Source organism: Schistocerca cancellata, chromosome 4 (assembly GCF_023864275.1).
Source record: "Schistocerca cancellata isolate TAMUIC-IGC-003103 chromosome 4, iqSchCanc2.1, whole genome shotgun sequence".
NCBI classification, from domain to species: Eukaryota; Metazoa; Arthropoda; class Insecta; order Orthoptera; family Acrididae; genus Schistocerca; species Schistocerca cancellata.
The window spans coordinates 314,966,644-315,038,732 of NC_064629.1; positions in this window are offsets into that span (position 1 = coordinate 314,966,644).

Below are 72,089 nucleotides of genomic sequence, written 5' to 3' on the forward strand. Positions count from 1 at the left end.
TATGAGCACTGAGCGAGCTCGACGAGATATTTACGCTGTAGTTAGTGAATGGAGCACCTCTTGCCGTCAACCTAACGAATTATCTCGCGAATGCAGTGAATAGATTTCGTCACCCTTGGCGAACCAACCATTTAGAAATTCCGACTCATAGTCGCATATCACAAGGACTGATTCGAGAATAAGAGTACTGAAAGTATGTTTCTATGCAACTTTTTGGAGGAACGAAGTTATTTTTCTTGCTTTTCTTTTTAAGCTAGGCTGTTGCCATTCTGGTTTCTTTCCTTTTTTTTTTTTTTTTGCTTTGCTTTTCAGAGGAAAGCAGGATTGTATTGGAACAGAAGTAATTTAAAAATAATTAAACTACCGACGTTCCGCCACAGTTCCACTTTCATGTAAAATTAAAGTATTAGGATCGACTCCCTGGTTTATAATGGAGGGAAAGGAGAGATGTTTTGCTCTCTTGATTCTCAGTGTGTTTTAGGCACAGCCGTATTACCTGCCCCTTCGGATCAGGATTCAGCGGCACCTGATTAAGGCAAACAGCCTCGAAAGCAGCGGAGAGACCAGACGGGCACGGCCATTTACCTGCGGCTAATCTCCCAAGGAAAGGCAGGTTACGTGTCCCACGTCTCGTCACGCCCCGAACAGCTGTGAACGCTTTGTTGACAACAGCCTATCGGCAATGTGTGTGTCCTCTCCGGCGTTCTCGCCTGGGGAGATCGATTCAGCCACACAGAACTGGCTCATTTTTGTATGTTATATTCCCACACAAACAGCTCAGCATAAACTTGTTTTTCGTCTCTTATTAACGACTGGACATGCACAACATAAACACTGAGACACTAGAATAAATGAGTCAAAGCAGAAGTCGTTGTTTTCTTGGAGTTGATAGCTTTCAAGTTCTATTTAATAACAACTTCATTCTTTCGATTTTATAAAAGTCTGACCGAATGTGACACCTACTACTAATTTATTGTGCATAATTATTAATTCAAGCAATATTATTTCATGGTGAAGTAGGCTGAAACATTGTCTTGGCGGATGTTGTTATACGAACAATGTTATTACCTTTTTTAACATGTAATTCGAGGCCTGCCACGTAAAATCCAGGCTTAATCTAATATTGTATCAATTTTTAATTGATTCTCATATGAACTTTCCCATATTGTTCATATTATTTCATTTTTCCTTAACATCGAATGGAATATTGCTGAGAGTTTGGGGTTGGTTGGTTCGTTGGTTTAAGAGCTAGGTCATCGGTTCCTTGTTCCAAATAAAACAACGCCACAAGGGTGGGAATAAAACAAACAAGACAGGCAACACGAAACGGAGAGAAAGGAAAAGCCACAAAAACGACGGAAGGGCAACAAACACTTAAATAGAAAAAAGGAGAGAAGAAAACCACAGAAACGCAAGAAACAGGTAGCACAGATTAAAACGACAAAACAGATTACCATGGCTGGCTGACTATGAGAGTAAAAAGAAGCTAGCCACTCTGCAACACATTAAAACCCACACCCTAAAAGCACTAGGGTGGAGGACACAGAGGGACAAAGGACATGCGCTAAAATTTAGATCCAATGATTAAACGTAGAACTAAATCAGACGATGAGGCGTTGTCAGATAAAATTAGCGGCTACTAGTCCGGTAACAGAAGATTTATTCGCAGGCCAGTGAAAGTGGGACAGTGCATGAGAATATGGGCCACTGTCAACCGGCGCCGCATTGACACTGAGGCGGATCTGCACAGCGCAGGAGGTAGCCGTGGGTCGTCCAAGCGTGGCCGATGCGGAGCTGGCAGAAAACCACAGCGTCCCCCGCATGGAGGACTGCCACAAATTTGAAGTCTCCTTAATGGCACGCACTTTGTTGTACGTACTGAGCCTATGCCATTCCGTCTCCCAAAGCCGAGAAACCTGGCGACGTAAACACGAACTCAGGTCAGTTATTGGAATGCCGCTCTCCATAAGCGGTTGCCGTGTAGCCTGTTTGGCCAGCCTGTCATCTAGTTCGTTGCCTGGGATTCCGACCTGTCCTGGGGTCCACACGAACACCACTGGACGACTGGACCGTTCCAGGGCATAGATGAACTCCCGGATGGTCGCCACCAAAGGATCACGAGGGTGGCACTGGCCGATAGCATGTAGGCTGCTCAAGGAAACAGTACACAGAAGAAACGACTCCCCAGGGCGTGAACGGATGTGCTCAACAGCATGAGATATAGCCACCAGCTCGGCCGTGGAAACAATGCAGCCATCGGGCAAGGAATGCTGTTCAATATGTCCTCCATGGACCTACGTGAAGCCGACGTGACCATCAGCCATCGAGCCGTCGGTGTAAATCATTTCATGGCCTCGGTACATGTTAAGAATCGAGATGAAGTGACAGCGGAGAGCCGCAGGGTAAACAGAGTTCTTTGGGCCATGTGAAAGGTCCAGGTGAAGCCGCGGCCTAGTGTACGCCATTGGACCTCGAGTAAAGGTGGTAAAGGCAAGGACTCCAGTTCAGATAGACCTGGACATGGACTGCAATTGGAAGCCCTGATCTGGGCTGCCGATGCGAGAGATGAACCGCTGTGGGTGAGAAAAGGAGACGGTGATTCGGATGTGCAGGAGAACTACGAACGTGTGCAACGTAACAAGCCAGTAGTTGCGCACACCTGACGTGCAATAGAGGAACTCCAGCCTCCGAAAGGACTCTGGTCACCGGACTTGTCCTAAAAGCTCCCGTCTCTAGTCGACCGCCACGTTGGTGCACTTGGTCGAGTAAACGAAACGCTGAGGGCGCTGCCGAACCATAAACCAGACTCCCATAGTCAAATCGGACTGAACAACGGCTCTGTATAGCTGCAGCAGCGTAGAGCGATGTGCACCCCAATTGATGTTGCTCAGGCAGCGGAGGGCATTGAGGTGCTGCCAGCACTTCCGCTTAAGCTGACGCAGGTGAGGAAGCCAAGTCAGTCAGCCGTCGAAAACCGGTCCTAAGAATCGATATGTCTCCACTACAGTGAGGGAATCGTCAGTAAGGTAGAGTTCTGGTTCCGGATGAATGGTACGACGCCGACAGAAGTGCATAACACACAACCTTGCGGCCGAAAACTGAAAGCCGTGGGCTAGAGCCCATGACTGCGCCTTGTGGATGGCTCCCTGTAGGCGCCCCTCAGCAACACCAGTACTGGTGGAGCAGTACAAAATGCAGAAATCGTTTGCATACAGAGAGGATGAGACGGATGGTCCTACAGCTGCTGCTAGACCATTAACAACCACTAAAAATAGAGAGACGCTCAATAGAGAGTCGTGCGGGACTCTACTCTCCTGGATATGGGGGAACTATGGGAGGCACCAACTTGGACACAGAAAGTACGTATCGACAGGAAATTCTGGATCAAAATCGTGAGTGGGCCTCGGAGATCCCACTCGTATAATGTGCCAAGGACATGATGTCCCCCGGTGGTGTCATATTCTTCTCGTAAATCAAAAAATACAGCAACCAAGTGTTGGTGTCTGGAAAAGGATGTTCGGATGGCAGACTGGAGGGACACAAGGTTATCAGTTGTAGAGCGACCCATGCAGAAGCCGCCCTGGCACGGAGCCAGTAGGTCATGTGACTCCAGGACCCAACCCAACTGCAGACACATCATACGTTCCAGCAGCTTACAAAGAACGTTGGTGAGGCCGATGGGCCGATAGCTATCCACATCAAGCGGATATTGGCCGGGTTTGAGCATTGGTATGATGGTGCTCTCCCGTCCTGTTTTGCGCTCATGGCAGCACACCGCGCCTGGTACATGCGGTGCTCGGGGACCACAGCACAGCTACGGCACCTGAGAATGGGTCGTGTGAAAATAAAGTAATTCACAATTGAAGCGGTATTTTAAACCTCTGCGATCATGGGGAAGTTTTAGTAGTCTTTCTCTGCGCTTTGGTGTTTTCAGGGAAATTCTTGCACGTCACTATGGCCGAAGTCATGAATCCTCCACTCGCAGGCGTTGGTTTTTGGGAGCGGAGAGGAATATAGATAAGACGAGGAACATTGTGGAGACACATGGCCATGGAGAGAGGCACCAGGTCATATTCTGGAGTACTTTGTTGAGTACTGAGTAAGTGTCCCTTTTTAGCGTTAGTGCTGCCTTTTGTCTCAGCAGCTCACCATTTGCGAAGTTTATTCCACAACTCTTGTTGCTTCTTCGACGTTTTCAGTTATCTGGCTTTTCGATCCGCAGTTTCTAACTGGCATATGCGAGCTGCAGAAATTTTGAAAGGCAACCGCAATTCCGTAACAATCGTCCATTTAGTATGAGGTACCTTCAAGTTGTTAACAGTACATTCTGTACCAGTTAAGCTTCACTTGAACAGCCATTTATTGTAGTTTTGAGCACACCAACGTGTATTCCGTTGTGAAACTGACTTGCGTGAACTCATTTTAGATACATAACTTTTTTGAGCTTCTAGTAAGCAATCATCTTAGTCGCAATCAAGTGAATTGATATTCACCTTTTGGTTCAAATAAATAATTGTAAATCATTTAATTGCGATATGTACTTGAGAAAATAAACTCATATGTTAAAGCTTAGGTTTTTATTCTCTTTCGTCATCAGCAACTCTGTTCAGGTGACCCTAATTAAACTATAAGTATGACCGGCGTCTTTTGAATACCAAAATTGTGTTCTCACTGTGGCAGAATTACGTTGTAAAACAGGCTCCCCTACATGGAACATTTAGTGTGTAATATATGTAATTTACTTCATTTATATCACAAATCAATTAGTTGGTCGAATGTTACACAAGGCATGTACTAGCTTGTATAAAGTTTCTGTCTTGAGCATGTAAGTGTGATAGGCAGTTTGCACACTCCACTGACGAGCCCCAACGTGTCACAACGACACGGGAACAAGATCCATAAACATTTTACTCTGTTCTTGCTTTTTCATGCAACGTCTCTCCTTCCGTCGCTCTCTGTCTCTCTCTTTCTTCCTTTATCTCTCATTCTCCCTGCCATATTAATAAACCCGAGTACTTAGCATGTTTGTGTAGGTAGAGAGTTATTCTGTCTGTGATTTTGTACTCATCTCTGGACAAGCAGCACAGTCGTTTTCAGTTGTCGATTATATGTTTTTCCAACCAACAAAATGAATGTACATTACTGGCCATTAAAATTGCTACACAACGAAGATGACGTGCTACAGACGCGAAATTTAACTGGCAGGAAGAAGATGCTGTGATATGCAAATGATTAGCTTTTCAGAGCATTCACACAAGGTTGGCGCCGGTGGCGACACCTACAACGTGCTGACATGAGGAAAGTTTCCAACCGGTTTCTCATACACAAACAGCAGTTGACCGGCGTTGCCTGGTGAAACGTTGTTGTGCTGCCACGTGTAAGGAGGAGAAATGCGTACCATCACGTTTCCGACTTTGATAAAGGTCGGATTGTAGCCCATCGCGATTGCGGTTTATCGTATCGCGACATTGTTGCACCGCTTGGTCGTGATCCAATGACTGTTAGCAGAATATGGAATCGGTGGGTGCAGGAGGGTAATACGGAACGCCGTGCTGGATCCCAACAGCCTCGTATCACTAGCAGTCGAGATGACAAGCATCTTATTCGCATAGTTGTAAAGGATCTTGCAGCCACGTCTCGATACCTGAGTCAACAAATGGGGACGTTTGAAAGACAACAACCATCTGCACGAACACTTCCACGACGTCTGCAACAGCATGGACTATCAGCTCGGAGACCATGGCTGCGGTTACCCTTGACGCAGTATCACAGACAGGAGCGCCTGCGATGGTGTACCCAACGACGAACCTGGGTGCACGAATGGCAAAACGTCATTTTTTCGGATGAATCCAGGTTCTGTTTACAGCATCATGATGGTCGCATCCGTGTTTGGCGACATAGCGGTGAACGCACATTGGAAGCGTGTATTCGTCATCGCCATACTGGCGTATCACCCGGCGTGATGGTATGGGGTGCCAATGGTTACACGTCTCAGTCACCTCTTGTTCGCATTGACGGCACTTTGAACAGTGGACGTTACATTTCAGATGTGTTACGACTCGTGGCCCTACCCTTCATTGGATCCCTGCCGAACCCTACATATCAGCAGGATAATGCACGACCGCTTGTTGCACGTCCTGTACAGGCCTTTCTGGATACAGAAAATGGTCGATTGCTGCCCTGGCGCGCACATTCTCCTGATCTCTCACCAATTGAAAGCGTCTGGTCATTGGTGGCAGAGCAACTGGCTCGTCACAATACGCCAGTCACTACTCTTGATGAACTGTGGTATCGTGTTGAAGCTGAATGGGCAGCTGTACCTGTACACGCCGTCTAGGCTCTGTTTGACTCAATACCCAGACGTATCAAGGCCGTTATTACGGCCAGAGGTGGTTGTTCTGGGTACTGATTTCTCAGGATCTATGCACCCAAATTGCATGAAAATGTAATCATATGTCAGTTCTAGTATAATATATTTGTCCAATGAATACCCGTTCACCATCTACATTTCTTCTTGGTGTAACAATTTTAATGGCCAGTAGTGTATAGCACGCCGAACGTAACGAGCTTGCATGTAGCTACCTGTAACTACTGATGTAAATGGAGGTGTATTGGTTAAAATGATTTCCATCGTACGGTATTTTGATTTCCATTAAACAGTAAATGTGTCTGACTATAAACCTCCGTAACCCTAATGGTACCAAACTAGAAATATTTCATAATTTGATTCTCATATTCAGCAAGTGGTTCAAAATCTGCACATTTTCAAGCAACAGGAAATTCTTGTACACGAAATAATAAAAAACAGCAAAACACCGTCATCGATACTTTGAGGTCCGAAGTTAGTCTATTTGTTCGTTAACCGTACACTTTAGTACACACGTAACATTATCCGTCACCATATGTAGAAATATTGTAAACTTTCCACGTGCAAAGCTCTGAAGAAAGAAACGAATGTCTTTTCACTGGAGTATCAATCTACGTGGCTATTTTTTTCCTCGCAGGTTATATTCCTGAAAATTCGTGGTGATCTGAATTTTCAAGCTCTGCTATTTACTACGCTCTGGCACAGACCAATACATTGCACCGCACCTCTCTTTCTTAAATGAAAGCTCGCTCCTCAAAGACCTGAAAACCGTTAGAGTTTTCTTTTATTCAATAAAGGATTTTCAGTGGCACGGTCTCTACTTTAGCATGCGCAACCCATTCGCTGATGTGCACACGTGCTGAAAAATATTGTGCAGTCTCGTTATGCCTTATACCTCTGACGTCAGGCACCGCAGGTTAATCAACGTATTTATCAGAAAGCAACAGCAGCAGCTCCGAAAACCAAATCAGCTTCTTTTGTAAGATCTGAGTGCCACAAATAAGCTCTCAAACGTGAATAACGCATTATGCAACCCAAGCCATAAATTAAGAATACTTCGAGATGAATACACGTGTCACAGTATAATCTCAAGTTGTGTAGTGTGTTTGCTTCAGGCAATGTCCTTGGTAATAAAAATTCCTGAATTATGTCATAGCCTATTTCTTCTCAGTGTATAGCTTCTTCTCTAAGCAAGAGCGTAAACTAATCTGCACATTTTATCATTGAGCATGTTCTGCTGCAGTAGAAATCTGAATCCCGTATCACGAGCGTTCAAATCGCAGTCTGATAGTCCTGATGCTACCTCATTCCAGACAACCACTTCTTTAGCACGACTAAGGTGAATTACCCGTTCCATCATTTATTTAAATAAGCTAGTTTTCACAGATTAATCCTCTGTGGCAAGCGTGAAAAATCAGACGAGAAGCGAAGGCACTTCTGATAAAATTGATTTTTTAGAGATTTTTCTAGCTCCCATTTTTTCTTCTACCTTAAAAGCTAATTCTCAACTTCATAACAAAAGTACAATATCCCTTCTATTGGGTTGCAGATGAAACAATAGCTAAAAATAATTCGATGTGTCACCTAGTAGAACACTAATGTAGCAGCATCTATACCAGTGTAAATTTTCGATAGTATAGCGTTAATTAGCGTGTCTAAACTGAAAATCTACTAATTTTCTGTGATCTTTTCATTACTTAATAAGGAGTTAAACTGTTAGCTAACTAGCTGTAGTGTATTATTTTCTAAAACTACCACGAAACAGACATTTTCGTTGAGGCTAAAATAATGTGAGACTGGTCGTTAACACAGTATTGACTAAGACTGGCCTAGGAATCAATCCTGATTTTGCAGAAAGAACAACCCATATTTTCCACAGAAAAACACATACAGCTTAAACCGAATTGTATTTTACGTCTTCACGGAAGGTTACAGAACTAACAAACTCATGTTATTAAGGTTTCTACTACTAGGGTATACTGTCCCTCAGTGCTTTGTTAGTAACAGACTACTGTCCAACAACGAAAGAAAATACATGTATGCCGTGCTACATGTTGCTCAACCTCAAATATTTTTATGAATCTTATGTTAACATAAGCCTTAACTAAAAATGTCACGAATTTTTCTGACCGTTTGGTACCAATGCATGCATTTCCGCAGAAAGGAAGAAACAGGTTTTCAGTTCTTGTCAGAGGAGTGGTCATTAGAAATGGAGAAACAAAGGGCGGGTAATCTGCAGTGATCTTTCCAGAGGAACTGTTTCAAAGTATGGCTAAAATAAATTAGAGAAACCACAACAGTCCTAACGGGTGGTCACATATAGACTTAGAGTTCATTCATCTTGAATGCAATTTCAGTATACCGACTACTGTGCGAAGATGCTCTACTTTACAAGATCAATAACCTCATTGTGAACACATTGCTGCTAAAACTCAATCTTCCTTCATTGTCTACTCCGATGCTTAAGCATTGTCAGTACAATTTATATTCGTCTGCTTTCACCTCTACTGGTTTTATTGATTCCTAATATTATAACATCCTTTCTTTTCCAAAGAGGCACACATGTTGGCTGCTGGTATGAATGGCGTACAAGCTAGCGTTCTTCTTTGGCCTGGTCAGACGTGTGACACCTCTTGCAAGAAGTTCGTTGGTTTGCGGTGGCCAATCGGACGACTTGCTGCGATGATTTGTACTGTTTTCGGTGTGGCGTCGGGCCCAGTTGGCAGTTATCGCAGGAGTTGCTAGTGCGTTTTAAGTAATTCTTCTCTGGTTGTGGTTCTGCTCAGTTACTTGGTCGTAGGCTGCTATTTAGCGTCACGCTGGTGCAAATACACTCACGGCAAAAAAAATGGCATACCAAAAATTTGGGAGCACATTTGTCTAGGTAACCTGTTTAAGTGATTAACATTGCAAGTTCACAGGTTAATGTAAGCGCGAGATAATCCTTTGAAAATGTGAAATGCTGGTACATTAACAATCGGTGTAACCACCAGAATGTTAAATGCAATCAGGTAAACGTGCATGGTTTGTGTTGTACTGGCGCCATGCCTGTTGCACTTGGTCAGTCCTTACAGGGACAGTTAATGCTGAGCTGGAGTCTTCGTACGATGATATCTCATATGTGCTCGACTGGAGACAGATCTGATGATCGAGCAAGCCAATGCAACATATCAACGCTGTGTAGAGCATGTTCTGTTACAACAGCGGTCATATCCTGTTGGAAAACGCACCCTGGATGCTGTTCATGAATGTCAGCAGAACAGACCGAATCACCAGATTGACGTACACGTGTGCAGTCAGGGTGTGTAGGACAAACACGAAAGAGATTCTGCTGTCAGACGAAATCGCTTCCCCGACAATAGCTCTAGGTGTAGGCCCTGTTTGTCTAGCATATAGGGTGATTGCATGCCCTCAACTGGCCTCCTTCTCACCAAGAAACGGCTACCACCGGCACGAATGCGGAACCCGATTTCATCAGAAAATGAAACATCTCCACCCTGCCCTCCAATGAGCTCTCCCTTGACACCACTGAAGATGAAAATGGCAGTTATTTGGGGTCAGTGGAATGCACGCTACAAGCGTTTGGCTCGCAGCTGTCCTTGAAGTAACCTATTTGTTACAGTTCGTTGAGTCACTGTGGTGCCAACTGCTGCTCAGCTCGCTGCTGCTGTTGCAGCACGATGCACTGGAGCCATACGCCGAACACGATGGTCTTCCTTCGGGTTAGTGCCATGTGGCCGTCTGGAGCTCGGCCTACTAGTGACTGTACAGTCTCGTGAGCACCGCTGCCAGCGGTTATATACAGTGGCTACATTTCTACCACGTCTTTCTGCAGTATCGCAGAAGGAAAATCCAGTTTCTCGCAGCTCTTTTACACCACTTCGTTCAAATGAAGTCACGTGTTGATAATGCCGTCTTTCTCGCATTAAAGACATTTCTGTCTAACATCAACTCACCACGTCGAAACTCGAAGGTAACTAAACCTCACTACCGTTATAGCGTGTATTTAAAACAGACGTGACTTTCATCCTCGTAGTGGCGCCACTAGCGCAACTCTTATGCGATTGTCGAGAAATTTGAATAGACATCATCTTTCAGATGTAGAAACACGACTACCAACTTTCGTTTATCTCGCACAGCTCCTTCTCGGTTTTGCGATTTTTTCCCTTTCAGTGTATCTGGGTGAGATGGATACATGCTATTGGCTTAAGCAACGCACTGCCTTTGTTGTCAGTTGAACTCATTAGGACAGGCTAGTTTTCCAACATCAAGGTTATGCACAGCAGATCTCTTGCCATTACTTGGCTTTCCAACTTACAATGGAAGTCTGTGTACGGGTTGACTTATGTGTACATATATATCCCTTAAAATCCACACAAGCTATGCCATTCATAATAATGTTTGATTCCAAACCGTGTTCCCATGCAGTAGCAAGTCAGTTCGATTCTTTGGAATAAGGTTTTTTGTATACTTTAAAGTACGAGGGGAATTCAGTAAGTAATGAGACACAGATTTCTCTCGGCCAGTTTCGGTTGGCAAAGAGCAGAATTTGTTGTGGGACATCGTGGAATATTCCTGGTTCAGCGCCAAAGGTATGATGAAGTTCCGATAGCTGGCGACGCTATACGTAGCCCTGAAAATGCTGTTTGTAACGGAGGTGCGTTCCAACCACAGAGTTGTCACTGAGTTTCTTTTGGCGGGAAACCAGAGCATCGCAGATATTCATAGGCTCTTTCAGAATGTCTAGGGAGATATGGAAATGAACAAAATCACGGTCAGTCGTTGGACGAGGTGGCCGTAATCATCACAACAACAAGGTCACGCAAACCTGTCCGACTTCCTGCTTGCTGACCGCCAGCACACAGCTGTAACTCTTAATATGTTGCAATGTTGGAATGTGCGGACATTCTCATTCGAGGTGATCGACAGAACACAATCAAGCACCTCATTGCACAACTGGACGCCTCTGTTGGTAGTGCTGAAATACTCGTTCACCATCTGGGGTACTCAAAGGCGTGAGCCCGCTGGGTTCCTTGCCGGCCAATAGGAGACCAAATAGAACAACGACGGACCATCTGCGCGGAATTTCTTGGTGTTACAAGGATGATCGTAACAATTTTTTGTCGCTCATCATCACAGGCGATGAATCATGGGTTCATCATTTCGAACCGGATACAAAACGGTAAGTCATGCAGTGGCGCCACACCACCTCTCCTCTCTGAAGTAAAAGCACCCTCAGCCGCTAAGGCCATAGCGAAAGTCTTCTGTAGCTCTGAAGGGGTGATACTGTTTGATGTCCTTCATCATGTTGCAACGATCAACTCTGAAATTTATTGAGCCACCCTCAGAAAACTGAATAAACTACTTCAGCATGTTGGTCGCCACGAAAATGTAAACAAACTTCTCGTTTTCCATGAAAATGCAAGGACTCAAACAAATCTGCGCACCCAAGAGGAGCTCATAAAACTGTACAGGTCTGTTCTTCCTCCTTTCTTTATTTATTTACACGTCAAGTTCCGTAGGACCAAACTGAGGAGCAAATCTCCAAGGTCATGGAACATGTCAGTACATGAAATTACAACATAAAAGTAATAACAGATAAATATAAAATGTTTATGAACCCAAGAAAAGTCAGTCCACATGTTTAAGTAAACTCAATCAACAATACACCAGGAAACAGTTTAATTTTTCAAGGAACTCTTCCACAGAATAGAAGAAGTGACCCATGAGGAAACTCTTCAGTTTCTATGCGAAAGCGCGTGGATTACTGCTAAGATTTTTTAAATCGAGCAGTAGCTTACTGAAAATGGATGCAGCAGTATACTGCATACCTTTTTGCACAAGAGTTAAGGAAGTCCGATCAAAATTCAGGTTTGATTTCTGACGAGTATTAACTGAATGAAAGTTGCTTGTTCTTGGGAATAAGCTAATATTGTTAACAAGAAATGACAGTGAGGAACATATAAATTGAGAGGTCAACATCAAAATACCCAGACTCGTGAACCGGGGTCGACAAGAGGTCCGTGAACTTACACCACTTATTGCCTGAACCGCCTGTTTCTGAACAAAAAATATCCTTTTAGAGTGGGAAGAGTTACCACAAAATATAATAACATACGACATAAGCGAATAAAAATAAGCAAATTAGATTAATTTTCGTGTTGAACGATCACTCACTTCAGATAACGTTCGAATGGCAGCATTAAGTCTTTGAACAAGAGCCTGAACATGGGATTTCCACGTCAGTTTACTATCCATCTGAACACCTAGAAATTTGAACTGTTCAGTTTCACTAATCATATGCCCATTCTGTGAATTTAAAATGTCAGGTTTTGTTGAATTGTGTTATGAACTGTAAAAACTGAGTCTTCATGTGATTTAACGGTAGTTACTTTTCTACAAACAATGAACTTAGATCATGAACTGCACTATTTGAAACAGGGCCAATGTTGCACACAACATCCTTTACTACCAAGTTAGTGTCAAAGCAAACAGAAATATTTTAGGGTTACCCGTAATACTAGAGGGCATATCATTTCTATAAATTAGGAACAGAAGAGGCCCCCAACAATGATCCCTGGGGCAACCCCCACTTCACTGTACCCCACTCGGACCCCACATCACAGCCATTCTCAACATTGTGAATAATGACCTTTTGCTGTCTGTTGCTAAAGTAAGAGGTGAACCAACTGTCAACTACTCCCGTATTCTGTAATGGTTCAACTTCTGGAGCAATATTTTGTGATCAACACAATGAGACGCGTTAGTTACATAAAAAAATATTCCTAGCGTTCGAAACCTTTTGCTTAACCCATCCAGTGGCTCACAGAGAAAAGAGAATGTAGCATTTTCAATTGTTAAACGACTTCTAAAGCCGAACTCAACATTTGACAGCAAATCGTGTGATATAAACTGATCAGTTATCCTTACATACAAAGCCTTCTCAATACCTTTAGCAAACAGTGATGGCATAGAAATAGGTCTAAAATTGTCTACATTATCCTTTTCTCCCATTTTCTAGAGCGGCTTTACTACTGGGTACGTTAGTCGTTTAGGAAATTGACCATTCCTAAAGGAAAAATTACAAATATTGCTAAACGGAGGGTTAACATGTGCAGCACAGTATTTTAGTATTCTGCTAGGCACTCCATCATATCCATGAGAGTCCTTAGTCTTCAGTGATTTATTATTGACTCAAATTCCCCTTGTCTGTATTACAGAGGAGTATTTGAGACATCAATCTTGGAAGGGCATTTGGCAAGAATGTTGTATGATTTCCTGTAGAAACTAAATTTTTATTTAATTCACCAGCAATGCTCAGAAAATGATTGTTAAATACTGTACACATATCTGATTTATCAGTATTAGAAATATTTTTACTACGAACTAACATTATATCGTCGATCTTGTGCTGCTGACCAGACACTTCCTTCAGAACTGACCATAGGGTTTTAATTTTATCCTGTGAATTAGCTGTTCTATTTGCGTACCACATGCTCTTTGCCTTTCTAAGGACATTTTTAAGCACCTTTCAATACTGTTTGTAATGGGCTACTGTAGCTTGAGTGTGACTACTTCTAACATTTTGATATAATTCCTGCTTTGTTCTACATGATATCATTATCCGACTAGTCAGCCACGTGGGCAGCCTGTTACTGTTAGTACCCCGTTTAGAACGTTCTAATTGAAAGTAACTCACAAAGAGCATGAGAAATGTGTTAAGGAAATCATTATATTTGTGATCTACGTTATCGGCACTAACGACATCCTGCCACTCTAGTTCCTTGACGAGGTTTAAAAAACTCTCTATTGCTGTTGCATTAGCTTTCGTACATAGTTCGTAATTGTATGTGAGATTTGTTTGGGTACAAAAGCCTTTTAATGTTATAATTTGTGCATCATGGTCTGTAAGGCCATTCACTCTTCTAGTAACAGAATACACATCTAGTAATGAAGAATGAATAAAAATATTGTCTATGACTGTGCTACTGTTCCCCTGCACCATAGTTGGAAAAAACACAATCTGCATCAGATCATATGAATTAAGGAGATCTACCAACATCCTTTTTCTTGCACTATCATGTACAAAATTTATATTGAAGCTACCACATATAACTAATTTCTGGTAATTCCTACAAAGTGAATCAGGAGTCCTCTCTAGCTTGAGCAGCAATGCTCTGAAGTCAGAGTTGGGGAACCTATAAACAACACAATTAGAATTTTAGTTTTACTAAATTCAACTACCCCTGCATAACATTCTAATATCTGTCCAGTAAAGTGCTGTGAAACGTCTATGGACTCAAATGAAATATTTTTTTATGTACATAGCCACTCCCCCATCCCTCAAGGAACTCCTTCAAAAACAGCCAGCTAATCTGCATCCAGGTAAAGGAAGCCTCTGAATTGTCAAATTATTTAAGTGGTACTCCGGTGTACCAACAATTTCAGAGTCAACATCTATAAGCAGTTCACTAACTTTATCTCTAATACCTCTTATATTTTGCTGAAGTATGCTAATTCTTTCTCTACTTTTAAACGTGACGTCCTCTGATAGTGAGCCCTTAGTTAGAAGGACTTCCTTTACGCAGACTTCAATTTAAAAAAGGCGCAGGTCTAACTCCAACCACTACAGGAATTTTTCCATGCGTGATCCCACCACTACCCACTACACTGTCACCTATAAGCTTTGCCAGCCTCCCCTTCCCATACCTATTGAGGTGCAGTTCCATGCCTAGTGAAACCTGGTAATACTGAAATGTGACCCACGCACCCTGCCATAAGCGCCCTCTCCAGCTCCATGTTAACGCGCCTAACATCTGCATTAAGATGAGGCCGAACATGATGCTGAAACAGTTGAACGAAATGCACATCTGTGTCACCAGTTTGAGTAGCTATCCTTACCAGGTCACCACCTATATCATATTTCCCGTCCCTACCAAGACTGTTCCCTGCTCCATCCACTATCACTACCTGACCCTACTTCGTAAAATTCCTACATAACTCCCCTATGCTGTCAGTCACCTGACCTAACCCTGAACAGCTATCACAATGCTGGTGACCTGGTACTCACTCCCCAACACTTCCTTCAACTGCTGGCCCACACTTCTGCCGTGTGAACTACCTAGCAGCAGAACTGTGTGAATACTTCCTTCTTCTAGCTGCCTTCTTGCCAACTGTCGGTTCAAATTCTCCAGCACCCTCCATCCTCTTCAACCTATCTTGTGTCTCGTTTTCGTATTTTAACTGCATCTGAAGGACACAGGTATTATGCTCCTGCTCCTCTATCATCTTATTACTATCACAGATTCTGCATTGGCAGGAGAGGATCTCGCTATACTGCCCACTGGCTTCCCCACTGCATTCACCCCAATGAAAATACTTTCAACAAATCCCACACTACTCACGAACCTACGACAGAGCTCACACTTCTCACTCATGGCAAAATTTTACAGTTACTGAAAAAAGCTATACACCTACGTTACCTAAGTTCAGTCACACCTGTAGAACTATTTATAGAATAGCGGTGTCGAAATTCTCTGTCTACTAATAAAGCAACTACTTGTACTAATACTACTACACAACAGCTAGCACCAATACCAACAAAACTTCACAAAATTATTAGCTAAAACCAAAAATTCAAGCGGACATTGGAAGACTCAACAAAGCTAACACTGAATGAAAATCTGAAAATTTTACTGAAATATTTCTCTAGAAACAGTAAGAAATGTCAGCTGAAAACCGAAGCACGAAATTTAGTAAACGAATTAAGCGCACAGAAAACTCTAAACATCACAGTGAGAGAACGTTTCCAAAATTTTGTTAAATCGTTATTTCGCCACAAACAGCACGAAACGTCGCTGAAAACTATTAAATTTAGTAACTGTACAACAGTGCACAAATAACTTTGTCAGTACTTAGCTTCGTAATAGCTACATTTGCTACTGCACGCCGCACAATGTAAACACACTATTGATGCGTGAGGCTTGAACGAATGACGAAGCACACTCAGGAATAACAGACCACTAGAGTCAATAACACAGGAAGAAAGACTGAGATTAATGAAAATCCACTAAGAAGTGTTTTTACAGCAAGTATTAACACAAATAAGGCTTAAAATAAGTAACTGAAGATTAAAACTTTATAAAATATTGACGAGCAATTTCAACAGCAGTCCATCACATGTGACGTCACATCCTACAGCCAGGATTTCCCATCTTCCGACTTCCATCTCTTTGGTATAATGAAGGATGCCCTCCACGTGAAGCAGTACGTGGATGATGGCGTGCTTTCGGTGCAGCAAGACGTTGACTCCGTTGTCGACCAGTACAAGATATCACGCGGACATTCAGGCCCTCCCAGTAAGGTGGCGTAAGGCCGTCGAACTGAAAGGATGTTATGTTGAATAATAGGGTTTTGTAGCCAAAAGTTTGGCGAATAATGTGGTATATTGGAATCCTGAATAAAACCAGTTTTCTTTCAGAACAAAAATGTGTTGCACTACTTATTGAATACCCCTTGTAATTTATCTCTTTGGGTTCAGATTACATTTTAGTGTTGGCTGAGGAGATATAACATACGTCTGCATGTTCTGTAAAATGAGTGGTTATATAAAAGAGCAGGCGATTAACAAATATGGTGTTGACGTGCACATTTATCTTCTGTTCATCATTGTTCGTTTTGCAACTACGTCGTTACATAAGCTCATACTCTGCAACAGGCCATATACCTTGTTTAATTGTCCCGGCATTCATAAATATCTGGTATATTTCATTGCACCACCAGTATTATTTTATCCCATGTGATTTTACAGCTTTTCTGGGAACGTGTTTGAACAATAGACTGATGACAGGATAATAGTACCGCTAGCATATCTACATCTACATCTACATCCATACTCTGCAAGCCACCCGACGGTGTGTGGCGGAGGGTACTCTGAGTACCTCTATCGGTTCTCCCTTCTATTCCAGTCTCGTATTGTTCGTGGAAAGAAAGATTGTCGGTATGCCTCTGTATGGGCTCTAATCTCTCTGATCTTAACTTCATGGTCTCTTCGCGAGATATACGTAGGAGGGAGCAATATACAGCTTGACTCCTCGGTGAAGGTATGTTCTCGAAACTTCAACAAAAGCCCGTTCCGAGCTACTGTGCGTCTGTCTTGCAGAGTCTTCCACTGCAGTTTATCTATAATCTCTGTAACGCTTTCGCGAATACTGAATGATCCTGTAACGAAGCGCGCTGCTCTCCTTTGGATCTTCTCTATCTCTTCTATCATCCCTATATGGTATGGATCCCACAACGGTGAGCAATATTTAAGCAGTAGGCGAACAAGTGTACTGTAACCTACTTCCTTTGTTTCCGGACTGCATTTCCTTAGGATTCTTCCAATGAATCTTAGTCTGGTATCTGCTCTACCGACGATTAATTTTATATGGTCATTCCATTTTAAATCACTCCTAATGACTACTCCCAGATAATTTATGGAATTAACTCTTCCAGTTGCTAACCTGCTTTATTGTAGCTAAATGATAAAGGATCTTTCTTTCTGTGTTTTCGCAGCACATTACACTTGTCTACATGGAGATTCAATTGCCATTCCCTGCACCTTGCGTCAATTCGTTGCAAATCCTCCTGCATTTCAGTACAATTTTCCATTGTTACAACCTCTCGATATACTAAAGCATCATCCGCAAAAAGCCTCAGTGAACTTCCGATGTTATCCACAAGGTCATTTATATATATTGTGAATAGCAACGGTCCTACGACACTCCACTGCGGCACACTTGAAATCACTCTTACTTCGGAAGACTTCTCTCTATTGAGAAAGACATGCTGCGTTCTGTTATCTAGGAACTCTTCAATCCAATCACACAATTTGTCTGATAGTCCATATACTCTTACTTTGTTCATTAAACGACTTTGGGGAACTGTATCAAACGCCTTGCGGAAGTCAAAAAACACGGCATCTACCTGTGAACCCGTGTCTATGGCCCTCTTGAGTCTCTTGGACGAATAGCGCGAGCTGGGTTTCACACGATCGTCTTTTTCGAAACCCATGCTGATTCCTACAGTGCAGATTTCTAGTCTCCAGAAAAGTCATTATACTCGAACATAATAGGTGTTCCAAAATTCTACAACTGATCGACTTTAGAGATATAGTTCTGCACATCTGTTCGACGTCCGTTCTTGAAAACGCTGATGACCTGTACTCTTTTCCTAACTTTTAGAACACTACGGTGTTCTAGAGACCTACGGTACACCGCTGCAAGTAGGGGGGGGGGGGGGGGCAAGTTCCTTCGCGTACTCTGTGTAAAATCGAACTGGTATCCCATCAGGTCCAGCGGCCTTTCCTCTTTCGAGCTGAAGATCAACTTTCACTAAATGATCAGAGAATATCTCTGTGCTGAGAGTTCGTAGATTACGGTTTTTGCATTTCAGTAAAGTGCATAGGCAGATGCATTACATAAAAGATCGTCTACAAGGCGAATTCCATTACACTCAGTTTCATAATCTTTGTACTCTCTTTTTTACACTTATTCCACTTGCACTGTGAATAATTATTTCGATCTGAGATAAATGAGTCTGTTTCACGTTTCGCTAAGAAAGGTTAACTGCTATCGACTTATAATTTAAAGTCTCATGCGTTTTTCAGTATGACCTTAGGACTCACTGGACAGACGGATGTATAACTTACAAGCGTTTGAGATTTTTTCTGTGGTTCGGTACTTAATTTACAAATAATTTACCTCTGTTAGCTCTTACACTGTAAATATTTTTGAATCTTCATTTAGTGATTCTTGTCGTTTGTAGACTCCTGGAAATGGAAAAAAGAACACATTGACACCGGTGTGTCAGACCCACCATACTTGCTCCGGACACTGCGAGAGGGCTGTACAAGCAATGATCACACGCACGGCACAGCGGACACACCAGGAACCACGGTGTTGGCCGTCGAATGGCGCTAGCTGCGCAGCATTTGTGCACCGCCGCCGTCAGTGTCAGCCAGTTTGCCGTGGCATACGGAGCTCCATCGCAGTCTTTAACACTGGTAGCATGCCGCGACAGCGTGGACGTGAACCGTATGTGCAGTTGACGGACTTTGAGCGAGGGCGTATAGTGGGCATGCGGGAGGCCGGGTGGACGTACCGCCGAATTGCTCAACACGTGGGGCGTGAGGTCTCCACAGTACATCGATGTTGTCGCCAGTGGTCGGTGGAAGGTGCACGTGCCCGTCGGCCTGGGACCGGACCGCAGCGACGCACGGATGCACGCCAAGACCGTAGGATCCTACGCAGTGCCGTAGGGGACCGCACCGCCACTTCCCAGCAAATTAGGGACACTGTTGCTCCTGGGGTATCGGCGAGGACCATTCGCAACCGTCTCCATGAAGCTGGGCTACGGTCCCGCACACCGTTAGGCCGTCTTCCGCTCACGCCCCAACATCGTGCAGCCCGCCTCCAGTGGTGTCGCGACAGGCGTGAATGGAGGGACGAATGGAGACGTGTCGTCTTCAGCGATGAGGGTCGCTTCTGCCTTGGTGCCAATGATGGTCGTATGCGTGTTTGGCGCCGTGCAGGTAAGCGCCACAATCAGGACTGCATACGACCGAGGCACACAGGGCCAACACCCGGCATCATGGTGTGGGGAGCGATCTCCTACACTGGCCGTACACCACTGGTGATCGTCGAGGAGACACTGAATAGCGCACGGTACATCCAAACCGTCATCGAACCCATCGTTCTACCATTCCTAGACCGGCAAGGGAACTTGCTGTTCCAACAGGACAATGCACGTCCGCATGTATCCCGTGCCACCCAACGTGCTCTAGAAGGTGTAAGTCAACTACCCTGGCCAGCAAGATCTCCGGATCTGTCCCCCATTGAGCATGTTTGGGACTGGATGAAGCGTCGTCTCACGCGGTCTGCACGTCCAGCACGAACGCTGGTCCAACTGAGGCGCCAGGTGGAAATGGCATGGCAAGCCGTTCCACAGGACTACATCCAGCATCTCTACGATCGTCTCCATGGGAGAATAGCAGCCTGCATTGCTGCGAAATGTGGATATACACTGTACTAGCGCCGACATTGTGCATGCTCTGTTGCCTGTGTCTATGTGCCTGTGGTTCTGTCAGTGTGATCATGTGATGTATCTGACCCCAGGAATGTGTCAATAAAGTTTCCCCTTCCTGGGACAATGAATTCACGGTGTTCTTATTTCAATTTCCAGGAGTGTATTTTGTATTGACTTTTACTCAATAATACTTTTGCATCCCATTACAAAACCAAAAGTCTTTTAGAAAACGATGACATTGACATAGAGTGCCTTTAGTACAGACGATTACATGAGTATAGAATACATCTATGAAATTAGAAAAAATGATAAACAACTGAGCTGTCACAGGTCATCACAAGACCTCGAAATAAGGCTAGAACAATCTGTGATGTTCATTGATTTTTCCCGCAAGTCTCATAGTTGATGAAGTACCATCACTCGCTGTATTTCACTCCATTACGATGTGTAGACTGTAATGACACATACTGTGTGACCAGGTTGAAAGAATTTATGAAACTGTTTCGTATCGATGAATGCAGAACGTACATCAATTTTTAGAGTTTAGTGCCTTCTGTTGCATTTGACTGCCCGTGTTTCTTCCACATGCAACAGATATTTTCGTTCACCTTTGGAGCAGTTGGGCTCACCCTTCTTTACAGCTTCAGTACTGGAGGTCTTCTAACCTCCAGAAATTGTTTTATCGATGACTATAAGCCTTAACTTTGATTGCAGTGCATTCGACCACGCTGAGATAGTTCTAACAATGTTTAGAGGTATGAAGTGGAATGGTCTCGTAGGCTCAGCCGTTGGCAAACCAAATGGAAGGGTTGGTGTGTGGCTGAGGAACAGCAGTTCGTCAACAAAAGAAATTACCGAGTGAGATGGCATAGTTCTTAGCACACTGGCGACGTATTCGGGATGGCGGCGGTTCAAATCCCCGCTCAACCACGAAGATTTACATTTTCCATGTTTCTCTTAAATCGCTTTAAGCGAATGCCGCAGCGGTTGCACTGAGAAGAACACCGTTGCTTTCCTTCACCATTCTCCATCCTTGTCTAATGCTTCATCTGTAATGAGCAGCTCGTCCATGGAACGTTAAAACCTACTCATCCTTCCTTACTTTCTTACGGTCTATATTCGAATACTGCTCCAGAGTATGGGATCTCACAAGATACGTCGAACGCATGCAATGAATAGACACTGACTGGTTTCACTGGCGAGTGAATGTAACATAAACGTTGAAAATATAGTGTCCACCAGTAATCTCATGAGAACTTACTTATAAATCTGCATCGTCTTTCAGGGAAGAGACTGTACATATTCTGCAGCCTCCACGTAGAGGTCGTGTAGATAAAGTTAGACAAATAACAGCTCTCACAAAGACGTATAAGCAGTCGTTCTTCTCACTTTCCATAAGGAAGACACCTTAATATATGATACAAGAAAAATACCGTCTGACAGACGTTTCACAGTAATACGCAGTGCATGGATGTTGAGGTAGATATAGATTGCGACTTAGATTGGTAACTAGCGTTAAACGTAGAAAATTCGGACTTCTCGTTTCTCAGTCTTGTTGCAGCAACGTTTCGCGTTAATCATATTAAAAGTGCGTTATATTGTCACTGGTACCAGTCATGTCATTGAAATTGCTATTCGTGGGGAAATGCAAGTTACAGATTATGAAAGTTTCGTTGCGTGAAAAGGAATTGGATCCTTCTGGTTCAGTAGCAGTAATGTAATTATTAACAGTAGCCAGTAGCTTAAAAATACTTGCGGGAAAGTTACTTAGATATATGGGACAGTCAAGAGACTGAAAGGTCCATCATATTTTTCATTAGCACTTCCCCACCGTGAGAGATTACGCTTATAATGGGCAATTATCTGTACATGATTTCGCAATTACTGATTTTATTTTTATTCTGCAGGTGGCTGTACATTGCGCGACCGCAGAACGCAGGATGGTCGTCTGTTCCATGTGTCTGTGAACTATGCAAACTGATTTCTACATCTACTTCTCTATCAACATTAATTCAAATGCGAGAACTGTAAGTAGACATTACCTTTAATTGTACGAAATACGGAAGTGATAATCTCAACAGCCAAGGTCACTATTTATAATTTTATGTAAGATGACTTCTTTTGGTAAATCTAAGTTGCTGTCATTGGATTTGTAAAGGATGCAGATCAAAACTACAAACATATTCAGGTCCGATATAATTGAGGGGGTACATATTGATACAAAATTTATATACACAACATACCTTATGATACTATACATCCATAAATCTCCAATGTGTGTGCGCCGGCCGTGGTTGCCGAGCGGTTCTAGGCGCTTCAGTCTGGAACCGCGTGACCGCTACGGTCGCAGGTTCGAATCCTGCCTCGGGGATGGATGTGTGTGATGTCCTTAGGTTAGTTAGGTTTAAGTAGCTCTAAGTTCTAGGGGACTGATGACCTCAGACGTTAAGTCCCATAGTGCTCAGAGCCATTTGAACCATTTTGAATCCAATGTGTGTGCAGTATACAGGGTGGTCGGAAATTCCCGTTACAGACTTCTAGGACTTGTAGAGGGGAGAGAGTACATCGTATTTTGAATATGAACCCATGTCCAGAAACGTCATCCAGTGAGACTTCAGAGCGTTAAAGTTATAGGTGCGGGCATCTGTAAATGTACGTATACACTGGATGATTCCGTGATGATGTTACAGACTTTCTAGGATGATGGAGAACGATAAATGTATTAAATTTGAAGTAAGGATCCCTGTACCGGAAACGAACGAGTCGAAAATTATAAACGAAAACCGTTCTGATACCTCTGACAGTTGAATACATGTACCGGTTCTTGTGTTGCGAATAGTGTAGGTTTGGTAACTTTCAGTGGTGGCAGTGTGGAGAAAACGGGAAAAATGTCCAGTAAATGTGGGCTATAAAGTGCGTACCTTAGCAGCTATGAACACTTGCTCACTAGAGGAGATGTGTTTCTCATTAGCGACGATGAAAGAATGGTCATAGCTCCTCAGGAATGCAATTCCTCTCCCTCCTCTCCACCAATTTCTATATATTCCATACAATATCTTGAATCCCCTAAATTGTTTAAATAAACAATATTCCACACAGTGTTTAAATTGTTTAAACAATATTCCATACACTACAATCGAATACCCTCCAAATGATCGATGAACTGAGTCTTTTTCCCGCCAATTCCTTGGAAGAGTTGGTGGTCGGATGACTTATGTTAGTGGAGGTGCCCTTTTTCCCCGCCATTTTCTTAGGTTAGTGGAGGTTACGTTGTCCTGATGGAATCTGAACTTCCCTCCAGGGGGGTGTGGCAGGGGGGCATGGCACTTTGCCACCAGAGAGGTTAATTAACTGATCAATTTAATTAAGTAGTCAATGTGACCTATCTTCCAACCGTTTTCTTAGGTTAGTACAGGTAACATTGTCCTGATGGAATTTGAACTTCCTGCCAGGGGGGGTGTGGCACTTTCCCACCACAGAGGTTAATTAATTGATCAACTTAATTATGTAGTGAATCAAATTGATAAGAGTGAGAGGGGACCTATTCCAATAACTCAGAGCTGAAAGTGTACCTGTAGCAGCAAGGGAGGAGGGGGGATTGGGGCAGGGGGTATGGGAAACAATAGGTTAAGTGCCTGTCAATCAAAAGGAAATGGGGGTGACATGGAAAATCACTTAACAGAGCAATAGGTTAAGTACCTGTCAGTCAAAGGAGAACAATAGGTTCACCCCTGAGTGCATATCTGCCTCTGAGGTAGGCAACCTGCACTAACAAAATGCACCAGCACAGTCTTCCTGAGGGGGGAGGGAAGTGGGAGGGAGTGGGGGGAGACAAAAGGTTAAGTGCAGCGACATGGAAAACCACTAAACAGAACAATAGGCTAAGGACCTGTCAATCAAAGGAGAACAATAGGTTAACTAAATGTCAATCAAAGGAGGACACTAGGTTTGCCCCTGAGTGCATATCAGCCTCTGATGTAGGAAACCCGCACTGACAAAATGGCCCATAAACGGCTTAGTCCCCTCACTAATGGACAACCATGCCATCGATGTCAGGGCACCTATCAAAGGGGTTAGTGTTTGCCGGGTAGGCCCACGTCCACAATCTCAGTGTACGCAGTCAAAGACGGTGCAATATGGCACAGAGAAGACCCCTAACAGACTCTCTGGGGTGGAGCACCATAGGAAGAATAGGAGCAGTGCAGACGCGAACTGATGTGGCCCAATGATTTAATGTGAATCTTTCTGTTGTATCTCAGATGTGGCGACAGTTTATAGAGACCGAAACGGTATCCCGAAGTCGAGGGCTGGGTCGACCGAGTGTGACATCAGACAGAGAGTAGTGATGGCTGTAAGCGCACGACGGTGTCGCCTTAGTGCTGCACGGCAACTGGAATCTGACCTCCCAGCATCCACTGGAAGTGTAGTATCGAAGCAAACGGTGTACAGCGGGCTTCGGCAGATTGAACTTTGTTGTCGGAGACCTGCTGTATTTGTACCTCCGACGCATGTTCACAGAAGGGAACATCAACAGTGGAGTCGCCAACATGCCACCTGGACAGCCGAACAGTTGGTCAATGTTCTTTTCATAGATGAGTTACGATCTGATCTGGAGAGTGATTCTCGACGGATTCGCATCTTGAGGGAATGTGGAACACGCAGACATTGTGGAAAGAGACTGATGTCGAGGAGGATCCCTAATGCTGTGAACAGGAATTATGTTAACAACTCGAACAGCTCTTCATGAAATTGTATGGGTGAATCAGCAAGGCTTAACTGTTGTCAAGTATCGTGAAGAGTTACTGGGTCCTAATGTGACTTCGTACTAACTGACGATAACGATCGACCTTATAGAGCATTGGCGGTTGATGTTTTCTTGGCAACGGAGGCGTGCGGTTCTAAGCTCTTCAGTTTGGAACCGCGTGACCGCTACGGTCGCAGGTTCGAATCCTGCCTCGGGCATGGATGTGTGTGATGTTCTTTGGTTAGTTAGGTTTAAGTAGTTCTAAGTTCTAGGGGACTGATGACCTCAGTAGTTAAGTCCCATAGTGCTCAGAGCCATTTTTTGGCAACGGAGGATATTGCACGCATGGCGTGGCCAGCTCGTACTCCATTTTTCAATCCCATTGAGCATGTCTGAGATGCAGTAGGAAGACAGGTTGCGTCATGTCAGCTTCTACCAACCATTCTTCAAGACTTGCGAGTAGTTCTGCAGGAAGAATGGGCGTTATTACCTCAACATGAGATTGATGACATCATTCACAGCATGTCCCGTCGTTGTCAGGCCTGTATTGCTGCCAGAAATGGTCACACCTCGTATTGACCACATTAACCTGTTGTCGGAATGTGTGCGCCAATTCGTTAAGTTGGAAAAAACGTGGAACATTTTCGTCAACCGTTATGCATGTTACAGTTGTTTACGTCATGTATCTTTTACGTTTCCACTTTATTATCACCATTTTATAGTGATTTTAGTGTTTCGTGGCAAAATAAACGCAACCTTGCTAAATTTTCGTTTGTTGCCTTCATTTTGGACACCAGTGTAGGTTGTAACGTTGTTGCTTTATTTTTTGGTGTAAGCGGTGCTGATAGACAATAAAAGCGGGTTAAAAGCTGTGAGCTATCTGAGGAAGTTAACCTTGCATTACTGCGCAACTGTTTCACCAGGTATCCAGTCTAGCTTACCAAATTCCCAACCAGACTAACATTAATTATAATCTTTTAATAGTCATACGACAACCGGTGATATATATATATATATATATATATATATATATATATATATATATATATATATATATATATAAGATAATTTAAATAAAAAGAAATTAATCAGTTTATATTTGGAAATTTATTTTAACATTGATCATTGAAATTTCAGCATATTAAACTTGAGTCGTAACTAAGCTGGTGCCTTATTTAGGATTGTGAAAATATGAGATTGTAATCTTACGGAACACATCAAATATGGAGCCAAGACTGGGAGACAGCATACAACACTGCATTCATAAAATAGCACACGAAGAACGTTGAAACATATGCATGAGGAAATTAACCGCAACCGACCGATTCAATTTTCACCCAAAGAAATTACGTTCGTAGCACAATCCTGTCCGTCATGTAATTACCACACACTGGTATATTAAATTCATACTAACTCTCTGTGAAATCTTCCGAAAAAGAATAGCTGAGGGCTACTTTGATGATTACACCACAAACTTCACGTGGTCAACTTGTTTACACAAAGCGTGTAACTCCACAATAATTTTGATAATTAAAATAAATTAGATCGAAAAGCAATTTACAAAAGAACAACCTCGAACTGGTTACTAACGTCTTACTGTTAACCTGATGGGTCAAACAATTATATAAGCACGTGGTAGTGGTCTCACAAAGTACACCCCACGTGGGATGAACATAAAGAAAAGTTGCTACATTGAAAAATATTGTCAAGACGAGATGTTATAATCTCACGCACACTCGCATTTAAGATTGATGATCTTAGTTAGAGTTACTGATCAACACGTGGTTCCCCTTTACTCACAAAGTAGTGACAAAGCAACTACTGGAAAATATTCTGAACTTCACACTCGAAATACACTGCGTTGCAATTTAAGATAACATTAGATATTTTAGAGCTAAACCTGAAATAAAGGTGATTAAATTTTCAGTTAGGCTGAACTTAAGAAATCCATTGTCCTACGGACTTAGCAGACACGCGCTTAGCCGGAGATCTTAGCACTTCAGACGCTCGCCATGGACAGACTGACCTGGTCCCTTCCTGAGGGTGGCTCACAAATACAAACGGAAGTGGCCAGAGAGGCAGCTTCCTATACCAGCATGACAAGGGACGGACAGGACCACACTAAGGATAGAAACCTCTCTGCTTTTAGAAAGCGTAGCTACCTGTTTCGACGTTGATCCTACTGTTCTCTAGCAGACAGGCTTGTCTGCTACCCTCAAGCATGCAACTAGAAATACATTTGCACACACAAGGGAAGGGGGATGACAGTATCTTATCATATACAGTATATAAAAGAAAGCGGATGTAGGTTCCGTATGAGACTGTGTGACATGAATTACATATAAACTGTGTTTTAAAGTGTAGTAGTGTGACAGATCGTTCTTGTTTATGTGTAAAAGTAACACGTTCCACTACTCAGTCTCCTCCCAGATACTCAGAAACACCACAGTAAACTTAGAAGAGGAATTTATGCCGTAAATGACAACAGATTTAAGAAATTAACATGAAAGGAATCCAACAGAGACCTTTCAAGGTTCGTGAATGACTAACGTTTACAGATATTCTGTTGACCTGTAAAGAGAATGGAGTCAGAGATGGTAACGCTCAGACTAACTACAATGAAGCGCCAATGAAACTGGTACACCTGCCTAACATCGTGTAGGGCCCCCGCGAGCACGCAGAAGTGCCGCACACATGACGTGGCATGGACTCCACTAACAGGAGGGAACTGACACCATGAATCCTGAAAAACTGTCCACAAATCCGTAAGAGTACAAGGGGGTGGAGATCTCTTCTGAATAGCACGTTGCAAGGCATCCCAGATGCTCAATAATGTTCATGTCTGGGTAGTTGGGTGGCCAGCGGAAGTGTTTAAATTCTGAAGAGTTTTCCTGGAGCCACTCTGTAGCAATCCTGGAAATGTGGGGTTTCGCATTTTCCTGCTAGAATTGCCCAAGTCTGTCGGAATGCACATGGATGGGCCGGCCGCGGTGGTCTAGCGGTTCTAGGCGCTCAGTCCGGAACCGCGCGACTGCTACGGTCGCAGGTTCGAATCCTGAATCGGGCATGGATGTGTGTGATGTCCTTAGGTTAGTTAGGTTTAAGTAGTTCTACGTTCTAGGGGACTGATGACCACAGATGTTAAGTCCCATAGTGCTCAGAGCCATTTTTGCACATGGATAGATGCAGGTGAGCAGACAGGATGCTTACATACGTGCCACCTATCACAGTCGTCCATGGATTTATGAGGTTGTCTCCACACCCGTACACGTCCATCTACCCGATATAATTTGAAACGAGACCACTCCGACCAAGCAAATTGTTTCCAGTCATCAACAGTCCAATGTCTGTGTTGGCGGGCACAGGCGAGGCGTAAAGATTCGTATCGTGCACCGTGCGGACTATGCCGCCTTGCCACGGTTCGCAAGGCTACCCTCGTTGGAGATTCGAGACCTCCGGCATGGGTGTGTGTGTTGTCCTTAGAGTAAGTTAATTTAAGTTACATTAAGTAGTGCTTAAGCTTAGGGACCGATGACCTCAGCAGTCTGGTCCCATAAGACCTTACCGCAAAATTAAAAAAAAAAATGTGTCTTGCAGTCACCTAGGCTACACGAGTGGACTTTCGGCTCAGAAAGCCCATATCGATGATGTTCCGGAGAATGTTTCCCACGCTGACACTTGTTGATGGCCCAGCACTAAAATCTGCAACAGTTTTCGGAAGGGTTGCACTTCTGTCACGTTGAACGATTCTCTTCACCGTCGTTGGTCCCGTTCTTGCAGGAGCTTTTTCCGGCGGAGCGATGTCTGAGATTTGATGCTTTACCGGATTCCTCATATTCACGGTACACTCGCGAAATTGTCGTTCGGGAAAATCCCCACTTCATCGCTACCTCGGAAATGCTGTGTCCCATCGCTTGTGCACCGACTATAACACCAAGTTCAAACTTCCTTAAATCTTCATTACCTGCAACTGTAGCAGCAGAAACCGATCTAACAACTGCGCCAGACACTTCTTGTCTTATATAGGCGTTTCCGACCGCAGCACCGTATTCTGCCTGTTTACATATCTCTGTATTTGAATACACATGCCTATGCCAGTTTTTTTGGCGCTTCAGTGTAAATGCTACCCTCCCATTCTAGATCATCGGGAATGATGACCATCGACCTTGGATCGGATTGCACTGCCGTCGCTTTGTGACCTGACATATAGATCGCGTGTAGTGCGATATCACGGAAAAATATCAAAGCCTTGTACGATTGCATGCTATGCCGCTTAAGTTCTAAACTTTAAACACGTATCGTTTTCATATCTTATCGTATGTTCACTGTCAGAGATAAGTATAGGTTTGCATTTATAATCATTTGCGTGTATACAGGCTGCTCTAAAATAATTTTACAAGCTTCGGGCACAGGTTCCTTACACCGAATCAAGAAAATAATTAATATTAGCGTGTATCTGAAAATCCTTCGTATTAGACTTGTTAATGAAAGTTGACTTTCAACAGCTTTCCAGGTACAACACAACAACTTCGCTTATATTTGCACCCGTTTGACGAACTCTATTCTAGATGGCGTTGTGTTGCCGAGGAGACTTGTTTACAATCCTCATTTCTCTTTCTTCGGTGTGTCTGTTCTATAAATGTACTAAAGGTAATGAGTTAACTAAAAGGGCTTAGTTCAAACATGAAATGATATTCATTTCGTGAACAGGAGGACATGGTTTTTATCTGCTGCCACGCGAATGGTAAAGGACGCGAGGCTGTAAGGCTGTATCAGACGGTGTTTCCAGACCGAAGACAGCCCAGCCATACAATCTTCCGGGCTCTGTATCGTCGCATTACCTAGACAGAATCCGTAGCACCAAGAATAGAGATCGAGGAAGACCACGTATTGCTCGTACGTCTGACTAGGCAGCCCCCGTGAAACTGACTGTCGAAGAGGAGCCAGGTATTAGCCCAAGACAAGTGGCCTTGCCATGTGCCACATCTTCCAACTCAGTATCCACATCTTCCAACTCAGTATTGAGGATACTTCACGGGAAACACATGTATCCGAATCATCTTTAACGTGTGCAGGGTCTCAGGCCTTTCGATCACCCACCACGGAAGAATTTTTGCCGATGGTTTCTTGCACAAACTGCCACTCCGTTGTTTGACTCTTCCTTTTTTATTACAGACGGGGCAACGTTTGGAAGAGACACAATAACAGATTTCCACAACTAGCACATATGGGCCGACAGCAGTCCTATTTTACAATAGAGCCTAGAGGTTGACGTGTGGCCTCGAATTGTAAGTCGCTGTCTCGAAGGGCTATACGTTCTCCCAACACGGCTTACAGGTGCTGTCTACAGGGACTTTGTTCACAACTTTCTCCAAGATCTACTAGATGATCTGCCCCTGCAATTGAGAAGAAATATCTGGTTTATACATAGAGTTCCAGCTCGTTTCAGATGCATCACATGGTATCTGCCATGACAGATGGATAGGTACAGGAGGACCGGTCCGAAAGCTTGTGCATTCCACCGATCTGAGTGCTTTTAATTATTACGTTCGGGACACTTTAAACTATTAATCTATGCAACAGACCACTCATCTGCAGAAACTCTCCATCGACGTGTCATAGAAATCTTCGAAACCATCGTGGAGTATTTGAATGGGTGCGACAGTCCATTCCACAAGACCACGCGTGTCTATTATGTGTCTATGTGTTGATGAGCTACAACTACCTAAATTGTAAGCTTTCATTTAACAGCTCGAAAACGAAGGGTTTTCGTACATATGTTTATGTCAACAGTTTTGCTTATTTTGGTGTAAGGAACCTCGCCCCACAGACAGATAATGCAGTTCCTCGCTTTTCCGCCACTATAGATTATCGTCTTCCCAGTTCTGCTATTTGTGATTAGTGGAGTCGATAAAATTTCTCGACATGGGTTCTACATCTTCTATGCGGTTGTCATCGTTCCTCTTGTCCCTCTACAGTATACCTCCATACCTTCTCCAGCCATCTATTATCATCCGTTACTTCTGATCGGCTATACCACAGCAAGCCATTCCTCTCAATAACTTCTTTTATGTTCTCTTCCAATTTCACCAGTCTTCTGATTTTTTCATTTCAGGCGTGGCATAATCTTGAGTCTCAAGCACTTCGTATCCAGTAATCGATTTCTATGGCTTCCGTTTGTTGCTTTCACTCTTTCTTAATGTCCTGCGCTTTGACCCATTTATACTAATGATTTCCACTAGTGTTTTGCATTTAATTATTATCATTTTGTTTGTGTTCTTATTATACCAAAGGACTACGATTAATTGTCGAAAAATACACTTTCCTTTCGGTGTTAAAATTTTCACAAATGTTAACGTATATATGAGCTCACCGTTGACTCAAAAACAGTTGAACTTATCTAATTTCCTCTACGTACACTGTTTACAAATCTTATCTTGCAGAATTTCCGGCAACGTGCTTACTCTTTGTATACAACAAAGGTAGACGGGGCACGGGAAAGCTGTTGTCGTGGCGAGTCTCCGCAAACACGTGTTAGTGTTCAGTGGAAAAGCACGGCGCGTGTGCTGGCGCACGTATGGGAACTGTGTGAGAACGGGTTTCCGCGCGATTGCGCAACGCTCAGTTCGCGAGAGCAGTGGCCAGCTGGCGTACTGGCCGCAGCTCCTGGAACCGTGACGACGCGCCTCTAGCCAGAAGGCAAGCATGCCGCCTTCGAGTCCCGGCTTCCCTATCCTGTGTTTTTACCTCATACTTACCGACACCCACACCACGGACATATGCATTCCGAAGAGGTGCCTACTTCCGGCGCTCTCATTGCGAAAGCAGAAAAATTTGATACGTAAACGGAAAACTCTCCAGGAAACTTAATTGTAGCATCTTAGTCATTTTAACCTATCATCCCTACCTTCCTGCTACAAGGTGGAATATCAGGACACATGTCGCAAGGCTTGACTAAAAACCCATTTTCTTCATTGTAAATTAGGTTCTTTTGGCCTACATACATAACACACATTAGCACAAACTAGTGCTGTTTTCTGTGCAAATGGAAACAAACAAGACGTGTCGGATCCGACACCGGCTTGTGGTAGGAAGGCTAAGTATCTGCGAGCGCCTTCCAGGTGATGTCGCCTTTAATGTGGTAGTTAACAGTGTGATACGTGATACAAAATTGTGACGAGTTTGGAAATGCGTAACGAACCGCGACGAGACGCAGGATCTGGGACGGTGGAGTGCTGTAACCGAAAACGTAGTACATTCTGACTGGAAGCTGCGTGAAAAACGCATTTTCTCAGATAAAAGCTTTCCCTCTGCGACGTTTGCCTGAGAGCAACTGTAAAGATTGTGAGGAAAACTGAGAGAAGTAGCAGCACGGGTGAAGATTTGGGTTACAAAAGCAAACGTACTCCTGTGCTACACAAATGAGAGGTACCAGGAATCGGCTCCGATTCCTGGTTGAATAACGAACCTTACAAACGGCGAAGACAATACTGATGTTGAAAATTTACACCGTTCTCGCTTAAATTACGTACCCTATCGATGTTCCAAAGCACAATAAAAGGATTGAAGAGTAACAATAGAATATTATTCGCTAATATTAGATTACAGGCCGGCCGAGGGGGCCGAGCGGTTCTAGGCGCTACAGTCTGGAACCGCGCGACCGCTACGGTCGCAGGTTCGAATCCTGCCTCGGGCATGGATGTGTGTGAGGTCCTTAGGTTAGTTAGGTTTAAGTAGTTCTAAGTTCTAGGGGACTGATGACTTCAGAAGTTAAGTCCCATAGTGCTCAGTGCCATTTTTTTACATTACATTATTGTATTGATAATATCATAACTAACGGCATGTTTACATCTACATCTGCAACTAAATCTGTACTCTTAAAGACACCTTGCGGTGTTTGATGGAGGGTACTTTGGGTACCACAGTCCCTTCCCCTTTTCGTGCTCCAGTCGCAAATAGCTGGCGGGAAGAATGATTGCCTATAATCCTCCACGTCGGTTTGAATCCCTCTAATTTTATCTCCACGTTCTTTTCGCTATGTACGTAGGAGGAAGCAACGTATTTATTGACGTTCTGGGAACTTTAAGACTAATCCACACTACGATGCAGAACGCCTCTCATGCAGTGTCTGCCACTGGAGTTAGCTGATAAGCCCCGTGACGTTATTGTGCTTTCTAGATGAATCTGTAACAAAACGAGCCGCTCTCCTTTGGATCTTCTCTGTTTCCTCTGTCGGTCCGATTCCTTACTGATGGGCAATATTCAAGTATTGGTCAAACGAGAATTTTGTAATTACTTCCTTTGTTGATGGAGTACATTTTCCGAGGATTTTTCCAGTGGATCTCAGTCCCCGTATGCATACACTGCTTCCAGTGATTTTTCTGAAAGTGTGTAATAATAAAATAAAGGGGCTTTCGGTCTGTGTGTTCATATTACGTTACATTTGTTTATGTTGAGGGTCAACCGACATTTCATGCGCAAAGCGTCGATATGTATTTCGATACATTTTTCTACCGTCTCGACTCTCTTTTATACAGCAGTATCATCCATGAAAAGCCTCATGGAACTTCCCACTTTACATACTAGGTCGTTTTCGGCCTCAAGAAATTTCATAATATGTGAGTATAAAACACGTTTCGAAACTCTACAACTGACCGATGTCTGAGAAATTGCCTGTAAATCTGTGCGTCTGTTCGACGACCATTCTTGAGAACGGGAATAACCTGTGCTGCTTTTCACTCTTGAGGAACACATTCCTTTAAAAAAAGTCCTACGGTACACTGCCTCTGGAACCGTAACCAAACTGAAAAATGACCAGTTTCTTATGGTGATGACTTTACCCAGAAGAAAAAGTGATCGTCTCTCTCATATTAACGTCCCTGCACCACTTTATTCAGTAACATCTTTTGTCTTTAAAAAGGCGAAAACTGTAGTGAAAATGTTTGCTCGAGACTTATAAATTGTTTTTTAGGAAAATCACGCGTTTCTCGTTCATTTCGTAGAGAGGACACTGGCATTACTGTGAAAGCGTATAACGCTGTTAGACTGCATATCTGCCGGCCGGGATGGCCGAGCGGTTCTAGGCGCTACAGTCTGGAACCGCGCGACCGCTACGGTCGCAGGTTCAAATCCTGCCTCGGGCATGGATGTGTGTAATGTCCTTAGGTTAGTTAGGTTTAAGTAATTCTAAGTTCTAGGGGACTGATGACCTCAGCTGTTAAGTCCCATAGTGCTCAGAGCCATTTGCCTGAATATTCAAGGCGTTTTATCCATACAACGCGCCACAGTACGTAGGATGTCTCGTTACAGGCGACAACTATGATTAAGACCACATTCAACAAGAGTGATAAGCAGAGAAGACTTACAGTTCGACGAAGTACAGCCCCATTAATTTTCTGAGTATTCAGTATACCATTCTGGACGATCTTGCTTGCACTTCCTCGAAGCATAAGTACATGTGACGCAGAAGTTTATCTGCTATTATTACACAGGGTGCTATGAAACAGTCTGAGACGCTCGTAAGGGCGTTTCAAGGATGTTTGTGCTGAGAAATGACTCTAAAGAAAAAAGTTTGATGCATTGCGCTGTTTCAGAGTTATCTGGCATTGAAGTTAGCCAATCATGTCGCTGCGGTCGCATATTCAAGCACTTGCACGTATTAAAATTCAGTAATGCACAGACATCTGTGAGTCCATGAGTTACCACTTGTTGAAATGCTCATTACTAGTTAAAATACTCCTTTTTTCGGACGTGATAAATTTAAGCAGGACGAGCAGAAGCTACGTTGGTTCGGTTTGAGGAAACTAACGAAGAACACGTTTGACAATACCGCCTCTGGCAGGCTGTTTCAGTTTAAACGCGTGAGTACCTGATTGGCTTAGTGCTAAATAACTCGAAAACGGCGCAAAGTATCGAATGTTATTTATAAAAATTGTCTCTCAGCACAGTCACCCCTGTAAAACCCTTCAAAACTTTTCAGACTCTTTCTGACCACCCTGTATATATGTTTCTCATTTTCTCTTCCTTTCTTATATTATTTTGCAGATGGCAAATAAACGTTACGAGCGTTTGTTTAATAGTGTAAAAATGTAGGTATTTTACTGCATTTGTCCAAAAGAAGATCTTACGCAGGCACCAATAACACAAAAAATTAGTTCTTCTGGGAAGCTTTCGGCTAATGAGGCGGTCACAAGGTTAGTGAAGTAGACTCATCCCCGAGATAAGTGTGATTCAGTTTCCCTTCCGATCATCCTGAATTAATCTGTTTGCGTTCTCACAAATTACATCAGTTGAACGCAGGAATATTTCCTGAAATAAGGCAACAGATGACCCGCCCTCTCATGATTTTCGCGGTTTTCCTAAGTCTCTGCAGCGCAATGGCAGGAACGTTTTTTAAACACGCTTAAGCTGTACTTTTTCCTATCCTTGCCCATAGCAGATTTTATAACGATGTTTAACAATATCAACTGAAGAAATATATATTAGAGCTTAACGTCCTGTCTACGACGAGACCATTAGAGACTGCACCCAAGTTCGGATAGGGGAAATAAAGGACAAGATGGCATGGAAAATACATCATGTCCTTTTCCAAAGGATCCACCCCGGTATTTGCCGTAAGTGATTTAGGGAAACAACGGAAAACCTAAATCAGAATGGCCGAACGGGAACTTTAACACCATTCCTCGTTAATGCAAGTGGCCTCGATGTGAACGAGATGATAGTTTACCCGTCCTTGCTTGTAATTACCTCGATGTCCGCGAGACGTGCCAACCTGTTTTATGAGTCTTTGTTTACTCAGACAACTTATTTCAGTGAACAGTATTACATGTATTTATCGACATAGGGAAACGTAGGTCATCCCACGGTTCCACCACCATTCGTTGGATTTCCCAGCCACACAATATCATCAGCGGTGATGAAATGAAGTGAATATTTCGCAGTGTTACATCATGAAACATCTGACGCAACTCCAACGCAAATGGTGTGACGTACGGCATTCACGTATCACTATGAACATTCCATGCCTTTACATCTCTAAACTTCTGCATTTGCATTAATGTCCAGAACTACGCACAGCCTAACTGTGTCTAAAGGAATCCCCGCTGTGAGTATGCGTACGTGGTGCGAATATCGAAAACTTGCTTCAAATGTTCAGAAACTGAAAATTTTGCAGTTCGAATACGACAAATACTACAGTAACAGTGAGTTACAATTGGAATCGGTCAACAGATACAAATACATAGGAACTACGTTTTGTAATGAAATAAAATGGAACGATCTCATACGTTCAGTGGTAGATAAAGCAGATTTGAGTCGATTGGAAGAATACAAGGTAACTGCAGTCAGTTTACAAAGAAGATTACTAACTCTCTTGCCGCAGCGGTAACACTGATTTCCGTAATATTACAGAAGTTAGACGCTGTCGGGCTTCGCTAGCTGTTGGATAGGTGACTGTCTGCGTCTGGTGAGAGCTATTTTGCAAGCTAGACGCACTCACCCCTTGTGAAGCCAATTGAGGAGCTACTTGACTGAGAAGTAGTGGGTCCGGTCACGACAGCTGACACTGGTCTGGAGAGCTATGTGCTGATCACATGCTCCTCCGTGTCCGCATCTAGTGACGCCTCTCGCTTGAGGATGACACGGCGGTCGGTCGGTGCCCTTGCGTCCACTGAGGCCTGTTCGGACCGAGTTTATTTATATAGTAATTGTGTACAAAACACTTGTGTGACCGATCTGCATCTACATATATACTCTGCAAACCGCCGTATGGTGAGTGACGGAGGGTACCTTGCTCCAGCACTAGTCATTTTCTTTCTTTTCCACTTGTAAACAGCACAAGGGAAAAACAACTGTCTGTATAATCCATACGGGGTTTAATTTCTCTTATCTTTGTGGTATTTATGCAAAATTTTGCGTTGGTGGCCCTACAATCGTTGTGCAGTCAATTTAAAATTCCCGTTCTATGCTGAAAACTGCTCAAGTGTGTTCTACCCGTGTCACTTATGAATGACTAACTGAGGGTACTGAACGTGTACAATTAAGGGAAGCACGAATGGTGACAGGTTTGTCTCAACCACGGCTGAGCGTCATTGAGATGCTGAAAAACGGAAACTGGCAGACGCTGTTAGATAGACACAAAGTATCTCCCGAAAGCCTAATTACAAGCTTTCAAGAGCCAGAGGTCAGTGAAGAATCTAGGACTGTATTAAAACCCCCTATGTATCACTTCAAATAGTTGAAATAGCTCTAAGCACTATGGGACTTAACATCTGAGGTCATCAGTCCCCTAGATTTAGAACTGTTTAAACCTAACTAACCTAAGGACATCACGCACATCCATGCACGAGGCAGGATTCGAACCTGCGACCGTAGGAGCAGCGCGGTTCCGGACTGAAGCGCCTAGAACCGCTCGGCCACAGCGGCCGGTCGTATCACTTCCATACGCATCGCGAAAACAAGATTTGACTAATTACAGCTTGCACAGAGGCGTTTAAGCAGGCATTCTTACCATGGTACATTCGCTCATGGAACGGGAAGAAACCCAAATAACTGGTACACTGGGAAGCACCCCCTACCATGTACTTCATATTGATTTGCAGAGTATGGATGTAGACGGAGATTAGATATAGAAGGAGATGTAAACTTGCTGCATTGCAGCCCTTCATCAAGAAAGAATCCTGATGGGCAATGCACTGGACTCACATTCGGGACGAGCATGATTCAAACCATATTTTCAGGGTTTTCCCTAGGTCACCTCATCCTAATAATATGATGCGTCCTTCAAAAATACAACGTCTGATTTTTAGGCGCTCCTTTGTCCAATTCAAGCTTGTACTTTATCTCTGACGATGTCATTGTGGACAGGACTTCAAACCCTACTTTACCCTACTTCCTTGTAATAAGTGTGTAGTGACCCGTTTTCAAGTGCTAAGTTCTCAGACAACTACATCAGTTTTTCTCCGCTTGCGGACTGGGCGTTCTGTTGTTCTTATGTTCGTATCATCGTAATTGACATTACGCTACTGAGATGGCTGCATGGGCACGACCTGAAAGCCAATAAATTAAGAGAAAAAGCTAAAGCTTTTCTCAGCGCAATCTTCCGTAGCTCCCGTGCGCTAACTGTGCTGTGCTCACTTTGCTATTGGTTAACTGAACAGCAAAATACTCAGTTGTGTCGCTTATTTTAATAGTAATGCACGCGATTAATATTTCACAACTGAAACAAGGATTGTCTGAAATGAACAGAAATGAAATTAATTGTTCGATTACGATGAAATTAGTTAAGTTACAATGGCAGGAAATGATATCAATTCAAACCGTTCAGATATACTGAACCTGCAATGTAACGTACACTGAATTAACAAAAGTCATGGGATAGCGTTATGCATATATAGAGACGGTGGTGGTATCGCGTACACAAGATATAAAAGAGCAACGCATTGGTGGAGTTGTATTTTATGAAAAGGTCTTGAGAAAAGGGTTCCGACGTGATTATGGACGCAAGACGAGAATTAACAGATTTTGAATGAGTGACGACAGTTGGAGCTAGACGCATGAGACATTCCATTTCAGAAATAGTTCAGGAATTCTGTATGCTGGGATCCACAGTGTCAGGAGAGTTCCGAGAATACCAAATTTCAGGTGTTACCTCTCCCAACGGATAATGCAGTGGCCGATGACCTTCACGTAACGACCGAGAGCAGCGGCGTTTGCGTAGAATTGTCAGTGCTCACAGACAAGCAGCGCTGCGTGAAATAATCGTAGAAATAAGCGTGAGACGTGAAACGAATGTATCCGTTCGGACTTTGCTGCGAAATTTGGCGTTAATGGGCTATGGCACCAGACGACCGACGCGAGTGCCTTCGCCAACAGCACATCTCCTGTAGCGCCTCTCCTGGGCTCGTGGCCATATCGGTTGCGCCGTAGGCGACTGGTAAACCATGACCTCGTCAGATGAGCCCTGATATCAGTTGGTAAGAGCTGATGGTAGGCTTCGAGTGTGGCGCAGGTCCCACGAAGCCAAGGTCCCAAATTGTCAACAAGGCACTCAGCATGCTGGTGGTAGCTCCCTAATGACGTTGACCGTGTTTACATGGAATGGACTGAGTTCTCTGGTCCAAGTGAACCGACAGTTGAGTGGTATTGGTTATGTTCGGCTACATAGAGACCATTTGAAGCAGTTCCTGTGCATCATTTACCTAAACAACGATGGAATTTTTATGGAAAACCATGTGCTATGTCACTGGGCCACAATTGCTCGCGATTGGATAGAAGAACATTCCGGACTGTCTGAGCAAATGGTTTAGCCACACAAATCGCCCAACATGAATCCCATCGAACATTTATGGGACATAATCAGTTCGTGCACAAAATTCTGCACCCGCAGCACTTTCGCAATCAAGGACGGCTACAGAGGCAGCATGGTTAAATTTTTGTGCAGGGGACTTCCAACGATTTGCTGAGTCCATCCCACGTCAAACTGTTGCAGTAAGCCAGGCAGAAGGAGCTCCGAGACGATATTAGGAGGTATCGAATGACTTATCACCACAGTGTATATATGTATATAGTGACAACCGAAAATTTGTGTCCGATCGGTACTCGACTCCAGATGTGGAGACGTGATTAGCTAACCTAACAACCTAAACCAAGTAACTGCTTGACGAAAAAAGAGAGGAAGAGAAAATAAATTCCTTCCTCGTCTGGCATAAAGTTTCAGTTTGTCAGGACATTTTCATTACAAAATTTGGAAGGTGGCACGCCACTCTCTCACATTAACTACCCTGTCGGTGACATTAATTTTAGGTCATGAACTCTATATTACTCAGTCCTGCGTTGAGTATGTGATGTCTGACTTTTTTATATGAGGAAATTGTGGGCGGAATGTTCATATAACTGCATGTGCAGCCTGAAGAGAACTTGTACCTGAGGGGCTATACTGGAGGGTATGGAGAACAGGGAGAAAGATGGATTGCGGGCAATAAACGTCATGTCCACCGACCTGGCTGTGTGAATGAATCGTGGAAGCAATGCGCTGTGAATCGTACCTGCAGAAGGATTTAGGGCCGTGGCACTCCACTCCTCCCGCTTAAGGCCAGAGCAGGAGGGTACCGGTTCGCAAAACATTTTACGTATGCCAAGCGACAGACCGTCGCGAAGGCAGCCAGTTGGTGGAAAGTGGGTGGAGGAAGCTATTTAAGAGAGACTGCTGTAAACTGAGCTTTTATGCAAACGGCAGGACCGTCATGATATTACAAGCATTCTCATGTTAGAAGCTGGGACGATATGAACAGAGCGGCTGGTGCACAAGTTCAGTGGAGGCAAGACTGTAGGCCCCCTGACGCCAGGAAGTCGCCAGGCTCTTTTAGCGAGCAGCAAAAACATATATTTCATGAGCACAACTGTCTGGGAAGCTTAACAGCCTTTTTATGAAACTGGAAATCCTCGGCCTGGAAAGATTAGATCTTTCCATAAGTGAAGGACTGTGGTCCCATCGAGGTAAAAGGTTTTTTGCCGGGTCATGGCCATGCTCAATGAGATAACGACCCCTGAATAGGCTAAAACCTTCTTCTTTCAGACAAGAGAGGTTTTAAGTCTCTGATTGACTCCCGTCAGGATACGCAAAGCAGAGCATGGGAACCCCGGTGCTGTGACTACACTGGCTACTAGGCCAGTAGAACAGTCAAGAGGGAAGACTCAATGAGTGGAGGATGGTTCGATTGGTTTGTACAACGTGAAGACGGGTATTTTTTCTGGTAATTTGGCTTCCGTACCAAAGCTTGGTGGAAAGTGGTTGTGGTTGTTCGCCTTCTTCGTCTTCTGGTCCTCCGCTTGTGGAGAACTCCTGGTCTTTCCCTAGTGGGTAAGACTTGGGGTCTGTAGCTTGTGGTGGACTAAGAGCCAGTGGCAGTTTCCAACTGACCGATAGCGAAACTGCATATCATCTTTGACAGATCATGTGTCACGAGCGTGAATTATTCGTCATGAGTCGGCCGTCTGACGTTCCAGCACGCGCTGTTATGCCCGTGAGACAGATTGCTTGGCGAGACCAGCAAACGGTTGCGCCTCACTCTGAAATCTGCTAGGATTTGAGGACTCTGATAGGTAAGTTTCCCGCGTTCTAATAATCAGAACACAAGTCCGCGTAGTTTGCATATCTTCGTGGACGCTTTAGAACGGCTGCCGTAGCGTTCCGCTTCTCGTCCACAGCGGACTTGCTCTGCCGCCTGAATCAAGGTGAAAGGGTGAAGTACTGCTGCAGTGCTGGAGGGTTGTTAAATGATATTCATATTCCCTGTTCTCCGTGAGCCACAGTTTCTGGTGTACTTGGTCGTAGCTGACTCCATTTGTATAGAATTCGGCTTCACAGTGGATTCATGTAGACAAACTCTGATTGCGTGGTAGCAGGGATTAATTCAGGGGAGAATTTGTTTAGTTTCTACCCCAATGAATGCTTTGCTAATCAAACTCCATCCAATTTTCTGATTTATGTTTGTCAATTTCCTTTTGTAAGGTTTATGAGCTCTATCGTAGTTATAAAAGAATGAATAAAAACTTGCCATCATTTTCGTAAACTTAAATATGCCACTGTCCTTTCATACTTAAGACATTCACAGTTTTTATTTTATTGTGGTGATACAGGGATGCACCAGAAATTCGAAACGCAGTCGTACAAAATTAGTCAATTTGATGATTATTTTGAGTTCTGAAAGTGACCGCAGACATAGGCAATAAAAGTGCCATGAGCAAATTCACTAATTTCATATATAAAAATGAGGGATTTAGCTCACGATTTGAAGATTGTTGAGAAGATAATACTTTTCTTTATGTAAAGATAATAACATTTAGCATCACTTGGACTTACATTTATGATTAAAGCAAGCGTCCCCACGCAAATTTATCACCTAAAGTTCTAAATTGCAACTCTTTAACGAATGTGTCAAACTGCATCGATGTAGATGGAATAATAAGTAATTACGCCGACAGCTCGTAGTCTAGGAGTTAGTATTGCTGCTTCTAGATCGCGCGGTCCCTGGTTCGATTCCCGGACGCGTCGTACATCTTCTTCGCTTAGGGTCTGTATGCCGAAGCAGCAGCATCAAATAGAAAAACTTACACCAGGCGGCCGAACAACCGCAGGCAGTGTCTCCTGGCCAATAATCGCACACGACCTTCTAATTGCATTCCATATGTGGTAATGACAGAAACTTCGTTCCACTGCTGATCAATGCTGGAGATGAAAACTTCTTTCTGTACTAAGTTCGGAAATGGTTACTTTTGGGTCGCCACTGCCACGTGTTAAATACATCAGCTACTAAGGCTTGTAACAGACCACGCCATGCATTGAGTCGTGCGGCTCCGCATTGAAAAACAAGCTACCTAAATCGTTATGGGCATCTGTAAAAAACATGGACCCACAGAGAAGCGAACAATTTCTGACTATAGCAACCGTACTGAAGAAAGACTCGCTGTATTCGCTTGAAGTAAACTTTGGAAAACCGAAAGTAGGACATTAGTACGTGGCTTTAAATCCTTGTGAGGTGAAGCACTGTATACGGATATCGCTCGGTATGGCGAGGAGCGGCATTCAGTTCCCACTCCGGCAGTTGTTTTCAAGTTCCTAAATGTGCATTTTAACCAAATTACTCAGTACAGTTGCTTCCGTCAGAAAATCTACCCTTTTCCATTCTCTCATTCTTCTACAGACGTGCTAGTTTCATCTGCAATGGAGAGTTATAGACGGGATGAAACGTTCGACACTCTATTACTACCTCTGTCTGTCTTTGAATTTGATCACTACAGCTTCCGATAACAAGCAGTTAGGATATCAGTGTCGGGTCACACTACAAGGTAGTGTCGGGTCACACATAAGGTAGTGTCGATCTTTAACTGACACGTGACTATTTTGGTCGAATAGCAATGGGATTAGCATCCCGGCCTCTCAGTGCCAGCCTTATGTACTTTTCCGCGTCATTTCCGGATCTTTTTTGGCTATTTCCCTAAGTATGCATGGTCAGTTCTTTCGTATGCTGTATATCGTCCTCCAAGTCAGCTTCCGTCTTTGATAACATCATTCCCGGCATGATCTTAAATTTGAAATTTCCTTCCATTTTACCTTCTTTGTGGAAGCAGCCGATTCGAATCTTTGCGTTTAAAAATGTTTCATCATCAGCATTATTTAGCTGACATAAGAAAGAGATGTAATGGTGTTCAGTTCTTGATAATAATACTTTATGCATGAGGCCGTTGGAATCGCAAACCCACTCTGTGTTTCCCTTTTTCTCATAATCCTCAATAACATGACAAATAACACTACAGCACCACAACACACAAGCATGCTACACTTGACACCTTTGTACAGTGCGTTCAAGAAAAAAGATGATATGTATCTATATATTCCAGTATCTGACACCATTATCACTGGAATGAGTCACAACAATAGGCATTCCTCCACAAAATGCTCTTGGTTTTCAGACATTTTATTGTCAATATATTTTGTCCTATTAATGGTAGACTAGATAGAATCGCAGATCGAATCTAGTAAATTCCAGTAGTGTCAGTTCCCCCAGTCGAGCATTCTGCTACCTATTGTTTGAGGACTCGACACTAATAAAAGTATCTCGCAAATCCTGAAACAATGCAATAAGTAGCACACCGTGAGTAAAACAAAACAATGATTGCTGCTTTTGCTTCACATCTTATTTTACCACTAAGAGTTGTTCATTGTGCCAGTAAAGGCAACTCTGGCATTTGCCGCTATCTTCTGAAGCGCTGGAGGGACACATGGCGAAACGCGACAGAATCATGGCGCAACCTCTCTCGCTTGATTCTGGCTGCTGAGCATACATCGTCGGCACATGTTGGCGCAGGAAGTTTTATATGTCTCGAAGTGAAGACAGAAACGAACTGAAGAACCGTAAGCTTGCGGGAAGAGCGAACAGATACTACTTGTATATGTGACAGCGTGCTTTCTGAGTTTCGACAGAGGAGACCAAATGATTTCAGAGGAATATATCTACGACTGTAAGCTTTTCGTAAAGACAATAACAGGATGTCACTTATATTCTCAGAGAATGTAAAATAATGGGAGACAAATTATCTCATGAAATTTATATACAGATAAGACTTGCCTTGGTTTTTCAGTTTTCGTCAAAGAGAACATTTTACAAGAATTGTCCTCGTAAAGTAGGTACACCCTATAAATTTTTATGTCTCATATTGTCACCTTGATGAAGACAACAGCTACATATGGAAGCTATGTGAATGACAGCAATAAGCATGATGAAATAGTATTTCCTTGTTCAAGATAGTGTTCACTCTAAACATCAGCTTAGCAACATGCACGAGTACGTTTTCCCCGGCGTAGAATACAGCGCACTGAGTTCTTAACCGTTTTATACATCCCTTATAGTGAAATAGTTTCTTTCCTGTTACGTGTGCTTAACTAATATACACTCCTGGAAATTGAAATAAGAACACCGTGAATTCATTGTCGCAGGAAGGGGAAACTTTATTGACACATTCCTGGGGTCAGATACATCACATGATCACACTGACAGAACCACAGGCACATAGACACAGGCAACAGAGCATGCACAATGTCGGCACTAGTACAGTGTATATACACCTTTCGCAGCAATGCTGGCTGCTATTCTCCCATGGAGACGATCGTAGAGATGCTGGATGTAGTCCTGTGGAACGGCTTGCCATGCCATTTCCACCTGGCGCCTCAGTTGGACCAGCGTTCGTGCTGGACGTGCAGACCGCGTGAGACGACGCTTCATCCAGTCCCAAACATGCTCAATGGGGGACAGATCCGGAGATCTTGCTGGCCAGGGTAGTTGACTTACACCTTCTAGAGCACGTTGGGTGGCACGGGATACATGCGGACGTGCATTGTCCTGTTGGAACAGCAAGTTCCCTTGCCGGTCTAGGAATGGTAGAACGATGGGTTCGATGACGGTTTGGATGTACCGTGCACTATTCAGTGTCCCCTCGACGATCACCAGTGGTGTACGGCCAGTGTAGGAGATCGCTCCCCACACCAAGATGCCGGGTGTTGGCCCTGTGTGCCTCGGTCGTATGCAGTCCTGATTGTGGCGCTCGCCTGCACGGCGCCAAACACGCATACGACCATCATTGGCACCAAGGCAGAAGCGACTCTCATCGCTGAAGACGACACGTCTCCATTCGTCCCTCCATTCACGCCTGTCGCGACACCACTGGAGGCGGGCTGCACGATGTTGGGGCGTGAGCGGAAGACGGCCTAACGGTGTGCGGGACCGTAGCCCAGCTTCATGGAGACGGTTGCGAATGGTCCTCGCCGATACCCCAGGAGCAACAGTGTCCCTAATTTGCTGGGAAGTGGCGGTGCGGTCCCCTACGGCACTGCGTAGGATCCTACGGTCTTGGCGTGCATCCGTGCGTCGCTGCGGTCCGGTCCCAGGTCGACGGGCACGTGCACCTTCCGCCGACCACTGGCGACAACATCGATGTACTGTGGAGACCTCACGCCCCGCGTGTTGAGCAATTCGGCGGTACGTCCACCCGGCCTCCCGCATGCCCACTATACGCCCTCGCTCAAAGTCCGTCAACTGCACACCACATACGGTTCACGTCCACGCTGTCGCGGCATGCTACCAGTGTTAAAGACTGCGATGGAGCTCCGTATGCCATGGCAAACTGGCTGACACTGACGGCGGCGGTGCACAAATGCTGCGCAGCTAGCGCCATTCGATGGCCAACACCGCGGTTCCTGGTGTGTCCGCTGTGCCGTGCGTGTGATCATTGCTTGTACAGCCCTCTCGCAGTGTCCGGAGCAAGTACGGTGGGTCTGACACACCGGTGTCAATGTGTTCTTTTTTCCATTTCCAGGAGTGTATTTTATATGATCAGCCCTGAAGGTTATTATAGGACATTCCAGTTTTCTGTAACTGCTGTAATTAGAGCTTATAATAGCTCTTGTGTCTGTGGGACAGTCTGTAATCCAGGCACCACCAGCAGGAGCTATTTTCAGCATTCTGTACTGCGTTGACGTTGCCAGGTTTCCACGAAGTATGGGGCCAGGTATGTATGGTATCTCAATGATAAATATTAAACCCGAAGGGAATTGATACAAAAGTAAACTGCATTATTGCTCACACAATGGTTAAAAAAGAAGACATGTTACTAAGAATGGAACAATGCAGTATTTCATGATCTCCACAGCACATGAGACAGACAAGACATAAAAAACTCTACATTTATCATCTTCTCCAGTATAAGATATTCGGCAAAAGCATTACCCGTTGAGTAAATGCTACTTTGTCGTCCGAAGAGCGAGGTACCGTGGACGGGTTGGTACCTCGCGACGGACCTACAAGGAATCATAGTCGCTGACATAGGTAACAACGAATGAGAGGCGGTGGCTTAGACACGCCCAGAAGAGTTACCATACGCCACCACATCTTCTCGCTGACTTAGAAAACAACACCCTCGTCTAACTACCGAACCAGCACTACGATAATTATGTCTACCAAATGGCTCTGAGCACTATGCGACGTAACTTCTGAGGTCATCAGTCGCCTAGAACTTAGAACTAATTAAACCTAACTAACTTAAGGACATCACACACATCCATGCCCGAGGCAGGATTCGAACTTGCGACCGTAGCAGTCCCGCGGTTCCGGACTGAGCGCCTAGAACCGCTAGACCACCGCGGCCGGCTTGTGTCTACCATATTCTGCATAAATGTTTATCGTCAACTGTATTCTGTGAGAAGGGAGTAGTATTTTGTCCGTATCAAGTGATACATTAATGTTCGGTGACGGTAATAAATACTAATGACATTCCTATGGCCATGGGTTGTCACAATCGCTTCGGCCGCTACGGGAACAAAGCAAAGAACCTACCAATGTACAGAAGAGTGTTATTTCGTCCAGTGCAGCACAGACTACACTACACAAAAACAAAAGGGGCAAACAGTATTTGTGTATTGTTCAGCCTTTTTCACCTTTTAAAATGCAGTACCACCACCCTCTCAAAGATTGCATTTACAGTACGTTCCCTCACATTCAGCCATTTCCCTGTATTTATTCATTTCTGTTCATCTTACTGATATTGCTTAAGTTCCTTATATGTTCTGTAGTTGCACTGATAATTCCTTCTTCTTTTAATTGGTTTGCGTATCACTCTGCATGTTTTATACCTTCTGTAGTAACCTTGTCAAGTACTAATTTTATTTTGGTTTATTAGTTTTGTTTATTAATAGAAACCGTTATGTAGGCATGCTGTTCCTATTTTGTGTTAAAGGATTTTCCTGTCTACTCCGTTTTTATCTTTATTTATTTACTGTTCAAATTTTTTACTTTGTATATTGCATTACCACTGCACTGTCAAAGATGTTACTTACTATATGTTTCTGCTTCAGTGTAGACGTGTAACTTCTCTTCCAGTGTTGTTTACAAACATTGTAACTTCTTTGGTGACAATACTCAGAAAACGTCTGAAGATGGTCTTGTAAGCCAAAAACCGGTTAACACGATAAAAGTAATGTTGTAGAACAAAAGCAAACTAGTGCTTTTCATTTGTTATAATGTTGTTCTATCCAGAATCGACGGAAGATTCATTTAAGTCTTTTTTAAATATTCCGTTTAAATTACATAATCATATTCATTCATAAGAAAATATTTAGGAAATAGTGACAAACTATATTACATAAAAAAATCTCTCCATTGGTAAAAATTACAACATTAATACTGCGAAAATATCTTATGTGACACTCTCTGTCGTTGTGTTACACAGATAATTATGGTGGGTAGAAACTGCAGAGAGAGAACAAGGCTGGCCAACACTAAGCAGGTTCAAATGAATGAGATGGCCGTAGTTCTGTGGATATGAAGAGACTTACATATCATAGACTAGAGGAGTGATATTCTCAATAGCCGGCCGTTGTGGCCGTACGGTTCTAGGCGCTTCAGTCTGGATCCGCGTGACCGCTCCGATCGCAGGTTCGAATCCTGCCTCGGGCATGGATGTGTGTCATGTCCTTAGGTTAGTTAGGTTTAAGTAGTTCTAAGTTCTAGGGAACTGATGACCACAGATGTTAAGTCCCATAGTGCTCAGAGCCATTTGAACCATTTTGATATTCTCAATAACATCAGAAAAGTTGCCGCTTGCATTACGCATAGCTGAAGCTATTTGTTGTCACCATTTCGCAATTCTTCTCTTTGCTACTTTTTAGATATTAAATCGATGACTACCAGTGGATTTGACTCAAGGTTAAATAATCGAAAAGTAGTAAACGTTACCTGCAGATAACTGATTCCCATTTAGAGCCAACTGTCACTCTTTGGCTCGAGACGAGAGGTTTGTTCTTTCATATAAAACTTAAAAAGAAGCTTTGTCATTCCCGAAATGTTGGAGGTTGCAACTAATGTTTTTTAGTCTTTATACCTGTACCAGAATAATTACGTGACTGACAGCCGCTTCTTTACATGGCAGCTGCCACACTAACAACTAGGTATGGCAGTTATCGATGCAACAGCTGGCTTTCGGTTATATTGGTTTTTTCCCACGCCAGTTCAACCTGACTTTAAAATCGCTCAAAACAACCGGTTTCTGAAATAACCGATTTACGTTTTTTATTCCTATTACAAACGTAGAAATCGAAAAAAATTACTGACAAATTTGGTTCCTCTCAGTTTCAAGATACAGTATATAGAATCAAAATATTAAATTAAATAGGCAAATAAAAGGAAACTTAGCCAGTCCACCATTCGAGGCTTGTCTCAGAAGGTGATAAGTGGTTGAATACTACAAAAATTCATCAATATTCTCCGACTGATTCTAATGTTTTGAAACTCTGCCCAAAAATCATGTCGTAATCGGGCTCATACGACTATTTGGGCATTACGAATAGCCAGTCCCAAAGGGTGAAAACTAGTGTTTAGGAACTCAATTTTCCGTATTAATTTTCCGTTTTCCTTGGCTACAAGCAGATAAAGGAATATTATTTTGCCATAATTTCCTTCTCCTTTTATTATTTGATAGAAATGGCAGACATATGTTTAATCTGTTAAAGCAAATGTAGCATTGTACTTCATAGAAACGCTACTTAGTAAAATATTTCCATACTAGGTTTGGTGCCAATCTGAACAGTGAGAAAGTAAGATGTAGATCAGAGGAGACAGGTTTTGCGCACTGTATGTACAGTCATGCTCAAAAGTATCCGAACGACATGAATAGCATTTCGCCTGATTCGCATGCAACCGGCATAACGCGGCTATCTAGCAGGTCCCTAATCGCTCCTTGGTACAGTCGTTTGACTATTGAATGTGGTTCCAAAAAGTCACCACTAGAAAACACTGCTCTGTATCACAGTAACTCAAGATGTAAAGTAATACCACGATGCTACAAGTATCAGGGAACACCTTATCACAGATAAGACTGTCCTTAACGCTTGTAAGCTCACGTTCATTACAGTAAATGACATACCTGAAATGTTACCACTCTCATTATTACGTCAGATAGGTTATGCACGTAGTAAGTTCGTCGTATTCATGATTTCCTCCTCAAAGAAACATACAGTACTTATTATTAAACACAAAATGACATTAAAAATTTAAGTAATCCACGAGCAGCTAGTTGAGAATATGTATGAAATTCAAATGACACGACGAACTGTCTCGTTCTGCATATGGATTCAAACACAAGTCAGGCAGACTAAGCACAGATTTCGTGACTGCCGCAAACTAACAGTCATTCCTGATCAGGCATACTGAGAGTGATATACCTCGATTTTAGACAGTATCACTTATCAAATATCAACTTTAAATTACATAACGCAAACATTTTTAACGGACGCGAATTCCTACCCAGCATCTCTTGTCCCTGTTAACGAACTACGAGAGATGTTAAATATTGCATCTTCACAAGTAACTTACTTGAAATTCCGTGAGGTAAAGCCTTGTGTTGGACAGGGATTCGAACCCAGAACCTAATCAGATAGATATCGAAGAACAACCAACTGTGACATATCGGATTTTCTCGGCAGTAACTAGATGTTTTAACTGAAATGACGAGACGAAACATTAATTTTTTCCTTCCCAGGACTCCAACCCGGCACCTATCACTGTTGTATTCTAGAGAAAACGAACGTTAAATATGGGTTTGTTGCACCAGCAGCGACATGTGAGCATGTTTGAACTAGAAATAATATGACGAAGAGTTCAGTGCCCAAGTAAATGAAGAAAGGCAGCGCGTTTTTGTTATCAAGTAACGTCTTCATCAATTACTTTAGTTTTAATGTAAACTACGAGTAATTGCTGATGTTTGATATTGACATGAAAAGGATTCCGTAAACAGGGAAAGAACCTAACTACTTCAATAGTGACCAAAAGGCATTAAATGATCTTCAAGTACATGTGTTCCAGCAGCGGTATGAATAAAATGACAGTAATAATGATGCTAATAATCGAATTATCCGGTAACTTCACACTTCAAAGTGGATTTTCTCGAGCTAAGAAATTTGCTCAATTTGTGAAAATTCAATATGTTTACTTTGAGCCTATGATGCCTAGAGGAGTCTTTACAACCTGCTGACATGAGAACAGCATAATCTCCGCGTCAGTAGCTTGCTTCTACTTAACCATTTCATAGACTCACATTTTTTCCACCGTGACTAATTTTGTAAGCTAAGCACATCATCCGTTTCAGAACACTGTTGAGGCTGGGACATGCGGCCACAATGGTCTGGTGGAACGAATTATCACAGGTGCGTGCGTGGGTTCAGGCATTTACTTTTAAGAGGCAGAAACAGAAAGATGTTATAATCCATAATCCGCATTACACATCACGTTGCTCCATTACCAACTGGGCAGAGCCGGTTTACGTTGGAAAATGACATAGTGGAAGTCACAGCAAACAGAAATACAGTCGCCAGTAAACTTACTTGCATTAGAAAACTTTATTTTATTTGATGAACCGATAACCATTTAAAGGAACAGGGCTCTTATTTTACTTGTACTTGATTGAACTAGAGACCTTGAAAAATTTGGTGCTGGACTGTGATTCGAATTCGTATCTCCTCTTTCGAGGATCTACATCTCTCGGAACAGTATAGTTCAATCATTTCGTTCCTTTCCCCAAGACTGCAATCTTCTCTAGGTCTTCTCCAAATGATCCAGTACAAAAATATTCGTAATTTCATTTCAAGCCCTATCAAGTGCACGCCCACCTGCTAGTGAAAATTAACGTGCATTTTTAATCTCTGTTCATGTGTTGCCAACAATCGCAATAGGTGTCGTTATTTCTGGTCGAACACGCACACATCTTACTGCTGGTGAGTAAGCAACCGATACTTAAGCTATATTCGTGGATGCACGGTGGGTGTGCAGTTCGATTGCCACTTAGGCGCAAAAGTTTGTATCCTTATTTTAGATTCAAACACCTAGCAGCTCGTAAGACAAACCGATACATAACATTTGATATTTCTTAGTTAACAATCCGATTACGTGTTGGGTTCGTATCTTCGTCACAGAAATTCACATCAAGCACTTCGTCTTTAAATGTATGCACACTTTGTTACTTCAGAATGGAGATATATGAGACATCTTTCGTGCTTAGCTAACAGGGACGAAAAGGTCTTGATAGGAGTCCCGGTTTATTACAAAAATCGTCGTCTTTTATTTTCAAGTTTAGATTTGGTTACTGGCATTGGCAAAAATTTCGGTAATTCATGACTCTTCATGGCTAGTCATCAATATGATGTGATTAGATTAGATTAGATTACATTAGATTAATTCTTGTTCCGTAGATCATGAATACGACATTTTGTAACGATGTGGAACGTGTCGTTTTAAATGAAAGATTTATTTACAGATCGTGATTCAAATTCTTTACAACAATTTTTTACACACACTCTCTCCCTCATTCTCTTTAATTTCTCTCTCTCTCTCTCTCTCTCTCTCTCTGTCTCTGTCACACACACACACACACACACACACACACACACACATACACACACACATTCTTTTTTTATTTTTATTTGTTTGTTGTGCTCGACTATCGGCGAGGCATGAAAACGCCTGTGAATGAGTTTCTTAGTTTTGAGCACACTAACGAAAGAAATATAAAATCAACTATGAGAGCTACTGATTTATGGTGCTTGGTTTCCAGACAATTCTGAGTGTTATTAGTAACTACGCTCCAGTCCCTAAACCTAGTTACAGAAATGCGAATCAGACGCATTACGTGTTCCAGGCCGTAGCAGCTGCGGCTTGGAGACAAAGGCTATGGTCACTTCCCAGCCCGCTGTAGGATCACATCGGTTTGTCTTCTTCCTGCTGGTACTGTAACTGAGATTTGGCAACAAGGCAATGTATCTTTGGCAACTCTGTGATCGACGAGCTACTTCCTGGTGTGCACGGAATGAAGCCTCAAAGTTCACTTGATTTTACCTGTCATTTACATTGAATAATCTGAGTTGTTATCGCATGAGGTGTAACAAAAGATTGTAAACTTACGGTTTTCAGCCCAGGAAAATCGTTGCAGGTGGAAATCGCAAACGAATCTTGTCCTTTAAATATCGGTTTTTTGAGTTCTAGCCTCTACTGGCGTCGTAAAAGGAAGGTAAGACACATACCTCTTCGCCAGCTCTGTGGTAACGTGCTGATCTGTGAAAAATCTCCTGCTAGGGTTCGCAGTTCCAGTCGCACTGACTGCATCGTTTTTATCCCTTCTGTGAAAGAGCTACAAGCAGTCAGATCAAACATCAATAAGGAAATCGCAAGAAAATAATTTCGGCTCATAGTGCACTGGTGAAAAACTTACAAGGCTGCACAACAGGTAACGCCTCTTTCCGCAGCCGACAAGCGGATTTTGGGTTTCTACAAATACATAACTATATTTATGAAATGCCACATTTGCATACCTCTTGAGTATGACACAGCATACCAATTAAACATAGACCCAATCTAAATCTAAGTGAGTAGTATTTTACTAATTCGTGTCGATAGAGGCACGCTTGTGTACAGATACTCAGTTTTATTAAAACAGACTTTCGTCGTAAGGTTATTGTGGGTAGTTTCATTTCATTTCTTATAATACAGTACACAATTTTCGTAAGGTTTCCTTTAGTGTTGTTGAAACAATAGTAAACATGAGAGCGAAATTAATCATCAACGATATATGCGAATTCTCTGATGTTATCTATAACAGTCTGACAATGCACATGCAGTTTATTGTTTACATGCATGTAGAAAACTTGTTCTGAGTTAAAGCTGTCAAACAATGTTTGGAGAAGAATAAAATGCCACTACCACACGACAGCTAATGTAGCAAATACTTTTCTGACGTATTTGGGCACGATGCGCTTTCCCCATACATAATACAAAAGCTTCGAGATGCATCTGCTGCCTGCCTGTCTGTTAAACCTGAAAAGAACAAAATGTCACAGAAGTTAGCCCTTTTTCCACATGCAACTATTTTGGGTTGAGAAGTGAAGGGAATTATGTTCAAAGTTCCATTAGATTGGTAACTTCAGCAGACAGCAAAATTGCGTTTTAAAAAAATTTGCAGTAAATGTAATTTAAGTCGCGACATCTTATCTACGGTGTACGACACTTACCATTACGCTACTAGCTGACACATACCTACAACAGCTCCAGAGCTGAACAACAATTCCTCCAGAACTTCTGCATACCACAACGCTGCGAGATAATGGAAATGGCCGGGTCTAGACTTCTGGGAGAAACAGTTACAGCTTTTCTTTTGCGCTGCACGACGTTTTTTACAAACACATAGCGCAATAGAATAGCTCAAGTGGAAAGGAACACTTGCTATTTAAATTTCTGGATCCTACACTGTTGGCAGTTCTGTGTAGGTGGCAGTTACGTGATTTTATTCCGGTGTTTACAAAATAGAGTCGAATGTATACACTGGGTAGCCGAGGCAGCTAGTTCATGGTGATTCGGTCAACCAAGTAAACGAATTTACTGAACATGCTGCAATCTACTACAGGGAGCCTGTGTGTCAGAATCTTCATCCCGTGTGGCGCAACTGTGTTATGGTAGAAAAATGAGTCACGGAAATAAGGCTTCGGTGGTCTGTTGGACTGATGATACGTTCTTATACCTGGGTTCTTGGTTCGATTCCCACTTCCTTCAATGACTTTAGGTAGGGAGAGAAAGATTCCATTCTCTTCTGGCTACACCAAGTGAAGAAGATACAATGGCAGTGTGGTCTGAAATTCACATTAAAGATGATATTCCTTCGCTGCCAAGTGGACGTTAGGTTGAACCACAATAAAGTCTGCAGTGGCGACATGTAGAAACTCTATCACCAGTAACCTTTCTTATACTAGTTATTTATTTATAGTGACGAAACAAAATCTATGTAGGGTCACAGGACACTTATTCCATCTTTTATCTGAGCTTCTGTATGTCGATAAAATTGGTTCTGAACTGAGAATGCAACTCAGACCGCCCTTAACGCGGAATTTGATCCCTTCGTGACAATACAGCTCGGCTACAATTTGTTGTTTGTTCAAAACAGCAGATTCCTCAAAATCTCCACATATTATGCGTGAATGGGTTCGAATCCTGGCCCGGCACTAAAGATTTCAGTATGCATTATCAAGCTCTAGCATGAGAACACCTATCTGCTGGTGGATAATAATTTTGATTTTTAATATATTTTCATTCGTTGTCAATACTAACGATATCTGACGTTTTTGACTCCCAGTGGGACACAGAACTATTTGCGAGATCACTGTAAGTTCAAGATGTTAATCCGAGCTGCTGGTGGAGAAAAATTCGGTAGCTGACGTCTCTTTGTGTGTAGTCAACAACGATATGTGTGGGGCTCTATTCCCTGTGAACACTGAACTCTTCGTCATATTATTTCCAGTTCAAACATGCTCACATGTCGCTGCTGTTGCAACAAACCCATATTTAACGTTCGTTTTCTCTAGAATATAACAGTGATAGGTGCCGGGTTGGAGTCCTGGGAAGGAAAAAATTAATGTTTCGTCTCGTCATTTCAGTTAAAACATCTAGTTACTGCCGAGAAAATCCGATATGTCACAGTTGGTTGTTCTTCGATATCTATCTGATTAGGTTCTGGGTTCGAATCCCTGTCCAACACAAGGCTTTACCTCACGGAATTTCAAGTAAGTTACTTGTGAAGAAGCAATATTTAACATCTCTCGTAGTTCGTTAACAGGGACAAGAGATGCTGGGTAGGAATTCGCGTCCGTTAAAAATGTTTGCGTTATGTAATTTAAAGTTGATATTTGATAAGTGATACTGTCTAAAATCGAGGTATATCACTCTCTGTATGCCCGATCAGGAATGACTGTTAGTTTGCGTCAGTCACGAAATCTTTGCTTAGTCTGCCTAACCCGTGTTTGAATCCATATGCAGAACGGGACGGTTCGTCGTGTCATTTGAATTTCATTCATATTCTCAACTAGCTGCTCGTGGATTACTTAAATTTTTAATGTCATTTTGTGTTTAATAATAAGTACTGTATGTTACTTTGAAGAGGAAATCATGAATACGACGAACTTACTACGTGCATAACCTATCTGACGTAATAATGAGAGTGGTAACATTTCAGGTATGTCATTTACTGTAATGAACGTGAGCTTACAAGCGTTAAGGACAGTCTTATCTGTGATAAGGTGTTCCCTGATACTTGTAGCATCGTGGTATTACTTTACATCTTGAGTTACTGTGATACAGAGCAGTGTTTTCTAGTGGTGACTTTTTGGAACCACATTCAGTAGTCAAACGACTGTACCAAGGAGCGATTAGAGGACACGCTAGACAGCCGTGCTATGCCGGTTGCATGCGAGTCAGGCGAAATGCAATTCAGGTCGTTCGGATACTTTTGAGTACGACTGTACATGCATATCATCTAATAGGCCATGCCACATGGTAACAGGCACATTATTGTCTTAGCAGTATTGTACCAGTTCTTGTGTTTGTTGCTTGTTTCTGTCGGGATTGTTATTAAAATAGCACTGATAGTTTTTTTCATTTTCTATAGTAACACAATATTACAAAGCAATGCAGTTACTGACTTTTTAAAAGTTTATTTAAAAATGATCAATGTTAGCACTACTTCTATGGCTAATTGATATTTCGATTTTTTTACCAAGTTGTCAGCAAAACATAAACAAAAATGTTTTATAACCGAGACCAAACAAATACCGAAAAATACCCGTTATTCACAACTAAAACACTGGTATAGGTTTTAACAGATCGTTTCTTCCCATCCCTACCAATCACTAGTCTGAGCGCAAATTGGTCACGTCTTTCGTCCTGTACACAGATACGAGGGTTGCCCAGAAAGTAATGCTCCGCATTTTTTTCTTTCTCAGTCGAAAACAATGCTACGAGCGCGATACGTTACGTATGTTTGTTTAGAAACTCCTGAGTGCGCGCGCCAAGTTTCCGTCACTCTCGACGGATAGCGTAGCTGCAGGACAGTTTCAAACTGGCGTCTGCAGATGATGTACATTACAAGCAACGTACCGTCATTGAATTTATCTCTGCAGAGAAAAAAACTGAGGGGAATATTCGCAAACGCTTGTGCAAAGCCTATGTAGCATCTGCTGTCGACAGAAGTACAGTTAGTCGCTGGGCACGGAGGGTAAAGTCAGGAGAAGGCGGTTTGGCGGAACTCCACGATTTACAGCTGTGGGGGAGCCCATCCACGGCTGTCACACCTGACATGTTGTAGCGAGCTGATGTTCTTGTTCGAGAGGACATACGCATTCGTGGAAGACATTTTGAGGACGATGAGGAAGTGATTCACACAGTGAAGCACCAGCACAAGGATTGGTACCGACCGAGCATATATGCCCTTGTTTCGCACTGGAGGAAGGCCATAGAACGGGATGGAGACTATATGAAAAAATAGATTGTGTAGATAAAACACCATTCTTTCTTCTGTGTAATTCTCATTATGTTCAACAAAGAACAGTTGAAGAAAAAATGCGGCACATTACTTTCTGGGCAACCCTAGCATCATATCGCTCTGCCGTCTCAGTTGCCGTTTACGAGCCAGGTGAGGACGAGGTGCGGTCTTTAACGTACTTACTGCGATTTCTTCTTATCAGTTTTTTAACTGCGTGGTACGTTGCTTTTACGAAATATGTGCAGCTAACCAAAAATCCCAAGTAAAAGGACTATTAGGATCGTGCAAAGCGAAGTCAGTACTGCATATTAACTGTGAACGTATGAACGTACTCAGTCCGGAACCACACACCTGCTGATACCAGAGTCATACTGCGCTTGCCCGTAATGGCAGGCCCAAACGTCCCCCCCCCTCCCCCCACCTCTCCAAGTTCAGGCCGGGTATAATATGTAACACATGCAGTAAGAATCCAACAAGGAAGCGTCCTGACGCTCACCCGAAAAGAGCAAAACTTTTTTATAGTAAATACGGCAGTGGTTGGGTGGCGGAGAGATAAGTTTCAGCGATTAACGTGTGTCTGAGAAAAGCTAGGTGGGCGCTCTCCAAACGGTGGGAGCCGGCAGCGAGCTGTGTCTCCCTCCAGAGTCCGCAGGGCGGGCCCAGGCATTCCGATCGCGACAAAAAACGCACCTGCTGACAGCGCCAGCTCCAGCTTCCCGTTGCCTAACGGGCCCCTCTGTCTACCCCTCGGCCGCCGCCTTTCGCATTCACTTCCAGATTACAAGGAGACGCACGAAACTTCGGATTACCCGTGGCAGGTTTTATACTGTTAACAAATGTCGCTGTTGAAAAATTACTCCATCCGTATGCAAAAACGTGGGCGCAAAATCAAAAGAATTCCTCTCTGTATCCTAGTGCACGTGTTTTCAGGAATGTGTCTAGCAGAAAATCAAACACTCTCATCAGTAACCTCGAACAGAATTCTCTACGACATCGTTGTCGAATCTGAGCATGTGGGTTTATTCCAAGCAATCTCACTCACTTCGGGACAGGAGGCAGTAATTCTAATGGGTTATGTATAGCACAGTGTACAGCATGGATTTCGGTTTCCGCTCGATACGCTCGTGTTCAGGAAAATGAGGAAAAAAAATTGCCACTGCTGCACGAATTTGTCGTTATTATGAATTAACTCCATCTACTACTCCTGTATTATCCAACCGCCGTGTCATCCCCAGCCTATAGGCGTCACTGGATGCAGATATGGAGGGGCGTTGTCAGTTTTCGTGACCGGAGCCGCTACTACTCAGTGAAGCAGCTCCTCAATTTGCCCCACAAGGGTTAAGTGCACCCCGATGATGATGATGTTTGGTTTGTGGGGCGCTCAACTTCGTGGTTATCAGCGCCCGTACAATTACCCAATCTTTGCTCAGTCCAATTTCGCCACTTTCCTGGATGATGATGAAATGATGAGGACAACACAAACACCCAGTCATCTCGAGGCAGGTGAAAATCCCTGACCCCGCCGGGAATCGAACCCGGGACCCCGTGCTCGGGAAGCGAGAACGCTACCGCGAGACCACGAGCGGCGGACTAAGTGCACCCCGCTTGCCAACAGCGTTCGGCAGACCGGACGGTCACCCATCCAAGTGCTAGCCAAACCCGACAGCGCTTAACTTCGGTGGTACCACTGCGGCAAGGCCATTGGCTGTTATGAATTAACACGGAATGGGAAAATCGCTACATAAAACGTTACTGATCTTCAGACGAGTCGTCGATGAAAATTAATTTCCAAGCCCACTTTGCGTAGAAGTCTTCCCTTTAAGTAATCGATTACGGCTTCTTTACAGCCATCAAACACTACCCAATCAATAGTAGCAAGAGTATCTTCAATGTGACGGCAAACTGACCACTAGATGTCATGATATCCCGTCTGTATAAATGGAGATGGTGAGTATTCTCAGAAGAATAGCAGCAAGAGCAGAACGGTAGAATCAGTGATCTCAAGCGTGGACTCGTAACTGTATGTCACGTGAATAACGAATCCATCACAAACATTTCAACACTTCTAAAGTGGCTGATGTCGAGGTGATTGTGAAGTGGAAACACGAAGGAATAACCACACCTAAATTAAGACCAGACACACCGCAGCAGATACTGAAGAACAGGTACAGTCGAGCACTGTGTGCGTGAGGGGGGGGGGGGGGGGTTCACGAAAACATGTAAACACTCGCATGAAACTAGCGGAGGAAATCACACGTGGGTTCCAGTGCGCTCTCATCAGTTCTGCAGCACTCCACATAGAGAGTAAAAATGAATATGTTACAACGGTCGAGCCGTTCCTCGTCGGCCGCACGTTTGTCTAGTCAGTGCTAAGCTACAATTGATGTGATGTAAAGAATGACGCCACTTTACAGTGGATGATTGTTGAAAACGAGTGACTTGACGTGATGAATCAAGCTATAACCTGTGGTAATCCAATGGAAGAGTTTGGTTTTGACGAGGGCCTGAAGAACGTCATTTTCATGCCAACAGCGATGTACAGAGGAAATTATTTTACGGTATAGGGTGTTTTTTGTGGTTGGGGTGTCGACCACTAATTTCACTTTAGAAAACGCTAGTTACGGAAATACACGAACGCATTTTACACTATTGTGTGCTGCGGGCAGTAAAGGAACGATTAGGAGATGACGACTATTTGTATCAGCATGACGATGAACCTTGTCATAAAGCAGCATCTGTGAGGCAATGATTTGTGGACAGATGAATTTCTTCAACGGACTGCCCAGCCCAAAGTCCCAATCTGAACCCAGAGTAACACATTTTGAATCAGTTAGAAGGCGACTTCGTTTCACATCTATCGTCCGATACCACTATCGTCTCTGGTCTCCACTTTAGAGGAAGAATAGACTGCCATTCTTCCACAGACATTTTGACACGTCACTGAGTGCCTCCAGCAGGGTTGATGTCGTCATAAAGACGAAGGATGGACACACCACTTACTAATATCGACTAATAGGTGTCCTGATACTTTTGACAAGGTAGTGTATGTTTACTCCTGATATTATTTATAAACTGTAGTTTTTCCGATTTTAGTACTTGCGAAAATAAATCAGAATGGGAATTGTGACTCAGGCAAAACAATTTTTTTTCTATCCATTTATACACGTTTCTGTACAGTCTTCATTGGGTTACTATACCCTATTTTACTAAAAATTGCAGCTGTTTTATGATACGGTGCTAGAGGACACATGATTTGGAGCATTATGTAAATACCGGATCTTTCAGTAAATATGTGCATCTACATCTACATCTACATGGTTTCTTTTCTATTTTATTTCACTTTCGAGCAGTACGCGGAAAAAAGAACACACACACACACACACACACACACACACATATATATATATATATATATATATATATATATATATATATATATATATATATATATATATATATATATATCTGTGCGATCTCTAGTTTCCTTTATTTTATTATGATGATTCTTTCTCCCTATGTAGGTAAGCGTCAACAACATATTTTTGAGAATGAGATTTTCACTCTGCAGCCCAGTGTGCGCTGATATGAAACTTCCTGGCAGATTAAAACTGAGTGCCGGACCGAGACTCGAACTTGGGACTTTTGCCTTTCGCGGGCAAGTGCTCTAGCAACTGAGTGCTCTACCAACTGAGTGGTAGAGCACTTGCCCGCGAAAGGCAAAAGTCCCAAGTTCGAGTCTCGGTCCGGCACACAGTTTTAATCTGCCAGGAAGTTTCAACATATTTTCTTCGCCTTCGGAGGACAAAGTTGGTGACTGAAATTTCGTGAGAAGATCACGCCGCAACGAGAAAACCCTTTCTTTTAATGTTGTCCCCCCCCCCCCCAAATCCTATATCATGTACGTGACACTCTCTCCCCTAGTCCTCGACAGTAAAAAAAAAAAAAAAAACAAAAAAAAAACCGTGCACCCCTTCTTGGAACTTTGTCGATGTATTCCGTTAATCCTATCTGGTGAGGATCTCACACCACTCGGCAGTACTCCAAAAGCGGATGGACAAGCGTAGTGTAGGCAATCTCTTTAGTAGATTTGTTGCATCTGTTAGTAAAACGCAGTATTCGGTTCCCCTTCCCCAAAACTTATTTTATTTGTTCTTTGGCTCTAAGCACTATGGGACTTAACATCTGAGGTCATCATTCCCCTAGACTTAGAACTACGTAAACCTAACTAACCTAAGGACATCACACACATCTATGACCGAGGCAGGATTCGAACCAGCGAGCGTAGCAGCCGCGTGGTTCCGGACTGAAGCGCCTAGAACCGTTCGACCACGGCGGCATTTGTTCTTTCCAGTGAAAGTTGATCGTCATTCTAAATCATAGTTATTTAGTTAAATTTACGGCCTTTAGATTGGAGCCGGCCGCGGTGGTCTCGCAGTTCTAGGCTCAGTCCGGAACCGCGCGACTGCTTCGATCGCAGGTTCGAATCCTGCCTCGGGAATGGATGTGCGTGATGTCCTTAGGTTAGTTAGGTTTCAGTAGTTCTAAGTTCTAGGGGACTGATGACCACAGATGTTAAGTCCCATAGTGCTCAGAGCCATTTGAACCAACCATTTAGATTGGAATGGATTATCGCGCAAACGAAGTGTAACAGATGCCTTTTAGGGCTATTGTGCATGATCTTTCACTATTTTATTCAGTGTACATTGCCAGTGGTCGCACACAGATATCTTTTCTAAATCGTTTTGCAATTTGTTTTGATCTTCTGATGACTTTACTAGACGATAAACGAGAGCACCATCTGCAAACAACCTAAAACGGATTCTCAGATTGTCTCCTAAAGTGTTTATATAGATACGGAACAGCAGTGGGTCTATAACATTACCTTGGGGAACGCCAGAAATCACTTCTGTTTACTCGGTGACCTCCTGTCAGTTACTCTTAACCGTGACCTCTCTGACAAGAAATTACGAACCCAGTCGCATAACAGACGATATTCCATGAGTACGCAATTTAATTACAAGCCGCTTGAAGGTACGGTGTCAAAATGTTCGAACACAATATACACAATACACAAAACCCTACTGCGTATCAACGTTAATGATATGGGCCTGTAATTTATTGGATTATTCCAGTTGCCTTTCTTGGTGTGACCTGTGTAGCTTTCCGGTCTTTGGGTGCGGATCTTTTGCTGAGCCAGCTGTTGTATATGGTTGTTAAGTATGGAGCTATTGCATCAGCATACTGAGAAAGAGCCTAATTGGAATACAATATGGACCGGAAGACTAGCTTGTATTAAGTGATTTAAGTTGTTTCACTTCTCCAAGGACATCTACTTCGAAGTTACTCATGTCGTCAGCTGTACTTAATCATATTCTGAAGTATTTACTTCGTCTTCTTATTGAAGGAATTTCGGAAGGCAGTGTTACAAACCCTTCTTTAGCAGCACTGTCATCGACAATATTTACATTGCTATCGCGCAGAGAAGACATCGACTGAGTGTTGCCGCTTGCATACTTTACATACAACCAGAATCTCTTTGTATTTTCCGTCAGGTTTCTAGTCAAAGTTCTGTTGTAATAATTGTTATAAGCATCCCGCATTGAAGTCCGAGCTTCTCTAAAAGATTACCAATCTCGGAGACTTTGCATTCATTTAAATTTGGCATACCTCTTTCGTTGTTCCTGCAGCAGTGTTCTGACCTGGGTTTTTTTCCGATGAGGGATCTGATCCGTTGTTTGTTAATTTATTTGGTATAAATCTCTCAACGGCTGTCTACACTATTTCTTTGAATTCAAATTACATCTGGCCTAAATTTACATGGTCAATTTGGAAGGAGTTGAGAGTCCCTCTCAGGAAGGTGTCATGCGAATTTCTATCAGTTTTCTTGAATAGATATATTTTTCGTTTATTTTTGGTAGATTTGGGAGATACGATAGTCAGTCTCGCTACGACAACGTTGTGTTCACTAATCCCTGTATACGTTTTGATTGTCGTTGTTATCTCAGGATTATTTACTGCTAAGAGGCCAAGTGTGTTTATACAACCGGTCACTATTCGACTGAGCTCATGAACTAACAGCGCGAAGTAATTTTCAGAGAATGTGTAGAGTAAATTTACGGATGATGTTTCATTCTTACCTCCGGATTTGCGCCAAGTCACCCCACCTATAATCGTAGAGTCGGGTACGTTGTTGCAATTAGACTCAAGTTTTCTTTGAACCTTTCAGGAATTGGTTCACCTGAGTTGGAAGGTGGGTAAAATGATCCAATTTTTATTTTATTCCAGTTGCCAAATCCACGCTAACTTCAATTTCGCTACAAGATAAACTATTTTTAACAGCAACAAACACGTCACCGCCAACTATATTTAACCTATCTTTTCTGAACACCGGTTGGTCTTTCGGAAAATTTGGGTTGAAATTATCTCGGGCTTTAGCCAGCTATCAGTGTCTATAACGATTTGAGCGCCAGTGGTTTAGCGCTTAGAGGTCCGGTAATTTCCCAACACAGCTACAACTGTAATACCGATGGTTCCTAGATCCACGTATTTCCTTTGCTTGACCTGCAACCTGTAAGAGTGATGCCGTTTTCGTGTTTCCCCAATAGCCTCTGGCCTAAAAAACCGCCCATTCCACCACATACAGCCCCCGCAACCCATGTAGCAGCTTCCTGCGTGTAATCAACCCCTGACCACCCTATGACACAAGACGAGGAATTTGTTGCCTTCACGGTCACAGAACCATCTAAGCCTCTGAATCAGACCCTCCACTCGGCTCTGTACCAGAGGTCTACAAGCGGTCCTGTCGAGTGCGCTGCAAACGGTGAACTCTGCAAACAAGACTAGTACCCTTTACTACTTCAGACAGCCGTTCGCAACCAAAGAGAGTCTCTTCCGATCCAAAGCAACACATATCCTTGATACCGAGCTGACCCATCACCTGTATTTGGCTGCACCCTGTGCTCCTCATGGCATCCAGAAGGACAAGTTCCATGTCTGGAATGTCTCTATCCAGTACGCACACCGTGTGCACACTGGTTTTCTTCCCTACTTTGGCAGCCATATCTCTAAGGAGCCCTACAAATCACCTAACTTTGCAGCTTTCGACTGCAGATAATCCCATCCTCTGTGACTCCCCGAATCTCGGAGGCTGAGAGACATTCTCTGAAACAGGACGAACGACTGCATCTGGCTGAAGGACATTGTCAGCCACAGATAGCAGTTGGAATTTGTTTGTGAAACTAACTACGGAGGCCTTACATTCGGTCCCTGGGAAGCCTTGGCAACCTGCCACCTCCCGAGACGACCTCCCACACGACCACGGGCGAGGAGTCATCCTCAATGCCAGCAGTAACCGGGCAGGTTACCGGTGCCGACCGATCGGCGGATTCGTTGGTTGTTGGATCCCCACGGCCGTTCCGCAACAGTGGTACCCATCCATCGCAGCCTCAAGCTGTGTAACCAAAGCCAACAAAGGCTGGAGCTGAGAGCGAAGTGTCACCAACTCAGCTAGCATCCGCACACAGCAATTAAAGGCCATACCCAGGCCAGGATCGTGGAAAACTACACTACTGAGACGAACAAACAACTATCGACACATTCTGCAGAACTCTACTGTAGGCACAGATGAAAACGCAAGACCTGCGTTCAGTAAATTAGATTAACACGCATATATTCAAAAACTAAAATACCAAAGCACGTAGATGAGACAAAGTAATTCGTTCCTCGTTGGAAATTTGTAAAAGTCACAAAATCGATTACTTTCTGACACAAACGAAAACGTAAGAACTGTGTCTATTAAATATTAAACTAACAATAATTTTTGAGAACATTTCTCTTCTCTTGGAAAACAGCGGTCTTTTTATTACTGTTGAGTAGTCAGCGTTCGTGGAGTCGTAGAGCCTGCTGCGTTTGCCGCCACCTTCTGCCGACATGGTGGTACGTCTGAAGATGGTCTGAAACAGACCGGTAACCTAAAAAAAAGAAAAGAAGTTTCTTGCTGTTGTGACTGTGCATGAGCATTTCTATATAATAAAAAAATTAACAAACAGAAATTCACAAAATAAACTATCAAAGCACGCAGATGAAACTATATAATCCGCTCCTGGTTATGAACTCGTAAAATACCGCAAAACCGGTTATTCACTTTTGCTGCTGTATTCTAAAAACAAAAAATTTTTAAATATACGAAAATTACTCACACTGGCCCAAGGCAATGTGTAGGACAAGAGAAACAGTTCCAACTAAAATCTGAAGAAAAAAAAACACAAAAGAGATACTGAAAATTTACCGTGCTGCATATACAACAGCTACCACATTATTAATTCCATGAGACTTAAATAAACATAGAATTTTGTTCTGGTTTCTTAATTGTAAGATATAAAACACAAAAAGATTTTTTTTTATCTCACAACTAGCAACAGTCTAAAACATTAATGCTAAATGCCAGTACAACTGCATTGCATGTAATGGCTGGCTCTGAGCCCTATGGGACTTAACTTCTGAGGTCATCAGTCCCCTAGAACTTAGATCTACTTAAACCTAACTAACCGAAGGACATCACACACATCCATGCCCGAGGCAGGATTCGAACCTGCGACCGTAGCGGTCGCTCGGTTCCGGACTGTAGCGCAAAGAACCGCTCGGTCACCCCTGCCGGCGACATTGCACGTATGTACATGCTTTTCAAGAATAAGAAAACTCTCTCAAGTGGAAAGAAAACCTAACAATGAAATTTATTCTGTTTTTTTTTTAAATCTTCGCTCCACAAGAATGAAAGAGAAAAAGTATCTAAGTGTGCAGTGTAACATATGGAAGAATTTTATAGCCTAGTATTCAAAACACCAAACAGTCAACTTAGCAAAGAAAACGGCTTTTTGGCAATATAGGCTTCAATGACCATATTTGGTGTCTTTCTCTCTCTCTCACTCTCTCTCTCTCTCTCTCTCTCTCTCTCTCTCTCTCTCTCTCTGTGTGTGTGTGTGTGTGTGTGTGTGTGTGTGTGTGTGTGTGTGTTTGAAGTGAGTGAAGGGAAACGGGAATTGAAAACTGAAGAACAGAAATGAAACATTTGTGCATGGTATCAAAAGACAGAAACAAAAGTTTATCTTACAAGAACGCAGACTTCCAAACATTTCTCTTTTCACTTAAAACTGATCTGACGAAAATTGTTATAAGTCAGATATAACGGTACGTTTCTTCTCAACTTTCCAGTCCCTGTCCAGAACACGTACTTTCATACATTAAAAGTAAAGCAATTACAGCCCTCAGTCGCAAAAATTCAAACAAACTCTCTGTGTTGAATGACGTGATGTTCTTTGAGAGATACATCAAGAACTACCACTGAAGAACCTTCAAACAGTAGAAGCAAAATCCACCCGTCGTTATGTGAGGGCGTTGTCCAGTATAGAGCTCGGTGAATATATACAAGAACTGCTAAACTACTGACGTGGGAAATGAACACATTGATGTATTCCTTACTACAGATTTTATGATCCTTAAACTGCGAATTATGCTGCACTTTTATGTCACGTAACGCTAGCAAATCAGTAATCTCCCCGTAAAGCAGGATTTACTGCATGGGTTTTTGTAGGGAAATGAAGCGAAAGATACTATAATCTGCTATTGTTAGAGAAGAGACGAAGCCATTTGAAAAACAGAACGTTGTTACTCTGCATGTAAATGTCCCCTAAATCATGGTTTCTTTCGCGCAGAAATGTTTTTTCCCCTCTGTCTTTGCTTAGCTTTCGCTGTATCACCCAGTCCGTGATTTCGAGGTGTCTCTTAATGACGGATTACTCTGATACTGTGCAGAGAATACAGCTCTTTTTATTTTGTTAATTTATCGGAATTTGGCCATCGTCGTACAACCATCCATCACATTTACGAAGTTTCTTTCTTAATGGTTTCTCTACTATTCACTTCGTAAATTGGTATTAAAACAAAAACAAAAAAATAGGGAATGAATAAAGGGTTGATACATGTCACCTCTACAAACCACCCATGAAGTGATTATACCGTAATAACGAAAGAAAAGAAAACACAACACACAATAATCCGCACGTCAAGTACACAGTCTCTAAGTAGTTACAACACTCATATTTAAGTGGCTGAACATTACATTTAAAGCTAGTGCACTCTTTTGGGTTGACAGCAACACTGCAGCCGACGCTACAAGAGGAATCTTTGCTTTAACCAAGGGACTGATAAAAATTTTTTGTTGTGTCTTGTATCTGGTACACGAGAACAGTAGATAATTCACGTCTCCTTCTTTACTGCATAAAGTAAATAATGGAGGTATCCTAATTCCTTTTCAGAACCGGTTGGTTCGGAATTTGCCATGATTTAAGCGCATGTGCGTAAACCTTGGGCCCGCATCTCGTGGTCGTGCGGTAGCGTTCTCGCTTCCCACGCCCGGGTTCCCGGGTTCGATTCCCGGCGGGGTCAGGGATTTTCTCTGCCTCGTGATGGCTGGGTGTTGTGTGCTGTCCTTAGGTTAGTTAGGTTTAAGTAGTTTTAAGTTCTAGGGGACTTATGACCACAGCAGTTGAGTCCCATAGTGCTCAGAGCCATTTGAACCATCGTAAACCTTGTTATGAATCGTCTGCTCCTGTTCCTATGAAGAAACGAAGGAAATAACGCTATTTTAGGCTGCAGCTTGCTATATTGTACTCCTTTTGGTACCTCGGTCGAATCCGATTGTGTCTGCCATTCGTTCCTCGCTTCTTCGTTGTTTAAGATCAGCATGTCTTAGTAAGCAAGTCTATAATCTGGACTTCACTTAAGTTCATTGCACGCTTCGCTAAGCTGTCTACTATTTCATTATGAAAGATAACACTGTGCCTTGGAATCGACAAGAGAACTGTTTCTATTACTTGTAACGAAGACGCGCGAAAAAGCGGCAAGACGCAGTCAATACCTTCGCTGCGCAGTGCCGATGGTACTGTTACCGACGACTGTGCTGCTAAAGCGGAGTTATTGAACGCAGTTTTCCAAAATTCCTTCACCAGGGAAGACGAATGGAATATTCAAGAATTTGAAACACGAACAGCTGCTAGCATGAGTTTCTTAGAAGTAGAAGCAACTCAAATCGTTTGATACGGGCAAGTCTTCAGGTCCAGATTGTATACCGATTAGGTTCCTTTCAGATTACGCTGATACAATAGCTCCCTACTTAGCATTCATATACAACCGCTCGCTCACCGATAGATCTGTACCTACTGATTGGAAAATTGCGCAGGTTGCACCAGTGTTTAAGAAGGGTAGTAGGAGTAATCCATCGAACTACAGACCTATTCCATTGACCTCGGTTTGCAGTAGGGTTTTCGAGCATATACTACACTCCTGGAAATAGAAAAAAGAACACATTGACACCGGTGTGTCAGACCCACCATACTTGCTCCGGACACTGCGAGAGGGCTGTACAAGCAATGATCACACGCACGGCACAGCGGACACACCAGGAACCGCGGTGTTGGCCGTCTAATGGCGCTAGCTGCGCAGCATTTGTGCACCGCCGCCGTCAGTGTCAGCCAGTTTGCCGTGGCATACGGAGCTCCATCGCAGTCTTTAACACTGGTAGCATGCCGCGACAGCGTGGACGTGAACCGTATGTGCAGTTGACGGGCTTTGAGCGAGGGCGTATAGTGGGCATGCGGGAGGCCGGGTGGACGTACCGCCGAATTGCTCAACACGTGGGGCGTGAGGTCTCCACAGTACATCGATGTTGTCGCCAGTGGTCGGCGGAAGGTGCACGTGCCCGTCGACCTGGGACCGGACCGCAGCGACGCATGGATGCACGCCAAGACCGTAGGATCCTACGCAGTGCCGTAGGGGACCGCACCGCCACTTCCCAGCAAATTAGGGACACTGTTGCTCCTGGGGTATCGGCGAGGACCATTCGCAACCGTCTCCATGAAGCTGGGCTACGGTCCCGCACACCGTTAGGCCGTCTTCCGCTCACGCCCCAACATCGTGCAGCCCGCCTCCAGTGGTGTCGCGACAGGCGTGAATGGAGGGACGAATGGAGACGTGTCGTCTTCAGCGATGAGAGTCGCTTCTGTCTTGGTGCCAATGATGGTCGTATGCGTGTTTGGCGCCGTGCAGGTGAGCGCCACAATCAGGACTGCATACGACCGAGGCACACAGGGCCAACACCCGGCATCATGGTGTGGGGAGCGATCTCCTACACTGGCCGTACACCACTGGTGATCGTCGAGGGGACACTGAATAGTGCACGGTACATCCAAACCGTCATCGAAACCATCGTTCTACCATTCCTAGACCGGCAAGGGAACTTGCTGTTCCAACAGGACAATGCACGTCCGCATGTATCCCGTGCCACCCAACGTGCTCTAGAAGGTGTAAGTCAACTACCCTGGCCAGCAAGATCTCCGGATCTGTCCCCCATTGAGCATGTTTGGGACTGGATGAAGCGTCGTCTCACGCGGTCTGCACGTCCAGCACGAACGCTGGTCCAACTGAGGCGCCAGGTGGAAATGGCATGGCAAGCCGTTTCACAGGACTACATCCAGCATCTCTACGATCGTCTCCATGGGAGAATAGCAGCCTGCATTGCTGCGAAAGGTGGATATACACTGTACTAGTGCCGACATTGTGCATGCTTTGTTGCCTGTGTCTATGTGCCTGTGGTTCTGTCAGTGTGATCATGTGATGTATCTGACCCCAGGAATGTGTCAATAAAGTTTCCCCTTCCTGGGACAATGAATTCACGGTGTTCTTATTTCAATTTCCAGGAGTGTATATTCAAACATTATGAATCACCTCGACGAGAACGATCTATTGATACGTAATCAGCATGGTTTCAGAAAACATCGTTCTTGTGCAACGCAGCTAGCTCTTTATTCGCACGAAGTAATGGCCGCTATCGATAGGGGATCTCAAGTTGATTCCGTATTTCTAGATTTCCGGAAAGCTTTTGACACCGTTCCTCACAAGCGACTTCTAATCAAGCTGCGGGCCTATGGGGTATCGTCTCAGTTGTGCGACTGGATTCGTGATTTCCTGTCAAGAAGGTCGCAGTTCGTAGTAATAGACGGAAAATCATCAAGTAAAACTGAAGTGATATCAGGTGTTCCCCAGGAAGCGTCCTGGGACCTATGCTGTTCCTGATCTATGTAAATGACCTGGGTGACAATCTGAGCAGTTCGCAGCTCGTGGTCGTGCGGTAGCGTTCTCGCTTCCCACGCCCGGGTTCCCGGGTTCGATTCCCGGCGGGGTCAGGGATTTTCTCTGCCTCGTGATGGCTGGGTGTTCTGTGCTGTCCTTAGGTTAGTTAGGTTTAAGTAGTTTTAAGTTCTAGGGGACAGATGACTATAGCTGTTAAGTCCCATAGTGCTCAGAGCCATTTGAACCATTTTTTTCTCTTAGGTTGTTCGCAGACGATGCTGTAATTTACCGTCTAGTAAGATCATCCGAAGACCAGTATCAGTTGCAAAGCGATTTAGAAAAGATTGCTGTATGGTGTGGCAATTGGCAGTTGACGCTAAATAACGAAGAGTGTGAGGTGATCCACATGAGTTCCAAAATAAATCCGTTGGAATTCGATTACTCGATAAATAGTACAATTCTCAAGGCTATCAGTTCAACTAAGTACCTGGGTGTTAAAATTACGAACAACTTCAGTTGGAAAGACCACATAGATAATATTGTGGGGAAGGCGAGCCAAAGGTTGCGTTTCATTGGCAGGACACTTAGAAGATGCAACAAGTCCACTAAAGAGACACCTTACACTACACTCGTTCGTCCTCTGTTAGAATATTGCTGTGCGGTGTGGGATCCTTACCAGGTGGGATTGACGGAGGACATAGAAAGGGTGCAGAAAAGGGCAGCTCGTTTTGTATTATCACGTAATAGGGGAGAGAGTGTGGCAGATATGATACGCGAATTGGGATGGAAGTCATTAAAGCAAAGACGTTTTTCGTCGCGGCGAGATCTATTTACGAAATTTCAGTCACCAACTTTCTCTTCCGAATGAGAAAATATTTTGTTGAGCCCAAACTACATAAGTAGGAATGATCATCAAAATAAAATAAGAGAAATCAGAGCTCGAACAGTAAGGTTTAGGTGTTCGTTTTTTCCGCGCGCTGTTCGGAAGTGGAATGGTAGGGAGATAGTATGATTGTGGTTCGATGAACCCTCTGCCAAGCACTTAAATGTGAATTGCAGAGTAATCATGTAGATGTAGATGTAGAAGGCCGTTGTGGCCGAACGGTTCTAGGCGCTTCAGTCTGGAACCGCGCTGCTGCTACGGTCGCAGGTTCGAATCCTGCCTCGGGCATGGATGTAAGTGATGTCCTTAGGTTGGTTAGGTTTAAGTAGTTCTAAGTCTAGGGGACTGATGACCTCAGATGTTAAGTCCCATAGTGCTAAGAGCTATTTGAAACATTTACTTGTAACGGCTTTCCTAACAGTGTTTATAATTACAGTCAACGCGTTTCTATTCCATTTTGGATTTTAAGGCTCTTCAGTACACTTAGGGAATCGGTTAGTATCACTCTACTGCTTCGTATGCAAAATCTGCTTCCCTAACTGAGACGGGTTACGAGTAGATTGTTGCCTCATTAGGTAGAGAATATAGGGCTTAATAATTTTTTGCAATGTTGCATACTGCGCATCCTACTTTATCGCTTTCGATATTCTTGGATCGATCGGTGTAAATCTTGGTCGACTTCAGGAAAAGAGTACTGAGCAAAATGTTGTTTTAAGTCTTCAAATTTGGAGAACTTCTACATTTACGATATTGTCAAAGATTGATACATTTTCTTCTCGGTAGCTGAATGCAGCTAAGAATTCATGTAAGACATTGTATTTCTGTGTTTTATTTTCATACAAGGTCCACCATTCAAGAAATTTCATAATAAGCGACTTTCTTCTGTTTCCAAAGAAGTAGTTAAATTTTTCGAATACTGAATAATATTGCATTATGACATTGGTTAGAGGGTGTCCTGTCTCTGAGATTAGCTTCAGAATGAATTGATTCCCAGGTTTTTCCGT